Here is a 72,089-nt window from a genome sequence, read left to right as displayed (position 1 = left end):
CGCTGTTAATAATAATACATCAGACTTATAACGCTTTTCATGGTGGTACCCAAAGTCACTTGCAGCAAACATGTAGCAAAAGTCAAGTCAAAATAATATGCACAATATCCTTTTCAACTTATTATACTACAGGCTATATACACCATATTTTGTTTTGCATGTTTTATTCAGCAGTTAGCCAGTTATTTCAGATATCACTATACAGTAAAGGCTGCAAGGACATTTTGGGGGAAATAGTGAGAATAATTCTTACAATGTTGCACATACTGTACTATATATGCAGCCCTAATCACCCATGCATTAACGGTCGCCTATCAATGAGTCCCGGTGAGACCCGATGCCACAAGTTTCAAGTTACCTGTCTGACGCCCATTAAGAAAGACATGACCTCATCATCGGTAAGAAAATCCACCCCCAAATAATAAAGCAAAGAGGAAGAGGAGGGTGGAAAAGGTTTAGGTGCTGTTGCACTGCTCGCTGACAAAGATTCCAGCAACAGAGTGAGCTCAGCAAACCATACAGTTGCACTGCCTGGGTTCAACTCAGCAGACCTCTTGCTGGAATTGGACCCCCAACAAGTTGCCAAGGAATGCAAGTAAACAACCCCCAGCATGCATGCACATACACACATATATATCCTTCGATGTTCTTTTGCACACACAAGACACGCCCCGCACTTTCTTGTTTGACGCCATTGCAATCTTCAAAACCCCTCCCCACACACATGAGCAAACAACATAAAATGCTCACACACGCACGCACACACACACACACGACAAATTAGAAAAACCTTAATAACTAAGTAGAGAAACATTCCTCTGATCCATACAGGTATATTAACTGTATAACAAAATGTACATCCTCTCTGGTGTAGACAATGCCACAGGCCATGTTGACCTCAATTTTGCATCAAGATGCCAAAAGGAAAATATAAGTGGGTTCATTATTAAAGCACCGGTGGTGTTATTAATGAAGGCTCCCTCTGTTGCATTTCTGGTCATACAGAGTCAGGCAGGGTGCTGATATAATGTTTGCAATGTTGGCTCATTGGAAACACTCTTCCAGTAGGCAAGTGTGGTCCAGGCAGGTACCCTCATGGTTCCAAATGGCTCCTTATGCTTACGGGTGTGTACACGGAGAGTGTACAAATTGAACCAAATGGACCTGTCCATTTGGCTCCATTTGTACACCCTCAGAGTTATGGTGGTCCTTGAAAAGAACCACTGTGATACACTAAATGGAACACAATATGGCCGCTGTGCACACATTCAATGACAGTGATAGGAGAAACAGAGGAGCAACTCGTCCTCAGGTGACTGAAAATGTTAATGCAAGGCGTGATCACTGTGTCAGCGAGAACAGACCGTTGACAACTCGGCCTACATGGAGCGGAGAGTGTTATTAGTAAGGTTGCAGTGTTTAAACCCGTCATTACAAAGACTATTGCACATTTGAGAGTTCATTGGTGCAAAAACCATAGGCTGGTCTACAGAGATGTGGGGAGAAGAGAATCGGGCTGGGGTGGAAAATGGAGACTGATTCTACAGTTCTGAGGGTCATTAAAAAAGCTTGGGAGCAAAGAGGGAGAATAGCTTTGGACAGTTGGTATTTGCATAGGCGACATAGGGAAGAGACTGAGAAGACCAATAATTGTTCTTCTCTTCCCTCTGTCACCCACGCAAAATAGGACAATAATTGTCCTGTGTTAGCAAAGTGTTCGATGGGATGAATCATCATGGGATGGATCATGTACTTTAGGCAAGGGGGTTCCATGCCCTTCATTGCCTTGTAGGTCATCACCAGTTTTTGGATGCAGCTTGCAGGGAGTTAGCCTAGCACAGCAAATTTCTAAACTCTATCCACCCATGTTAAAACATTCACGCAGTTGCAGTGTGATATTATAGTAGGGCTAGCAGGGAGTAGGATGGAATAAGATGCACACAAAATAAATCTCAAACACTCAAAGTGTCAAGTACTCACTGTCAACCAGATATAGTCAGAGATTAGTTAAACTAATACATAGAGACAGCCAACTGTACCCTTAGTAAATCTGTGATATCTGTAAACATGTTGCACTATAGTAGGGTCTCAAACCAAGGTTCTGTGACCATCCTCGGCAAGGATGTTTTGATGATTGATTTGACCTCTATGGACCCTTTATAAAAGATTTAGCTCCCAGGTCCCTCGCAAAAATCCTGGGCTTTTTTGCTAGAAGCTGCTAGAGTTGGTGTCCCATTAACTTTACATTACAGGGAAAAAAAGCAAAAAAATTGTCTGCTTTAAGTAACATATGAGGGGTCAAACTATGGGTTTTTCATGATTCTAAATCCATTGCAAACATCTGTTTTGCATAAAAAACATTCATTGGGCTAAAACGGCCCCCACAGAAGTGTGAAAAGTGATGACTCATCACTTTTCATCACTAAACCATCGTCTTGTGGGGCTGTTTTTTAGCCCAAGGAATGTTTTTTGTGCAAAACAGATGGTTCTAATGGATTCAGAATCATGAGAAACCCCTAGTGTGACCCCTCATATGTTACTTAAAGCAGATTCTTTTTTTACTTTTTTTCCCTGTAATGTAAAGTTAATGGGACACCAACTCTAGCAGCTTCTAGCAAAAAAGCCCAGGATTTTTGTGAGGGAACTGGGAGCTAAATCTTTTATAAAGGGTCCATAGAGGTCAAATCAATCATCAAAACATCCTTGCCGAGGATGGTCACAGAACCTTGGTTTGAGACCCTACTACTAACATGATTACTTTGTAACTGATGCCTTGGGAAGTTGGTCTTGGTCGTTGTTCAGAACATCTTAAGCAGCTTCTATGGCTCAGGAGTGGACAAGACTATTAAGGGCAAGTAGGACAACATTCCAATGCTTTGACAGCTGTCTAATGGCTGCAATCTTCCTTGGGTTTGTCAAAAGGAAATGGCAGTGGCACTGCAGCTTAAACTGTAATTACTGCAGTCCACACAGTGACTTTGTTGAGAGCTAACCACAAAGGCCTGTAAATTAGTGCATGCTAATTTGGACATTTCGTCGCTATTATTAAGGCGTTATTTTAGAATGTGTGATTTTGACTTTTGTCTTAAAACATGGCGAGTCGTTAATCGACAAAAGGTTCTGGTGGTTTGACTTGGAAAACGTTAATTTGACATCAGAATGCCGATAGACATTAACTCGTGCTACTAGACATTAGCCAATTGTTAAAAGGAAACTAAATAGAAAGGATTGTCTTCGTCCCATAGCCCAACGGGACGGTAGCTCTGTGATTGGCCAGTTGGCTGACAGGCGACTAGCATACGCGTTTGAATGTGATGTGATAATGATACAAACAAGATAAAAGAGTTGCACATAAAACAAGAATATCATTATTTTTTAAACTTCTTCAAATTGTGTCATCACACAATTAGCTACCGTTTTCATTGCGGCTTCTTCTGTGCACCAAAGATTTGTACCGTATCCCAGCTGTTGCCTAGTAACGACAACCTAACCAATCGCAGTGCGCGTATCCTCCTCGGCAATAGGATCGGTTGTGTCTCTCTATCCATGAAGTTAGCTTACAGGCTAACACAGCTAGCGAGCAAAAATGTTTACGTTACCTCTGCGTCTGTCGCCGCAACCGTTGGGTTCTCGTGTCCAGCGTTATACTTGATCAAACCCATGGCTATAAATCAAAAACTAACAAATCATCTTCAGGCCACGAAACGTTTATTAACGGAACCATTCTATCCTCAACGCTTCCTCCTCTTGGGCTGTTCTGGTACCATAACAAAACAACAAGCCGAGTTAAAAAACTTTTTAAAATTACATCTTGAGCCCGCCCCTTACGAGCGTCGTTATTGGTCTATTCGTGGATACAGTGTGACTCATTTTCGTGACAGCCATAGGTGGTTTGAACTGTCAATACAAACCGGTTATCATGTGCAGTGGATGGCCTATGTGAAATGAGAAGGCTTCCGGCGACGATCTCTTCAGAATAAGAGTACCCCATATCCCATAACCCTCCTCACTGACAGTCTCGATGTAGCCAAAAATCTCAACATCTATTTCACCTCCATGGCCAAAAATCTGGTCAATAAACTGCCCGCTCCATCTGGGCTGTTTGGTGTTAGGCACATCTTGAAATTCTACAGGAACCTTGGGGTATGCAAAGACAATTTTAAACTTACCACGGTGACAACTGATGAAGTGTTTAAAAAACTTCGCACCCTACCTCAATTCAAGGCCGCTGGCCATGATAAAATCGCCCCCAAATTTCTCATAGACTCAGCTGCCACCATTGCCCCAATCATTACCCATATTATTAATCTATCTATCAAGCAGGGTTATGTCCCCCAGGACTTCAAATTAGCTAAGGTAACCCCCCTGCACAAAAAAGGCAGTAAACTTGACCCTGGCAACTACAGGCCAATCTCAATCCTTAGTTCCATCTCTAAGGTAATGGAAAAAATTGTCTATGAACAGGTGGCTAAATATCTTGAAGAGAATAAACTGATCTACGAGTTCCAGTCTGGCTTCAGAGAGTCCCATTCCACAGATACATGCCTCATCTATTTGAATGATTACATCAAACGTGAAATTCACGATGGCAAATATTGCGGCATGGTCATGCTGGACCTCCAGAAGGCATTTGACACCGTCGATCATTCTATTCTGATCGAAAAACTCAAAGCTATTGGTCTTGATAGCACAGCAGTGAGATGGATGCACTCTTACTTGGTGGGGAGGGAACAGATGGTGGAAGTCAACGGAACCCTGTCCCCCCCCCCTCCCAGTAAACTGTGGAGTACCTCAAGGGAGTATACTAGGACCACTGTTGTTCTTAATATACGTAAACGACATGTCATCTGCTTGTGACTGCAATCTGTTTCTGTTCGCGGATGACTCGGCTCTCCTAGTCTCCGGCAGAGACTTATTGCAGGTTGAAAAGGCCCTTAACTGTGAACTTAACAAGATCTGCACCTGGCTCAATGACAACAGACTCTCAATTCACCTAGGCAAAACTGAATGTATCCTCTTTGGATCTAGTCAGAAACTTAGCCTAGTTGAGAACTTCACAATTAAAGTAGGTGACACTGTGATAGAAAGAAAAAACTACATCTGCTACCTGGGTTGCATCCTGGAGGCTAACCTATCCAGTGAAAAAATGACCACCAAGGTTATCAATAAAGTCAACCAACGAATTCGCTTCTTGCAAAGGGTTGCCCCGCTGATCAATACTAAATCCCGAAAGAGGAGCTCTTATTGGGCCCCTCATTGATTACGGAGTCCTTGTCTGGTATCGCGACGCCCCAGCCGCCTTAAAGTTAAAGCTTCAAACAGCCCAAAACAAACTAATTAGGGTTGTGCTTGGTCTCCCTCCTCTGACCCACCTTACCGATCATCACCACGAAAGCGTGGGATGGCTCAAAGTAGCTGACAGAGTACAGCATCTTGCAATGGGCCTGGTGTACAAGATACACTACACCTCCAAGATTCCCATGTACCTGAAAAACTACTTCTCAAAGGTCAAGGATGTTCACGACCACAACACCAGAGGCAGCTCCACTAATCATCATCAACGTAGATTTAACACTAAACAAGGCTCTAACTCGTTCTCCTGCTACACCATCAACATGTGGAACGCCCTTCCTCAAGCCCTAAAGGAGAGCAAATCCCTAGCCTCCTTCAAAATTGGTATGAAAAGTCACCTTCAGACAGCTGCTACCCGTGACTTGTAAATAGACTAAGCCTAAGCCCCCATGCCCCCCCCCCCCTTTTTTTATTATTCTTTTTTCTGCCTTTGTATTTGATGTTATGCTTTTGAAACTGATATTATCCTAGATAAAGTACTATGTTCTATCCGTCTGTCTTTCAATGTTATATGAGATACTTAAAGTGTGGTTCCTGTGGAAATAAGCCTCGGCTTTCTAGGATCTCCTTTTAGTTGACCTTGTACCAGTGATTTGTACTGTCATGAAACTGTACTTTTTTCTATTGCAAACTTCTAATAAATTCTTCAATCAATTCAATCAATCAAAAACCCCTAAAGCCATTGAAAAACGTTGAAAACGGATAATTTTGTCATAATATGGACGTTAAAAATATAGATTATTATAGATTAAGTATCTACACGAACAAACAAAATGCAAATTAGGTTTCTGGTTAAAGAAGAAAGGTTTTAATAACATAAAAACATGATAAATGGATAAATGCTGTTCAATGGAGTGCATAGCCTTTACAAATTTGACTCTGGACAGCAGACGGCTCTTTGTGTCACCACTTTGGAGATATGCACGCGTGCGGGGAAACCTCCTCTATTCACGCCACACTCTCCGCGGGGAAACCTCCTCTATTCACGCCACACTCTCTGCTAAGCGGGGGAGGTGTCCCCTCAATTTCGGTTGGCTTTCCAGTGCAGCCACCCGCTCAAAAAAGTGACATTTTCGGACATTTTCAGACTCTAGTTGGCGCTGGAGAGTAGACGGCTCTTTGTGTCGCCACTTTGGAGACATGCACGCGTGCGGGGAAACCTCCTCTATCACGCCACACTCTCCGCTAAGCGGGGGAGGCGTCCCCTCAATTTCTGTTGGCTTTCCAGTGCAGCCACCCGCTCAAAAAAGTGACATTTTCTGACATTTTCAGACTCTAGTTGGCGCTGGAGAGTAGACGGCTTTTTGTGTCGCCACTTTGGAGACATGTACGCGTGCAGGGAAACCTCCTCTATCACGCCACACTCTCCGCTAAGCGGGGGAGGCGTCCCCTCAATTTCTGTTGGCTTTCCAGTGCAGCCACCCGCTCAAGAAAGTGACATTTTCTGACATTTTCAGACTCTAGTTGGCGCTGGAGAGTAGACGGCTCTTTGTGTCGCCACTTTGGAGACATGCACGCGTGCGGGGAAACCTCCTCTATCACGCCACACTCTCCGCTAAGCGGGGGAGGCGTCCCCTCAATTTCTGTTGGCTTTCCAGTGCAGCCACCCGCTCAAAAAAGTGACATTTTCGGACATTTTCAGACTCTAGTTGGCGCTGGAGAGTAGACGGCTCTTTGTGTCGCCACTTTGGAGACATGCACGCGTGCGGGGAAACCTCCTCTATCACGCCACACTCTCCGCTAAGCGGGGGAGGCGTCCCCACAATTTCTGTTGGCTTTCCAGTGCAGCCACCCGCTCAAAAAAGTGACATTTTCGGACATTTTCAGACTCTAGTTGGCGCTGGAGAGTAGACGGCTCTTTGTGTCGCCACTTTGGAGACATGCACGCGTGCGGGGAAACCTCCTCTATCACGCCACACTCTCCGCTAAGCGGGGGAGGCGTCCCCTCAATTTCTGTTGGCTTTCCAGTGCAGCCACCCGCTCAAAAAAGTGACATTTTCGGACATTTTCAGACTCTAGTTGGCGCTGGAGAGTAGACGGCTCTTTGTGTCGCCACTTTGGAGACATGCACGCGTGCGGGGAAACCTCCTCTATCACGCCACACTCTCCGCTAAGCGGGGGAGGCGTCCCCTCAATTTCTGTTGGCTTTCCAGTGCAGCCACCCGCTCAAAAAAGTGACATTTTCGGACATTTTCAGACTCTAGTTGGCGCTGGAGAGTAGACGGCTCTTTGTGTCGCCACTTTGGAGACATGCACGCGTGCGGGGAAACCTCCTCTATCACGCCACACTCTCCGCTAAGCGGGGGAGGCGTCCCCTCAATTTCTGTTGGCTTTCCAGTGCAGCCACCCGCTCAAAAAAGTGACATTTTCGGACATTTTCAGACTCTAGTTGGCGCTGGAGAGTAGACGGCTCTTTGTGTCGCCACTTTGGAGACATGCACGCGTGCGGGGAAACCTCCTCTATCACGCCACACTCTCCGCTAAGCGGGGAAGGCGTCCCCTCAATTTCTGTTGGCTTTCCAGTGCAGCCACCCGCTCAAAAAAGTGACATTTTCGGACATTTTCAGACTCTAGTTGGCGCTGGAGAGTAGACGGCTCTTTGTGTCGCCACTTTGGAGACATGCACGCGTGCGGGGAAACCTCCTCTATCACGCCACACTCTCCGCTAAGCGGGGGAGGCGTCCCCTCAATTTCTGTTGGCTTTCCAGTGCAGCCAACCGCTCAAAAAAGTGACATTTTCGGACATTTTCAGACTCTAGTTGGCGCTGGAGAGTAGACGGCTTTTTGTGTCGCCACTTTGGAGACATGTACGCGTGCAGGGAAACCTCCTCTATCACGCCACACTCTCCGCTAAGCGGGGGAGGCGTCCCCTCAATTTCTGTTGGCTTTCCAGTGCAGCCACCCGCTCAAAAAAGTGACATTTTCGGACATTTTCAGACTCTAGTTGGCGCTGGAGAGTAGACGGCTCTTTGTGTCGCCACTTTGGAGACATGCACGCGTGCGGGGAAACCTCCTCTATCACGCCACACGCTCCGCTAAGCGGGGGAGGCGTCCCCTCAATTTCTGTTGGCTTTCCAGTGCAGCCAACCGCTCAAAAAAGTGACATTTTCGGACATTTTCAGACTCTAGTTGGCGCTGGAGAGTAGACGGCTTTTTGTGTCACCACTTTGGAGACATGTACGCGTGCAGGGAAACCTCCTCTATCACGCCACACTCTCCGCTAAGCGGGGGAGGCGTCCCCTCAATTTCTGTTGGCTTTCCAGTGCAGCCACCCGCTCAAAAAAGTGACATTTTCGGACATTTTCAGACTCTAGTTGGCGCTGGAGAGTAGACGGCTCTTTGTGTCGCCACTTTGGAGACATGCACGCGTGCGGGGAAACCTCCTCTATCACGCCACACTCTCCGCTAAGCGGGGAAGGCGTCCCCTCAATTTCTGTTGGCTTTCCAGTGCAGCCACCCGCTCAAAAAAGTGACATTTTCGGACATTTTCAGACTCTAGTTGGCGCTGGAGAGTAGACGGCTCTTTGTGTCGCCACTTTGGAGACATGCACGCGTGCGGGGAAACCTCCTCTATCACGCCACACTCTCCGCTAAGCGGGGGAGGCGTCCCCTCAATTTCTGTTGGCTTTCCAGTGCAGCCAACCGCTCAAAAAAGTGACATTTTCGGACATTTTCAGACTCTAGTTGGCGCTGGAGAGTAGACGGCTTTTTGTGTCGCCACTTTGGAGACATGTACGCGTGCAGGGAAACCTCCTCTATCACGCCACACTCTCCGCTAAGCGGGGGAGGCGTCCCCTCAATTTCTGTTGGCTTTCCAGTGCAGCCACCCGCTCAAAAAAGTGACATTTTCTGACATTTTCAGACTCTAGTTGGCACTGGAGAGTAGACGGCTCTTTGTGTCGCCACTTTGGAGACATGCACGCGTGCGGGGAAACCTCCTCTATCACGCCACACTCTCCGCTAAGCGGGGGAGGCGTCCCCTCAATTTCTGTTGGCTTTCCAGTGCAGCCAACCGCTCAAAAAAGTGACATTTTCGGACATTTTCAGACTCTAGTTGGCGCTGGAGAGTAGACGGCTTTTTGTGTCGCCACTTTGGAGACATGTACGCGTGCAGGGAAACCTCCTCTATCACGCCACACTCTCCGCTAAGCGGGGGAGGCGTCCCCTCAATTTCTGTTGGCTTTCCAGTGCAGCCACCCGCTCAAGAAAGTGACATTTTCTGACATTTTCAGACTCTAGTTGGCGCTGGAGAGTAGACGGCTCTTTGTGTCGCCACTTTGGAGACATGCACGCGTGCGGGTAAACCTCCTCTATCACGCCACACCCTCGCTAAGCGGGGGAGGCGTCCCCTCAATTTCTGTTGGCTTTCCAGTGCAGCCACCCGCTCAAAAAAGTGACATTTTCGGACATTTTCAGACTCTAGTTGGCGCTGGAGAGTAGACGGCTTTTTGTGTCGCCACTTTGGAGACATGTACGCGTGCAGGGAAACCTCCTCTATCACGCCACACTCTCCGCTAAGCGGGGGAGGCGTCCCCTCAATTTCTGTTGGCTTTCCAGTGCAGCCACCCGCTCAAGAAAGTGACATTTTCTGACATTTTCAGACTCTAGTTGGCGCTGGAGAGTAGACGGCTCTTTGTGTCGCCACTTTGGAGACATGCACGCGTGCGGGGAAACCTCCTCTATCACGCCACACTCTCCGCTAAGCGGGGGAGGCGTCCCCTCAATTTCTGTTGGCTTTCCAGTGCAGCCACCCGCTCAAAAAAGTGACATTTTCGGACATTTTCAGACTCTAGTTGGCGTTGGAGAGTAGACGGCTCTTTGTGTCGCCACTTTGGAGACATGCACACGTGCGGGGAAACCTCCTCTATCACGCCACACTCTCCGCTAAGTGGGGGAGGCGTCCCCACAATTTCTGTTGGCTTTCCAGTGCAGCCACCCGCTCAAAAAAGTGACATTTTCGGACATTTTCAGACTCTAGTTGGCGCTGGAGAGTAGACGGCTCTTTGTGTCGCCACTTTGGAGACATGCACGCGTGCGGGGAAACCTCCTCTATCACGCCACACTCTCCGCTAAGCGGGGGAGGCGTCCCCTCAATTTCTGTTGGCTTTCCAGTGCAGCCACCCGCTCATAAAAGTGACATTTTCGGACATTTTCAGACTCTAGTTGGCGCTGGAGAGTAGACGGCTCTTTGTGTCGCCACTTTGGAGACATGCACGCGTGCGGGGAAACCTCCTCTATCACGCCACACTCTCCGCTAAGCGGGGGAGGCGTCCCCTCAATTTCTGTTGGCTTTCCAGTGCAGCCACCCGCTCAAAAAAGTGACATTTTCGGACATTTTCAGACTCTAGTTGGCGCTGGAGAGTAGACGGCTCTTTGTGTCGCCACTTTGGAGACATGCACGCGTGCGGGGAAACCTCCTCTATCACGCCACACTCTCCGCTAAGCGGGGGAGGCGTCCCCTCAATTTCTGTTGGCTTTCCAGTGCAGCCACCCGCTCAAAAAAGTGACATTTTCGGACATTTTCAGACTCTAGTTGGCGCTGGAGAGTAGACGGCTCTTTGTGTCGCCACTTTGGAGACATGCACGCGTGCGGGGAAACCTCCTCTATCACGCCACACTCTCCGCTAAGCGGGGGAGGCGTCCCCTCAATTTCTGTTGGCTTTCCAGTGCAGCCAACCGCTCAAAAAAGTGACATTTTCGGACATTTTCAGACTCTAGTTGGCGCTGGAGAGTAGACGGCTTTTTGTGTCGCCACTTTGGAGACATGTACGCGTGCAGGGAAACCTCCTCTATCACGCCACACTCTCCGCTAAGCGGGGGAGGCGTCCCCTCAATTTCTGTTGGCTTTCCAGTGCAGCCACCCGCTCAAAAAAGTGACATTTTCGGACATTTTCAGACTCTAGTTGGCGCTGGAGAGTAGACGGCTCTTTGTGTCGCCACTTTGGAGACATGCACGCGTGCGGGGAAACCTCCTCTATCACGCCACACTCTCCGCTAAGCGGGGGAGGCGTCCCCTCAATTTCTGTTGGCTTTCCAGTGCAGCCAACCGCTCAAAAAAGTGACATTTTCGGACATTTTCAGACTCTAGTTGGCACTGGAGAGTAGACGGCTTTTTGTGTCGCCACTTTGGAGACATGTACGCGTGCAGGGAAACCTCCTCTATCACGCCACACTCTCCGCTAAGCGGGGGAGGCGTCCCCTCAATTTCTGTTGGCTTTCCAGTGCAGCCACCCGCTCAAAAAAGTGACATTTTCGGACATTTTCAGACTCTAGTTGGCGCTGGAGAGTAGACGGCTCTTTGTGTCGCCACTTTGGAGACATGCACGCGTGCGGGGAAACCTCCTCTATCACGCCACACTCTCCGCTAAGCGGGGAAGGCGTCCCCTCAATTTCTGTTGGCTTTCCAGTGCAGCCACCCGCTCAAAAAAGTGACATTTTCGGACATTTTCAGACTCTAGTTGGCGCTGGAGAGTAGACGGCTCTTTGTGTCGCCACTTTGGAGACATGCACGCGTGCGGGGAAACCTCCTCTATCACGCCACACTCTCCGCTAAGCGGGGGAGGCGTCCCCTCAATTTCTGTTGGCTTTCCAGTGCAGCCACCCGCTCAAAAAAGTGACATTTTCGGACATTTTCAGACTCTAGTTGGCGCTGGAGAGTAGACGGCTTTTTGTGTCGCCACTTTGGAGACATGTACGCGTGCAGGGAAACCTCCTCTATCACGCCACACTCTCCGCTAAGCGGGGGAGGCGTCCCCTCAATTTCTGTTGGCTTTCCAGTGCAGCCACCCGCTCAAGAAAGTGACATTTTCTGACATTTTCAGACTCTAGTTGGCGCTGGAGAGTAGATGGCTCTTTGTGTCGCCACTTTGGAGACATGCACGCGTGCGGGGAAACCTCCTCTATCACGCCACACTCTCCGCTAAGCGGGGGAGGCGTCCCCTCAATTTCTGTTGGCTTTCCAGTGCAGCCAACCGCTCAAAAAAGTGACATTTTCGGACATTTTCAGACTCTAGTTGGCGCTGGAGAGTAGACTGCTTTTTGTGTCGCCACTTTGGAGACATGTACGCGTGCAGGGAAACCTCCTCTATCACGCCACACTCTCCGCTAAGCGGGGGAGGCGTCCCCTCAATTTCTGTTGGCTTTCCAGTGCAGCCACCCGCTCAAGAAAGTGACATTTTCTGACATTTTCAGACTCTAGTTGGCGCTGGAGAGTAGACGGCTCTTTGTGTCGCCACTTTGGAGACATGCACGCGTGCGGGGAAACCTCCTCTATCACGCCACACTCTCCGCTAAGCGGGGGAGGCGTCCCCTCAATTTCTGTTGGCTTTCCAGTGCAGCCACCCGCTCAAAAAAGTGACATTTTCGGGTTAAACTATCTTCAGATAGAAAATTGGCAGAGTTCAATTTAAAAAAATATTACATGGAATTCTCCCAACTTGTATAAATGGAAGCTTGTTCCCAATCCTCTATGTGCTGTTTGTTTGGTAAAAGAAGATACAGAACACATGTTTGTTTCATGTCGGTGTCTGGGTAACTTTTGGAACCATGTTTCTGCTCTTATGTCTCATCTTAATGTCACATTTAGAGTAGAATTGTCAAACATTATTTTGGGTCTCAGTAGTACAACACTTAAAGACATATATTGTATCAATTTGATTTTAACAATAGCTAAACTGTCCATCTTTAAAATGTGGATAAGGTACAAGGATGATCACCTTTCACCAAAGGTTCTCTACAGCAGATAGGGTGTCTGACTGTCTGTCTTTCATTCTGAATTGAAGGCAATAATTAAAATGGATCTCTTGGTGGATGAGGCACGAGGTAATGAAGCCTGGGCAGATTTATTGTGGTTGTTGGATTAAACCCACATGGAATATTTTCTTTTGCTTTTTTAATCCTTTATCCTGCCTCCTCCTTTGTACAGTAGCCTATGAATATTATTATTTCCCATCTCCTTGTAAATATCCTTGTATATTATCTGGTGTGAGGTTTTTATGTATCCTTTTTATATGATGTTTTGTAATGTGCATGCATGTCTTAAAAAAAAGTTAAAAATAATTTTAAAAAAGGACGGTAAACTGGAACAGAATTAAATCAAAGACTATGTGGCTATTGAAGGATGAGACCCACTTTCTATTGTACTGTCTGAAAATGTCTGAAAATGTCACTTTTTGAGCAAATGGCTGCACTGGAAAGCCAACAGAAATTGAGCCACTTTGGAGACATGCACGCGTGCGGGGAAACCTCCTCTATCACGCCACACTCTCCGCTAAGCGGGGGAGGCGTCCCCTCAATTTCTGTTGGCTTTCCAGTGCAGCCACCCGCTCAAAAAAGTGACATTTTCGGACATTTTCAGACTCTAGTTGGCGCTGGAGAGTAGACGGCTCTTTGTGTCGCCACTTTGGAGACATGCACGCGTGCGGGGAAACCTCCTCTATCACGCCACACTCTCCGCTAAGCGGGGGAGGCGTCCCCACAATTTCTGTTGGCTTTCCAGTGCAGCCACCCGCTCAAAAAAGTGACATTTTCGGACATTTTCAGACTCTAGTTGGCGCTGGAGAGTAGACGGCTCTTTGTGTCGCCACTTTGGAGACATGCACGCGTGCGGGGAAACCTCCTCTATCACGCCACACTCTCCGCTAAGCGGGGGAGGCGTCCCCTCAATTTCTGTTGGCTTTCCAGTGCAGCCACCCGCTCAAAAAAGTGACATTTTCGGACATTTTCAGACTCTAGTTGGCGCTGGAGAGTAGACGGCTCTTTGTGTCGCCACTTTGGAGACATGCACGCGTGCGGGGAAACCTCCTCTATCACGCCACACTCTCCGCTAAGCGGGGGAGGCGTCCCCTCAATTTCTGTTGGCTTTCCAGTGCAGCCACCCGCTCAAAAAAGTGACATTTTCGGACATTTTCAGACTCTAGTTGGCGCTGGAGAGTAGACGGCTCTTTGTGTCGCCACTTTGGAGACATGCACGCGTGCGGGGAAACCTCCTCTATCACGCCACACTCTCCGCTAAGCGGGGGAGGCGTCCCCTCAATTTCTGTTGGCTTTCCAGTGCAGCCAACCGCTCAAAAAAGTGACATTTTCGGACATTTTCAGACTCTAGTTGGCGCTGGAGAGTAGACGGCTTTTTGTGTCGCCACTTTGGAGACATGTACGCGTGCAGGGAAACCTCCTCTATCACGCCACACTCTCCGCTAAGCGGGGGAGGCGTCCCCTCAATTTCTGTTGGCTTTCCAGTGCAGCCACCCGCTCAAAAAAGTGACATTTTCGGACATTTTCAGACTCTAGTTGGCGCTGGAGAGTAGACGGCTCTTTGTGTCGCCACTTTGGAGACATGCACGCGTGCGGGGAAACCTCCTCTATCACGCCACACTCTCCGCTAAGCGGGGGAGGCGTCCCCTCAATTTCTGTTGGCTTTCCAGTGCAGCCAACCGCTCAAAAAAGTGACATTTTCGGACATTTTCAGACTCTAGTTGGCACTGGAGAGTAGACGGCTTTTTGTGTCGCCACTTTGGAGACATGTACGCGTGCAGGGAAACCTCCTCTATCACGCCACACTCTCCGCTAAGCGGGGGAGGCGTCCCCTCAATTTCTGTTGGCTTTCCAGTGCAGCCACCCGCTCAAAAAAGTGACATTTTCGGACATTTTCAGACTCTAGTTGGCGCTGGAGAGTAGACGGCTCTTTGTGTCGCCACTTTGGAGACATGCACGCGTGCGGGGAAACCTCCTCTATCACGCCACACTCTCCGCTAAGCGGGGAAGGCGTCCCCTCAATTTCTGTTGGCTTTCCAGTGCAGCCACCCGCTCAAAAAAGTGACATTTTCGGACATTTTCAGACTCTAGTTGGCGCTGGAGAGTAGACGGCTCTTTGTGTCGCCACTTTGGAGACATGCACGCGTGCGGGGAAACCTCCTCTATCACGCCACACTCTCCGCTAAGCGGGGGAGGCGTCCCCTCAATTTCTGTTGGCTTTCCAGTGCAGCCAACCGCTCAAAAAAGTGACATTTTCGGACATTTTCAGACTCTAGTTGGCGCTGGAGAGTAGACGGCTTTTTGTGTCGCCACTTTGGAGACATGCACGCGTGCGGGGAAACCTCCTCTATCACGCCACACTCTCCGCTAAGCGGGGGAGGCGTCCCCTCAATTTCTGTTGGCTTTCCAGTGCAGCCACCCGCTCAAAAAAGTGACATTTTCGGACATTTTCAGACTCTAGTTGGCGCTGGAGAGTAGACGGCTCTTTGTGTCGCCACTTTGGAGACATGCACGCGTGCGGGGAAACCTCCTCTATCACGCCACACTCTCCGCTAAGCGGGGGAGGCGTCCCCACAATTTCTGTTGGCTTTCCAGTGCAGCCACCCGCTCAAAAAAGTGACATTTTCGGACATTTTCAGACTCTAGTTGGCGCTGGAGAGTAGACGGCTCTTTGTGTCGCCACTTTGGAGACATGCACGCGTGCGGGGAAACCTCCTCTATCACGCCACACTCTCCGCTAAGCGGGGGAGGCGTCCCCTCAATTTCTGTTGGCTTTCCAGTGCAGCCACCCGCTCAAAAAAGTGACATTTTCGGACATTTTCAGACTCTAGTTGGCGCTGGAGAGTAGACGGCTCTTTGTGTCGCCACTTTGGAGACATGCACGCGTGCGGGGAAACCTCCTCTATCACGCCACACTCTCCGCTAAGCGGGGGAGGCGTCCCCTCAATTTCTGTTGGCTTTCCAGTGCAGCCACCCGCTCAAAAAAGTGACATTTTCGGACATTTTCAGACTCTAGTTGGCGCTGGAGAGTAGACGGCTCTTTGTGTCGCCACTTTGGAGACATGCACGCGTGCGGGGAAACCTCCTCTATCACGCCACACTCTCCGCTAAGCGGGGGAGGCGTCCCCTCAATTTCTGTTGGCTTTCCAGTGCAGCCAACCGCTCAAAAAAGTGACATTTTCGGACATTTTCAGACTCTAGTTGGCGCTGGAGAGTAGACGGCTTTTTGTGTCGCCACTTTGGAGACATGTACGCGTGCAGGGAAACCTCCTCTATCACGCCACACTCTCCGCTAAGCGGGGGAGGCGTCCCCTCAATTTCTGTTGGCTTTCCAGTGCAGCCACCCGCTCAAAAAAGTGACATTTTCGGACATTTTCAGACTCTAGTTGGCGCTGGAGAGTAGACGGCTCTTTGTGTCGCCACTTTGGAGACATGCACGCGTGCGGGGAAACCTCCTCTATCACGCCACACTCTCCGCTAAGCGGGGGAGGCGTCCCCTCAATTTCTGTTGGCTTTCCAGTGCAGCCAACCGCTCAAAAAAGTGACATTTTCGGACATTTTCAGACTCTAGTTGGCACTGGAGAGTAGACGGCTTTTTGTGTCGCCACTTTGGAGACATGTACGCGTGCAGGGAAACCTCCTCTATCACGCCACACTCTCCGCTAAGCGGGGGAGGCGTCCCCTCAATTTCTGTTGGCTTTCCAGTGCAGCCACCCGCTCAAAAAAGTGACATTTTCGGACATTTTCAGACTCTAGTTGGCGCTGGAGAGTAGACGGCTCTTTGTGTCGCCACTTTGGAGACATGCACGCGTGCGGGGAAACCTCCTCTATCACGCCACACTCTCCGCTAAGCGGGGAAGGCGTCCCCTCAATTTCTGTTGGCTTTCCAGTGCAGCCACCCGCTCAAAAAAGTGACATTTTCGGACATTTTCAGACTCTAGTTGGCGCTGGAGAGTAGACGGCTCTTTGTGTCGCCACTTTGGAGACATGCACGCGTGCGGGGAAACCTCCTCTATCACGCCACACTCTCCGCTAAGCGGGGGAGGCGTCCCTTCAATTTCTGTTGGCTTTCCAGTGCAGCCAACCGCTCAAAAAAGTGACATTTTCGGACATTTTCAGACTCTAGTTGGCGCTGGAGAGTAGACGGCTTTTTGTGTCGCCACTTTGGAGACATGTACGCGTGCAGGGAAACCTCCTCTATCACGCCACACTCTCCGCTAAGCGGGGGAGGCGTCCCCTCAATTTCTGTTGGCTTTCCAGTGCAGCCACCCGCTCAAGAAAGTGACATTTTCTGACATTTTCAGACTCTAGTTGGCGCTGGAGAGTAGACGGCTCTTTGTGTCGCCACTTTGGAGACATGCACGCGTGCGGGGAAACCTCCTCTATCACGCCACACTCTCCGCTAAGCGGGGGAGGCGTCCCCTCAATTTCTGTTGGCTTTCCAGTGCAGCCAACCGCTCAAAAAAGTGACATTTTCAGACATTTTCAGACTCTAGTTGGCGCTGGAGAGTAGACTGCTTTTTGTGTCGCCACTTTGGAGACATGTACGCGTGCAGGGAAACCTCCTCTATCACGCCACACTCTCCGCTAAGCGGGGGAGGCGTCCCCTCAATTTCTGTTGGCTTTCCAGTGCAGCCACCCGCTCAAGAAAGTGACATTTTCTGACATTTTCAGACTCTAGTTGGCGCTGGAGAGTAGACGGCTCTTTGTGTCGCCACTTTGGAGACATGCACGCGTGCGGGGAAACCTCCTCTATCACGCCACACTCTCCGCTAAGCGGGGGAGGCGTCCCCTCAATTTCTGTTGGCTTTCCAGTGCAGCCACCCGCTCAAAAAAGTGACATTTTCGGGTTAAACTATCTTCAGATAGAAAATTGGCAGAGTTCAATTTAAAAAAATATTACATGGAATTCTCCCAACTTGTATAAATGGAAGCTTGTTCCCAATCCTCTATGTGCTGTTTGTTTGGTAAAAGAAGATACAGAACACATGTTTGTTTCATGTCGGTGTCTGGGTAACTTTTGGAACCATGTTTCTGCTCTTATGTCTCATCTTAATGTCACATTTAGAGTAGAATTGTCAAACATTATTTTGGGTCTCAGTAGTACAACACTTAAAGACATATATTGTATCAATTTGATTTTAACAATAGCTAAACTCTCCATCTTTAAAATGTGGATAAGGTACAAGGATGATCACCTTTCACCAAAGGTTCTCTACAGCAGATAGGGTGTCTGACTGTCTGTCTTTCATTCTGAATTGAAGGCAATAATTAAAATGGATCTCTTGGTGGATGAGGCACGAGGTAATGAAGCCTGGGCAGATTTATTGTGGTTGTTGGATTAAACCCACATGGAATATTTTCTTTTGCTTTTTTAATCCTTTATCCTGCCTCCTCCTTTGTACAGTAGCCTATGAATATTATTATTTCCCATCTCCTTGTAAATATCCTTGTATATTATCTGGTGTGAGGTTTTTATGTATCCTTTTTATATGATGTTTTGTAATGTGCATGCATGTCTTAAAAAAAAGTTAAAAATAATTTTAAAAAAGGACGGTAAACTGGAACAGAATTAAATCAAAGACTATGTGGCTATTGAAGGATGAGACCCACTTTCTATTGTACTGTCTGAAAATGTCTGAAAATGTCACTTTTTGAGCAAATGGCTGCACTGGAAAGCCAACAGAAATTGATAGGACGCCTCCCCCGCTTAGCGGAGAGTGTGGCGTGATAGAGGAGGTTTCCCCGCACGCGTGCATGTCTCCAAAGTGGCGACACAAAGAGCCTTCTACTCTCCAGCGCCAACTAGAGTCTGAAAATGTCAGAAAATGTCACTTTCTTGAGCGGGTGGCTGCACTGGAAAGCCAACAGAAATTGAGGGGACGCCTCCCCCGCTTAGCGGAGAGTGTGCTGTGATAGAGGAGGTTTCCCCGCACGCGTGCATGTCTCCAAAGTGGCGACACAAAGAGCCGTCTGCTCTCCAGCGCCAACTAGAGTCTGAAAATGTCAGAAAATGCCACTTTCTTGAGCGGGTGGCTGCACTGGAAAGCCAACAGAAATTGAGGGGACGCCTCCCCTGCTTAGCGGAGAGTGTGGCGTGATAGAGGAGGTTTCCTCGCACGCGTGCATGTCTCCAAAGTGGCGACACAAAGAGCCGTCTACTCTCCAGCGCCAACTAGAGTCTGAAAATGTCCGAAAATGTCACTTTTTTGAACGGGTGGCTGCACTGGAAAGCCAACAGAAATTGAGGGGACGCCTCCCCCGCTTAGCGGAGGGTGTGGTGTGATAGAGGAGGTTTCCCCGCACGCGTGCATGTCTCCAAAGTGGCGACACAAAGAGCCGTCTGCTCTCCAGCGCCAACTAGAGTCTGAAAAATGTCCGAAAATGCCACTTTCTTGAGCGGGTGGCTGCACTGGAAAGCCAACAGAAATTGAGGGGACGCCTCCCCCGCTTAGCGGAGAGTGTGGCGTGATAGAGGAGGTTTCCCCGCACGCGTGCATGTCTCCAAAGTGGCGACACAAAGAGCCGTCTGCTCTCCAGCGCCAACTAGAGTCTGAAAATGTCCGAAAATGTCAACAGAAATTGATTTTACGCCTCTCCCGCTTAGCGGAGAGTGCAGTGTGGCAGAGCAGATCTCCCCGCGTGCATGTGTCCAAAGTGCCGACACAAATAGACGTCTGCTGTCCAGGGCCAACTAGATTCTGAAAACGGCACTTTTTGTACTCAATTTTAATTTGAAAATAACAGACCTACAGGCTCACAATGCGTTGTGATGCAACGCATTGTGAGACGTTAGTCGTCGCTATAGTTGTAAAGACTCGATGAAGACCTGTGTGAGTGTGTGGCATCTAAAACATTGTCCACCACATCTCTAAAAATAATTAGCGCAAGTTAGCATCTCCGTTGTGTTTACAGACTGAGAACGAGTATCGTATGTTGAAAGGGGCGTCGATATATTTCGGGAGCGGAGGGGAGGAGGGGGAGAGGGGAGGAGGAGAGGAGGGGGGGGTACTGTAGTGGAAAACCTACATAAAAAATGCGGTGCGGTGCGGTGTCGTGCCGTGTGGTGTAGTGTCGGGCTAAAAAGTGGTATGGAAAACCGGCTTATAGTCAAATAATAACTTTATTGGCCAAACCACACAAAGAAGAGTAGAGGCTAGTTGCGCTAGCATACATGCTAAGCTACAGTACAGTACATGTAGGCTACTGTAGATTCTTTTCCGTTATGTTTTAGATGCCACACACTCACACAGGTCTTCATCAAGTCTTAACAACTATAGCGACAACTAACGTTGGGATGTTCATGGTCAACTTATAACTTAGTAAGTAAGTAACCTATCTCTATGGGAGTAGAGCTACTTCACTACTAACGTGGCAGACAGCATTATATCGGCTATTTAATTAATTCAACAATGAAACGACCCATCTGTTTAAAACATACATTAAGCCCTATATACATTTCGGCCATTTGAAAATAGCCGATCTACAAGCTCACGATGTGTCTGCTATTAATAGAGTATTTCTATATTGCAGGATTGATACTTTTTTAATTCATTTGAGTACTTTTCCACCACTGCATATACAGCACAACAGCGAATTGAACGGTGTGCTCTCTTCCCCTGTGTCTCCAAATATGCGTTGCTCTGCGTTACTTCACAATGGGGGAAAATGTATGAGGCCAATATAATTTGTGATAACATACCCCCCCCCCCCCCCCCCCCCCCCCAGCGCGGACAGAGAGGGGGAGAGAGAAGGGGAGAGAGCATGAACCATAATGAGAGAGCCAGAGAGGGAGAGAGAGTGCGTGCATAACTGTCCAGTCCTAGCTGGGGTGACTTTTCTGCGGTCCTGGGGTGGGTTTTCCTGGGTGGGTTTTCTCTGGTCCTGGGATGACTTCTCCCAACTCTAGGGTGACTATTCCGTGCCCTGGGGTGACATTTCCAATTTAAAAAAGGGATGACTTTGAAAGGGGTTGACTTTTCTGGCATTCGTTTGCAGGGCAGTGCGCTGCGCAGGGATGCGCTCGCCCTGTGCACGCATATCAGTGACTTGTGTACATGCCAGTGGAGAGACGGAGGTCTCTGTTGACAAAAGACGATACAAGCTTTATTTCCTTACTAGAAACAGTTCGCTTTCATTGGATTCGGGAGCTATGACGTCATTTTATGCGACTATACATTACTTTAGGAACAGTCTACGCATTACTAGTTACGTTATGCCTTAAGGCCAGATTTACACTGCAGCCAAATCCAGCCTGAATCAGATCTGAGCCACATCCAGATGTGAATCTGATTGGTTTAAATGAGTCATGTGACCTGTTTAACAAATCAGATTCCAATCTGGATGGGGCTCAGATCTGATTCAGGCTGGATTTGGCTGCAGTGTAAATCTGGCCTAAGAAGTCGTGGTGCAACACCTGTTAATAACTCACTTAGTTACAAACTAACTAGTAGTTACTAAGCCTCTGTAAGGACTTTACTCCCTAACTTAGGGCAGAACTTACGTTCTGGTGGTGCAACTGGCCCCTGGTGTACAAGTATATGAGATACTTAAAGTGTGGTTCCTGTGGAAATATGCCTCGGCTTTCTAGGATCTCCTTTTATTTGACCTTGTAGTCTACCAGTGATTTGTACTGTCATGAAACTGTACTTTTTTCTATTGCAAACTTCTAATAGATTCTTCAATCAATCAATCAAAGCCAATTTTCCATACAACATCTGACCACAATGTGATAATTGCCACAATTAGCACCTTCTGCCAGTGGTGTAAAGTAACTAAGTATACTTAAGTGCAATTTTGAGGTATTTGTATTTTTACTCCACTACAATTTATTTTTAAACTTGAGTTACTAGTTACTTTGCAGATGTTTTATTGCAATACACACATTAAGAACTTTAGCCCTATTTAATACCTAGGCTATTTGAAAATAGCAGATCTACAAGCTCACAATGTGTCGCATCACCACATGTTGTGAGCTTGTAGATCTGCTATTTTAAAACATTTTGTACTTTTACTTTTGGTACTTTAAGTATATTTTGATGCCAATACTTTCATACTTTTACTCAATTTCATTGAATTCCAAACTTTTACTTGTAACAGAGTATTACTTTTACACCACTGCCATCTGCTGTTATCAGATGAATTTCTGATCCTGTTTTGCACTTTATCTGTATATCCTGTTTATTTCTGTGTATGTCTGCCTCTAGGCCAGCCTGGCCAGGTCGCTATGTAAAATGAATGTAAGCAAAATAAAGTGATAAAACAACAACAAAATATGCTCCAGTCCAGATTATAATGGTGGATTGTGCAGCGTATATTATTTAACAACATGCTGGGCTCTGAAAATAGCAGATCTACAAATAAAGTCCCATTTTCGGACTCTAGTGGGCGCTGGACGGGAGGCGGCTCTTTGCGTCGGCACTTTGAACACACGCACACGTTCGGGGAGACCTCCTCTACCACACCACACTCTCCGCTAAGCAGGAGAGGTGTAATATCGTTTTTTTTCCCGCCATTTATGTTGGCGCCTCCCGTCCAGCGCCCAGCCGCCCACTAGAGTCTGAAAATGTCTGAAAACTTCTCTTTTTGAGCGAGTGGCTGCACTGGAAAGCCAACAGAAATTAATTTTACGCCTCTCCTGCTTAGCGGAGAGTGTGGTGTGATAGAGGAGGTCTCCCCGAACACGTGCGTGTGTTCAAAGTGCCGACGCAAAGAACCGTCTACTGTCCAGAGTCCAATTTGTAAAGGCCATGCACTCCAGAGTCCAATTTGTAAAGGCCATGCACTCCAGTGAACAGCATACCCATTTATAATAGTTTTTTTTACACAGAAACATTGATTGATTGATTGATTGATTGAAGACTTTATTAGAAGTTTGCATAGGAAAAGGTACAGTTTCATGACGGTACAATTCACTGGTACAAGGTCTACTAAAAGGAGATCCATGAAAAGACTAAGCTTATTTCCACATGCAGGAAACCATTAAAGTATCTCATATAACATTGAATGACAGACGAATAGAACACAGTACTATGCAGTAGATATGTAAAGAAAATAAAATGAAAACAACAAAAGAAAAAGAAAACAGTAAGTCTAAACAAACAGAAAGTATATAGCCTACAAAGAAGGGGCAGGGGAGGGTAGGGCTGGGCTGGGCTAGGTTTGTTTTTTACAATTATCATTGTGTATGTTCGTTTAAATGCTTCTATATTTTGCATGTGCAAATCATGGGGAAAATAATCGTTTTTCAACATTTTTCAAATGGCTGAGGGGTACTCTTATTCTGAAGAGATATCCTTATATTCGCCAGCTTATATTCGTCGTTTCACATAGACGCGAAAGCGTGTTTCCAACTTTCCAGGAAACACGCATTTCCAGGAAACACGCATTGCGAAAGAGGTCCGTGAAGTGAGGTCCGTGAAATGGGCCGTGAAGAGAGCAGTTGAATGGCGTCTTAAGAATTTACAAATACAGCTATATTGAGTGTAATTGTAATCGGAATCCATTTGTCAGGGACTGCTGCTGTATACGGTGAGTACAAGACAAGAAAGCTGATCAATTAATGAGACGATATAGAATAGTTATAGAAGCCAACGACCTAGTCCTAGCTGGAACAGACAGTAGGATTGTAGAAGTGTAGGATACAGACTAGTGTATACTATTGTATGAAAAAAGTTATTTTCACTACAATTTCATCTGGAATGTATTCCAATGCCATATAGAAATACTATATGGCGAAGGCAGCAGCCGTTCGCAACTGGTAAAAAATTAACCTAGCCCAACCCTAGCCGCAAATTGCAACACTAGATTTTTTTATACTCGGATGAATCTAGGGTTGCAATACCACCCATAGGGATTCAATGCATGAAAACAGTTTTTTGCTAACTGATTGTATTAAACGACTTCAAACTCACCAATATTGTGGCTCTATGGAAAGCTTGGAATTTACTCTTGCTAACTGCAAAGTGTTTGTTTCTGAAAAATCCACCGAAGAATTGTTATGATTTATTTTCTGTTAATAAAATCCGAGCAGCCATGTTTTTTTCCTAAGTCTTGAACTTAGGAAGCGCTCGTCTTTTATAACACCACGTCCCGCTGCCTCCTGCATTAGGCTATGTGACAGAACCAGCTGGTACACAGGACTGCTGAGTGACTTCCCACGAGCGCTTCCAAACTCCAGCACTTAGAAAAAATAATCACCCGAACTGAATTTCTTGACAGAAAATAAAATCATAACAATTCCACGGTGGAATTTTCAGAAACAAACACTTTGCAGTTAGCAAGAGTAAATTCCAAGCTTTCCATAGAGCCACAATATTGGTGAGTTTGAAGTCGTTTAATACAATCAGTTAGCAAAAAACTGTTTTCATGCATTGAATCCCTATGGGTGGTATTGCAACCCTAGATTCATCCGAGTATAAAAAAATCTAGTGTTGCAATTTGCGGCTAGCCCAACCCTACCCTCCCCTGCCCCTTCTTTGTATACTAGTCCGGCTGCCAGCTTAGCATTTATGCTAAGTTGGTATCATAGGTATGATATTTGGTATATAGTTTTTTTTATTGGCCTAAAATGTTGTCTATATCTATATGTTCATGAAACCACCTGCTGACGGCCTGTCAGCATTGAGCAATTTCTTTTATAGGGGGTAAAAGTTTGGGCCCATCACTTACTATACACTATACTATAAAGGAAAAAAATACCCCCCAAAAATCTGCTTTAAGTAGCATGTGAGGGGTCAAACTAGGGGTTTATAATTATTCTGAATCCATTGCAAGCATTGGTTTGGCATGAAAAACATTCCTTGGCCTAAAAACAGACGCACAAAAATATGATTTTGTGATGAGTCATCACTTTTGTCGGGGCTGAGGTGGGGTATGGAATGTGGTATATAGTTTTTTTTTATTGGCCTAAAATATTGTCTACATACAGTCATGAATCCACCTGCTGACCGCCTATCAGCATTGAGCAATTTCTTTTATGGGGGTAAAAGTGTGGGGCCCATTCATTTACTATACACTATACTATAAAAGGAAAGAAATACCCCCAAAAATCTGCTTTAAGTAGCATGTGAGGGCCTGAGGGGTCAAACTAGGGGCTTATAATTATTCTGAATCCATTGCAAGCATTGGTTTGGCATGAAAACATTCCTTGGCCTAAAAACAGACAAACAAAAATATGGTTTAGTGATGAGTCATCACTTTTCACAAATTTCTTGGGGGGCTTTTTAAGCCCAAGGAAGTTTTTTCATGCAAAACAAATGCTTGCAATGGATTCAGAATAATTATAAACCCCTAGTTTGACCCCTCACATGCTACTTAAAGCAGGGGGTATTTTTTTCCTTTATAGTATAGTGTATTAAGTGATGGGCCCAAACTTTTACCCCCTATAAAAGAAATTGCTCAATGCTGACAGGCCGTCAGCAGGTGGTTTCATGAACGTATATATATAGACAACATTTTAGGCCAATAAAAAAAACTATATACCAAATATCATACCTATGATACCAACTTAGCATAAATGCTAAGCTGGCAGCCGGACTATACTGTTTGTTTAGACTTCTGTCTTCTTTTTTGTTTTTCTTTACATATCTACTGCATAGTACCGTGTTCTATTTGTCTGTCATTCAATGTTATATGAGATACTTCAATGGTTTCCAGTGGAAATAAGCTTAGTCTTTTCATGGATCTCCTTTTAGTAGACCTTGTACCAGTGAACTGTACCGTCATGAAACTGTACCTTTTCCTATGCAAACTTCTAATAAAGTCTTCAATCAATCAATCAATCAATCAATCTGACTTATGCTGCATTCACACTGAGAAAAGCCAAGCTAATGGTTTGCTTGGTAATTCAATGTAATCTCAATGGAAACCAGCTTTTAAAATTTCTAAGCTTTGTTTTGAGGATCTCGAGCATTAAAAGCTGGTTTCCATTGAGATTACATTGAATTACCAAGCAAACCATTAGCTTGGCTTTTCTCAGTGTGAATGCAGCATTATAGGGTCACTTTGAGTCCATCTACCCAGGGATTCTATTACTGGGCCTGACCTGAACCCCACAGAGAATCTGTTTGGCCTGACCTGGGTCCCACAGAAAATCTGTTCTTGTATTGTCAAGAGGAAGATGAGAGACTCCAGACTCAACCACACAGATGAGCTTAAGGCCTCTATCAAAGCAAACCTGGGCTTCCATTACACCTCAGTAGTACCACAGGCTGACCACCTTCATGCCACGCCCCATTGATAAAGACTCTGTGTTCAAAAGTATTCCAGACCAAGTACTGAGTGCATAAATTAACATAACCTTTCAGAAGTTTGACATTTCTGTATTATAAATCCTTCTTTTGAGTGCTTGTGTGTAATATTCTAATACATGTTTTTTTTGGTTTTCATGAGCTGTATGCCAATTTTTTTTTTAAAGAAAACAAGGTTTTGAATAATTCACTGCATGTACAATGAATCTAGAATATATGAATTTAAAATATATATATATATATATTATATTACAGACGAAAATGAACTTTTACACAATATTCAAATTTTCTGAGATTGATCTGTGTATTATGATTTGATCCATACAAAATTGATGTTTATTTGTTGTTACAGACATGCCTAAAAGGATGTACGAGTCACAGAGGGATGCTGAGGGTACGAAGGCATCAAACACGGTATGCTATATTAGTCCAGTCATTATATGAAAAAACCTAAAACAAATTGCAATAGTAGCAAACTCAACTGATTCTGTATCCTCATTATGTCCTTAGTGAGGGAAAAAAAGTCCCAAGGAATCCCATCAGGGGAAAGTTTTGAAAACGACCTACCTACCTTCACTTACTATACACTACACTATAAAGGAAAATATGACTCCCAAAAAATCTGCTTTAAGTGGGATGTGAGGGGTCAAACTAGGGGTTTTTAATTATTCTGAATCCATTGCAAGCATTTGTTTTGCATGAAAAACATTCCTTGGGCAAAAAATGGACCCCAAAAGACTGTGAAAATTGATGACTCATCACTAAACCATCGTTTTGAGGGGCCATTTCTTGCCCAAGGAATGTTTTTCGTGCAAAACAAATGCTTGCAATGGATTCAGAATAATTAAAAACCCCTAGTTTGACCCCTCACATCCCACTTAAAGGGGGCGTGACACGGCCAAAATAGATAATTATGGCTATCAAATTAGCCAATTTTTTTAAAGATGTCATGTACCCCCATGTTAAATGACCCAATCACAGTGGTGAAAGTGAGCCGGAACGGCCGGAACCCCCGTTCCGTTAAAACATTCGGGGCCGGAACGCAGTTCCGTTAAGAAGAGGAGAAGCCAGCTGTCAAAATCCCATGTTAAATAGCCAGCCACAAACGCACGTCCAGGAAGAAAACAATAGCCTATACTAAAGTCAGATTAACATACAGTACACAAGTGTTACTAGTTATATTTTCTGATAAAGTGCTTCTAAATTATTCCCGTGGGTTTGTGTAGGTCAGTGTGATCCAGTCTGTTTGCGTTTCAGTGTTTGTTTGACACGGAGCGAGTGGGTGGGACGTTCGCGAACGAATCAAGTCTTTTGAACGGCTCTTTGAAATGAACGATAGGATTCGGTTCACAGTAGGGAGCCGTTCCTTTCTAATGAACAGTGGTGGGAAAATTACTCAATTTCTTTAGAAATATCAATACTGCAATCAAGTAGAAGTTTGGAATGTTAAAGCCATACTGTGTAAGTTGCCCAACTAGTGGTCATTAGCCCTATAGCAAACCGCGGTCGCGTCCGCGTCTTTCGTCCGTTTTTCGTACCTTCAGACCCCCGCGTCTGCCTCCACCTCGCTGAGATCTATCTTTTAAGGGGTCCCTTGTTCCTGTGCGTTCAGTAATTCCAGAGATACGGACTCCTTCACCCTGCCTGGTAGGCGAAATTACCTAGAGAAGGGATGGTACAAACGGGCGACAACAAATATGGCTGCCATAGCGACCCCACTTCAAGATGCGCTGTGATTGGCCGGCAGTTGTATAACCCTCGCTGTGATTGGCCGGTAGTGTGATGACGCAATTTTCGCGCGAGATCCGGTCCACGGCAAGGATCTCAGTTTACATATAGAGAAGGCTTTACAGGCTGAAATTCACGGCGCGGATCTTCTAAAACTTTTGTGATTTAATAGTTAGGAGAATTTTAAGATTTGTTTTATAAAAAAAGTTACATAGTACAACTTTAATGTACTTGAGTAGTAGAAGTATCAAAATGTAGGCCTACGTCTTTTGAACGGCTCTTTGAAAGGAACGGATCCCAGAGATCCGTCTCACTTCAAAGAGCCATAAATCCCATCTCTAGGAGGACTCGTGTCTGTGCGCCTGCATGCGGCAATAAATGCAGAATAGACCAAAATGATTCAATTCTGCATCTGGAAATGGGAGATGTAGTGGAGTAGAATTAAAAGTATTGGAAATACTCCAGTAAAGTAGGCTAGGCTATACTTAAAACCTGTACTTAAATACAGTACTTTAGTAAATGTAGGTCTACTTAGTCTATATTAATAATAATATATATAATAATATAATAAATATAATAATAATATATATATATATATGCTTACTCTTCTGTATGGAACAATGAACAATATGAAGAGGCTTATTATAGAAGGGCAGCAGGTGGGCCTCCCAAAATGCAGTTTTCTATGCATTTCAGGGGTTTTGGGGGATTAGAGCCTCCCAAATTTTTTTCGGCCGCGCGGAATTTATGACAGTTCCGGCAAGAATTTCAAACCACTTTCAACACTGCCCAATCAAATTAATTTATTGTAGTTACTGTACTGAAAGTAGTACTTTCTGTACAGTAACTGAAATAAATTAATTTGATTGGGCTAATATGGGGGGAGGGGCGGAGTCGATTATCCATATCATTATCTTTTGAAACTGCCCCAAAAAAAGCTGTCCAAGGTGTGTTTCCGTCTTTCCGACTTTCTAAACCAACTTTAAAACTATCAGTTCTAGGGGTAAAAATTATATAGCATTCGCTATAGAATCAATGGTTAGACCGATAAAAAAGTACATGTCTTCTTCAAAAAAGGTGTCAAAAAAGGTGTACGAGGGTCAACACGCTTCTCCCCGTCTATCAGACGGTTTTGTCGGCCATACCCTGCTGTCTATTGCCCTAAACCTGACTGGAGCACCCGGGACACCCACCGAGCAAGCTTAGAACGAGCGTCCAGCGATCTCCTCCTCCGACCTCCGCAGAGGAGGTCCGTCACTCCGTGGCTCATACACTCTGTGTGTGTGTAGCCTGTGTGTGTGTGTGTGTGCTTTCGCGCGCGTGTGTGTGTGTGTACACACACAATAGCTCTCGCAAATAGCCGTGCGGTGCAGCGTTAGCCGATTAGCCGGGCTACACGCTAACAACAAGCCATCATGTTGTGCGCGGCACCGGACGACGGACGAAGTATACATTGCGCGGCACCGCACGACGGACGAAGTATACATTCACTACTAACTGACACGGCCCCGCCTCCTTTTCAGACTGTTTGAAGGAACACCACGTGACCTACTGTATCATAATGTTAAATTTCGGCCGGTGTCGCCACTCCTTTAAAGCAGATTTTTTGGGAGTAATTTTTTGTGTAGTGTATAGTAAGTGAAGGTAGGTAGGTCGTTTTCAAAACTTTCCCCCGATGGGATTCCTTGGGACTTTTTTTCTCTCACTAAGGACATATTGAGGATACAAAATCAGTTGAGTTTGCTACTATTGCAATTTGTTTTAGGTTTAGCCTAATTTTGGCCTAAAATTACTGGACTATATTCAAATGGAAGAACTTTCAGTATCGATGCAGTTCTGTTGCATGACTCTTTTCCAAAAAATACTTAGTATTTAGAGCCACAGAAAAATTCAGATGACGCTGACGCGCTCTCTGGAGACCAGGTTAGTTGCGACTGTCATGTCGCAGTTAATATCAAAACCTCCACCGGCTGTCTGTCTGTCAGTCTGTCCGTCACCCTAACCCCTCATTTCTCAGATAGCTAGCACCACCATCAGGGCGATTTTAGCAAAACACATTTTTGAACACTGCTCCTACAGATTTTGGCCTAAAATCACGCAAATGGGTACACAGTATCTCTAAAGTCATGTCATCAACATGGATCTGTACCATTTCCCATATTCCCTCCTGATTGGCTACGACTGCCTTCTAAAGTTTGTGTATGCGACGTGACGGTCGCTTATCTCCCGATTAGGGAGTCTTACTGGTAGTGCATACTGCCCCTAGAGTTGAATCCAGCTTCACCAAGGAATGTGTCGCCTCGATCACGTGACACATGCACCGTATTTACATGTATATGTTTGTATTTTTACCAACATGGACAACAGGACAACGCGGCCGTGGGGTCCGAAACAGACGCGGCGTGGGACGGGCTGTCGGAGAACTACCTCCCGAGCCCATCCGTCGCTCCCAACAAAATAAGACGAAGAGGTAGTTATCAATATTTTTGGTCATCTGTTGAGTGAACATGAAACAGCAGTTTGACGCAAAGGACTGTCCTTCGCTCCCTCAAACTCTATTAATTCCTTCAAGGTTAAAGTAGACACTTTCAGATTCTTTCGCCAGTTACGTCTGAAACATTTCTTTGTAGGTAATGCTTTGTCTAAAAGTAACACTGTATTACGAAACCTGCCTGTTGACGTTCAGAGAAGAAACCCACTTTAAAAAGAAATCTACTTTTCTCCCCTTTTCTAATCTCAGTCCCTCTGTAATTACATAATAGCAAACTGGTTGAACATGATTTGTCTGAGATGTATCAGAAACAAAAATCCAAATGCTATAAAAGCAATTTAACAAAAGATGAATGTTAAGCCTTGACGTCATTACAATCCAATACTGAAATTGTGATCAAGCCTGCTGATAAAGGGGGTTCTATTCTTGTGATGAGCTCTGAATATATGACCGTGGTCTGTAACAATACATTTTACTCACCCCTAAGCTCTGATCCCACTGTGAAATTAAAATCTGAAATTGATACATTTATCGACTCCTCCTTACAGAAAGTTTGGGTAACTGAACAAGAAAAAGATTTTCTAACTACTAAACATCCTATTTGCCGGCTTTTTATGGGTTGCTAAAAATCCATAAAACTATTGTAGACCCACCACTCCGAAAATACTACAGGAGACTCTTTCTAACTGTTCACAGACTGCAAAGAACGAAGCAAATTTTTTTCCAGCCGACTACACGCTGACTGTAGTTACTGTACGCAGTTGTGCGCATGCGTACTGTGTTGCCAGGTCTGCTCGTTATAAGCGACTTTGATCCTGTTTTCTTATAATGTTGCTAGTTGTGGGTTACTTTTGTTTGGGCTTGTTTCTGAAGTGTAGTTGCTTATTTGTTCTTGCTTTCAACATTATTTTAGAGAATAGCTAATGTAATAGAGCTCAATAGGTGAAACTGGTCATTTTCTTTTGGGCTTGTTTTCATAGACCTGGTCGCTTGTTTCACTCACAGAATCTGGCAACCGGACAGGGGAAGCGGAGATTTTTTCCCCCTGCGGTGTTTTTTCCTGCTCTGACCAAAACAACACTCAGCACTATTTCTAGCGTTGCTTTGGAGTTGATCAGTATAGGAAATTGAGAGTTGAGATTGTGAATCTGCTATTTAGTAAAAATGTGCGACGGGAAAATGTCTCTGGCTTATTTTGGCTTGGTTTTGCAGCAGTAGCAAACTAATGGTCCATTCTACAACTCCCTCAATCCTACCGACGGCCAGGGGCGACTCTACAAAACTGAGCAAGTCCAGTCTTCCAGTTTTCCGTCGACAATGGTCGATAGCGTTCCCGACCCACTGCCGAAAACCTGCCGATGAGCTCCCTGTCGGCAACCGACGCTTTCCGGCGCAATTCCTCAGGTTACGACGTAACTGCAGCAATACGGATGATTTCCTGACTAAATCCAAAGAAATGAAAAAAACGCTTTTTGGATAGAGGTTACAGTAAAGTTGATATCAACTGGGCATTTGATCGGGCTAGGTGTGCGGAACGGACCGTGCAAAAAAAGCAGGCGTGAAGGCCCCTCCGCAACTGTTTCTCGACCGATTTTAACCCTTTTGCTGGACAGGTAAAGAATATAATCCTAAAACACCGACATGTCCTCAAAATGAGCCAACACTGAAGGACGTACGTATCTTCCCACTGGTATCACTTAGGAGATCACGTAACATTAGAGACCAGGTCGTACATAGTTTTATGCCCCCAACAGCCACTAACACCTGGCTACCATGCCCACCCGCTGGTTTTTATTGCTGTGGTCACTGTTCACACTGTTCGAGCTCCAGCAAAACTAAATTATTTTATCACCCTCTTAAGGGGACCAAATATGAAATAAAAGATTTCATTAAGCCCCCCCAGAAACCCCTGAACAGAGGTTCTGCCGTGGAATCTGCTATTTATTTATAAACATAATTTAAAAAAGCAAAGCACGAAATCATAACAACACGCTCAGATCACTCCGCGCAAGCCAGCAAACCATGCATGAAAGAGTTTTTTTGGTTGGCCAACCTTTTTTCATGGTGCTGTAGGCAGTTCTTCTCCGGTCATTAACTCATCTGGTGCCGATCCCGAACTAGTTCGGCTTTATTTCAATCCAATACAATCTTTTTTTTATTAATTCACTTACCCCGAGCTGCTTGTAGAGTCGTGGGTGGTCCTGGCTCGCTAGCCGCTAGCCAGCTAGCCGTTCTACTCTGTCCGACGATATATTCCATTAAAAATGGTTTAAAATACATTTTTGAGCTCCCCAATGTTCACCCGATGTTCGGCGCCGCTTCCGATGAGTACACGAGTGTGCCGATCCCGAAGTAGTTCGGCTTTATTTAATTAAATGAATAAAATGATAAGAGGCCTTCTGAAGCCTGGCCTGATTTTTCTAGCTACTAGCCGAAAGCTAGCAACCTCCCGGCCGGCCGTAATTTGCGAACGCAATCGCCAATCTCCGCCTAATCCAATGAAAGACCGCATCTTTAAAGGCTTATATCTCTTTTTTGTGTTTTAGGGAAGCGGCGCGAGGTTTATTTATGGCGAAATCGCCCAAAAATGATCTTTTAGATGACAAAATGGGAATAGCCATTCTGTTAGCATCTTCATCTGGGACATTTCCATGCCGTGCATGAACGTGAGCACGTGAGGTCCTGGAAGCTGAAGTCCTGGAAGCTAAAGCGCTCGCCTATGAGAGATGCGCTGGCATTCTTTGGCCCCTAGAGGGCGCTGGCACTCAAAGAGTTAACATGGAGCGATACGGGGAAAACGGCGATAATAAACAGCACCCGAAAATACAATCCGTCTTCTGTGCACGCACATCGATCTAATCCAATGCAATCCACTCATTCCGAAGCCTTGATTTCGTCTGTCGTCTGATCGAAAATGATGAGGAGACGCGCTGGCCAAGTGGCTGCATACACAATGCAAGGGCACGTAATGGCCGCCTGTGGACACCAGTTGCTCCCTAGCAGATGACGTCATCACTCTCCGACGCGATCACGTCTCAGGAGCTCTCTTAAAGAGACAGAGCACGACCGGCGACTGTATTTAAAAAAAATATATAATTAATTTCATAAATTACGGGAAAGTACGGGAAAGTTCGAGCGGCGCACTGGGTGGTCCGGACAAGTACGGGCAAGTACGGCCCGGCTTAGAAAGTGTTTTAGCTGTCAGTTCACCCATGTTGTCTACATGCTTAAGTGCCCCTGTGGCCAAGTTTATGTGGGACAGACTAAGAGACCTCTAAAAGTCTGAATAGGTGAGCACAAGACCACAATATGTCAAATGTATTGGAATAGAAAAAGTCACTCTACCCCCTAGGGGGGGCTATATTATTAAAAACATTTTTACAAAGGGAAGCTTTTGGATCTACACTCTCAATGCAGCATCTGCTGAGGGTGTAAATGACCAACCAAGCCTATGTTTTTTGTGACCTCTAGTTTTGATATCATTTCATTTTCTGTATTTTTTATGAAAAAATGGCTGCCACTGACATCACTAAGGGGAGGGTCTATAAATATACCCTCCCTTTTCATTGTTCTGGTTGACTCTGAGGAAGCTGTATTAAACATCGAAACATCAGTCACCCCCGCCTTGCAATAAATGAACGTGCAGGCCAGTCGAGTGCTCCATTATTTTATTTGGGTAGTCATTTATGAAGTATATGCTTTTTGATAAAGTTTGTCCTTGTTGAGCACCGACGAGTCCTTCTACCGACTGTTAGCTGAAGCACGCAGACATCTCCCCATTTCTGATGAGGACTACAGTGACAGATATGCAGCAGGAATGTTTAGTGATATGCAATTGGCATTTGTTGAACAAAAATATTTCAGAGGTGTAAAAGGCCCATCTCCCTTGATTAACATGCCATTCTTTGACATAGTTTGGGGATTTGTGCCAGATTATATGCTCGCAATTTCTTTGGGGCGTTATCAGACAACTGACAGAACTAATGCTAAACGGTACCAATCAGCCATTGATACATTGGCAGTCCTGCCAAACTCAGGGTTATTGAAAGCCGAATCCAAAGCATTCAGCCACCTCACTTAATAACTTGTTTGCCCAGATCAATAAGTGAGTCAAAATTTTGGAAAGCTTCTGAATGGCACGCATGGCTTTTATTCTATATGCCATGCCTTGAAGGTGTAGATGACCGATACATCAAGCACCTCGGCCTTCTCGTTTCAGCCGTTTTTATTCTTTTGAAAGAGAACATTACATTTGAAGAGAAACAAAGCAGACGTTATGCTCCTTGAATTTGTTTTGAGATTTCAGTCTTACTTCAAGGAAAGTGCAATGACTTTCAACGTGCATCTCCTTACTCATATGGCCAAGTCAGTTAAACTGTTGGGGCCATTGTGAGCACACTCTGCCTTTGTTTTTGAAACAGGAAATGGGAATCTCCTAAAAATGGTACATGGAACCAAAGGTGTTGCTGTTCAAATAGTTAACAAGTTCTTGCTGTTCATTATGCAGTCAGTGTCCATGTCCTTACATTCTGTAGGGAGATGAATGAGTACACAAAGGTCCAAAAATGTGTACGATATCTTTATCTCACTACCTAATCAGAATGCGTACCACAAAAATGTGTGTATGTATATCCGTATGTATGTACATCTGTAACTCCACGTTCAGCAGTTGTTCAATTGCCTAAAAAACATAATACAAAAATCAATAACGCATATGCCTTGCTGACCATCTACTTTTCTACCTTCAGATGTGTCTCTACTTCTCAGAATCCCAAAATGTTATTGTAACTTCAAACTCTATTTTAACCATAATAGATTCATCAAAAACACCCATCCTTTGTTCTGGTGACTCTTATACGTGAGCTGGTCGTGTTTTTTAGATTTATTTTTTCATTTATTTTTAATAATTCTTTTCTTGTATTTATCTTTTTTTAATTTTCCCAAAAAATCTTTTTTTTTTTAATATCCCTTTAATATTCATGGCAGTAGACAAATAAAAGTTTGCTTTATGTAAATGCAGCATGTTTATTATTATTGAAACAATGATTAATACTGTCCAGTATCTTCAAGTAGGCCTAACAAATAAGAATAGGCTTAACAACTTGAGAAAATGTAATTTAACAGATTTAAATAAACTATTATACTTATCACTTAAATCCTGCAGCATCCCTATTCTGGGGGAACATTCACCCAAAAATAACCGCTCTACAAGCTCACCACAAGATGCGTTGTGAGCTTGTAGATTGGCTATTTTTGGTGAAGAGAGTTGGTATATGGAAAAATAACTCAAGTACAGTGCAACTGAGTTTTACAAAGCAGAGGCATTAGAGGGTCTAAGTGGTTTAACTGAAGTAATATTGATTAATTGAAGATATTATCAAAGTATTCTGAGGCACCCTGGACTCGCGTTACGGTGCCCAATTCACTATGAGAAACCCAGCTGTTATGATATGATGTACTAGAGACACTGTGATGGCTCGTTGGAGGGGATGTGTGGCTCAAGCATAGGGCTCAAGGCATATGCCAAGTTCCCCAGAAGGAACGAGTGCATTCTCCTGCACCGGCATCGCCGGTGACTGCTGAAAACAGCCACGGAAGGCTACGCCACACAGACCGGCAGTAGGTCCGGCAGTGTATCGGCACCCACGCTGCGTCGCCGGCAGTAAAACCTGCCGGAGAATGCACTCGCTCTCCCTCCTCCAGTGAGTGCACCTGTGGTTGACTGCAGCAAAATCTCCGCTGCTTTGTCTGTGCTGTACTAGCCCTATTAGCTGCAGCACTGGTGTCAGTGCATTAATTTCCTGACTACCTAAACTACGGAGTGCACCGAGGCTCACTTTCACAGCGTTAATAACGCGTTAACTTCGACAGCCCGTTGCCACACATACTGTACGCTCGAGTCAACAGATTAACAACTGTCATGTGTTTCAGAGGGGGCTCCATTGGTGAATCCATCCGACCAGCCTATGACAGGTACGTCTTCTGTTTTATATTTCTATAATATAAAGTAATAATATTTTTTCTATAATATAATAATTCTAGTGAGATTAACAGCTCTTATGTGTTTCAGAGGGGGCTCCATTGGAGAATCCATCCGACCAGCCTATGACAGGTACTTCTTCTGTTTTCTTCTGTACGTCTTTCTATAAAATAAAGTAATAATATTTTTCTTTAATATAATAATTTTAGTGAGAGTAACCTTCTATAACTTAGCAAGCCTAAACTTTTAATTATGCACCAATTAAACATAATAACATAACATACGTATCAGCACGCTTCAAACGATTAATTAATTCATATATACATGCTTTATCTTTCTTTCTTTCTTTCTTTCTACATTCATCAGATCTCATAACAAATGATGAAGAAATTCGAATTGTGATGGTGGGGAAGACTGGAGCTGGAAAAAGTGCCAGTGGAAACACGATCCTGGCTTCTGAAGCATTTAAAGCCAAGTGTTCACCCAAATCTGTGACATTGAGCTGTACTAAGGAAAGTGGTCTAGTGGCTGGTAGAAAGGTTTCTGTTATTGACACTCCAGGCCTTTTTGACACTGGGTTCAGCAAAGTTGATACCATTAAAGAGGTCAGCAAGTGTATTAGTTGTGCTGCTCCTGGTCCCCAAGTGTTCCTGGCTGTGATACAAATAGGGAGATACACAGAAGAGGAGAGGGAAGTTGTGGCAAAGATCCAGAAAGAATTTGGAAAAAGTTCAGATAAATACACCATGATTCTCTTCACTCATGGTGACCAGCTTAAAGGTCAAACAATTGAAGAATTTCTGAATGATTCTACAGAACTACAAGAATTAATTGGCAAATACAGTGGTTTTTATCATGTCTTTAACAATGAAAGCAAGGATCCCTCTCAGGTCACTGAGCTGTTGGAGAAAATCAACCAGATGGTGGGGAAGAACGGTGGAAGCCACTACACCAACAAGATGTTCCAAGAAGAAGCAAGGAAACAAGGTGAGAGAAAATAGCCAACCACACTAAATCGGGGGCAATCTGGGGCACATCTTTGGAATAAATGTCATCTAGTGTGAGGGTTCAAAGATCCAATCTTAACCCTGACGAGTTGCTTACAGGATGGTCGGGGCCACCCAACTATTTTCAAACATGTTTGATATTTATATGGATCACTACAGTGTGGAATAGTGTGTCATTTCTCTTGCTATACTAGCAACAGATTAAATGTTTTCTCAAGCAGGCTGTGTCTCTGCACGTAGCAGCTGCAATCAATCTAACGACCAATTTATGCTCCGACGTACAACAGTGTAGCGCCCCAAATATATCTACTCTATATAGAGGAGGAAAAAACCCTAAAAAAGAGCCTTAGTTTTTGAGATACCCCTACCCGGGGTAGAACAAAACGTGACATAGTTTTTTCAAATCTTTAGGATGTCACAATGGATTGTCACAAGTTTTACTTTTACTGCAAAAGTCATGAAATTGATCCATGAAGGGACTCACCACATAGGCAAAAAAACGCCTATCCTGAAAGATGGAGTTCCAAGTCAATCCTTTGTCATTTTCTACCTGCTGGTTGTTTTTACCTCATACTTGCACAGATGGTCTACAGGTAGTGTCCTTACATCCCAGAACAATCAGAATGCAAAAATGTGGTTCTGTTTTGAATCTGTAGCCTTTTATATAAGGATTTTCTATAGGCGGAAATTACATTTCTAATGAATGTTCCCATGTAATCCTGGTGATAATCTTATATAAGTGGTAGAACAAAACCTGACAGTGTTTTTTCACAACTTTGACTTGTCCTCTTCATGAAATGGATGGTCAGTAGTTTTACTTTTACTGCAAAAGTCATGAAATTGATCCATGAAGGGACTCATCACATACTGTAGGCAAAAGAAAAAAACGCCGACCCTGAAAGATGGAGTTCCTAGTCAATCCTTTGTCATTTTCTACCTGCTGGTTGTTTTACCTCATACATGCACAACAGGTAGTGTCCCTACATCATTCCCAAGGCCTAATTCTCTTCACTTCAAAAGCAGCAAAAATATTGTTCTATAAGCAATCTATGGTAGTCAGACTTAAATGCAGTATGTATGTAGGGCAGGCCTACATGCAGTAGAATACACTATTTTGTGTGCACCATTCTTAATGCCAAATAATCAGCAGCTTTTTCTCATTTTCATTTATTTTGTTTATTTCTTTTTCAATCAACAACTATTTTGAGCAGTCTGAAGGAGACTGACCAATGTTTTTATTTCTTTGAATTAGTCACAAGCAGGACAGTCCATATAAAAACAGGAGCAATATTCCAACCCTTCCCAACTGGATTCCACAGAAGGGGTTTGGGGACACGATTGTGGTATATATATATATATATATATATATATATATATATATATATATATATATATATATAAGATATAACACTTTGCTACATAGCCTGTTGAACATGCTGTTCAAAAGCATCCTCAGTGGGAGGCAGATGTGAGACTGACATTTCTGTTGTTGATGGAAGAATACAACAGAGCTCATCAAGACTGGAACACGGCTGGCCCTTTCCCTTCTTTTTTAGGCCATAGAGCAGGGCTACTCAACTTGAGATGGCTCAGGGGCCACTCAGCAAAATACCAAAAGTCCAAAGGGCCGCAAGCTAAAAATTACGGTCCTATTTTGGACGTTTACATTGATTTTGTAACACACTTCATGACAAGTCTAATAATTAAGGAAACGCACAGAAAACAGACACATTTCCATTTATATAAGCCAGGCCAAACCTCATTGAACCAAAAGATTGTCATGGATGGAATGATGAAATTGATGACTTTTGAAATTTTTATCAAATTAGGCTTTATTCACAAAATGTTAAGTGAAAATGAACAGATCTGGTTCAATCTTTTTGTAACCGCCCCTGTGTCTGGGTATGCCAGGCTAGTGAACTTTGGCAATGTAAAGGTATGTTTTCTCATGAGTCATGCCACTAACACTCCTTTTCATTAATAGGAAAATTTAAAATAAATAAACGTTTATACTTATTATTCAATCACTCAAACCCCAGCATCCCTATTCTTGGGGGACATTTACCAAAAAAAGCTCACCACAAGATGCATTGTGAGCTTGTAGATCGGCTATTTTTGGTGAAGAGAGTTATTGTATGGAAAAATAACTCAAGTACAGTTCAACTCAGCCTCAGATGCACTGTACTTGTAAAACAGTTTGATGCTTTGTTTGAGCTTTGTAAAACACAGCAGCTCGTTGGAGGAGATTTGTGGTAATAAGCATAGTTCCTTGGCTGCTGCGCGATCTGTTCATGCTTGCACTGTCTGTCGGTGCTGACTGGCGGAGTCGCGGAGGCAGAGACAAGCAGCGGAGGCAGAGACAAGCACAGACAAGGGCTAACAAAAACTAGGCTCTACTCAATTTTATTGGTGAAACATTTTTACACTCAAAAATATTGAGTAAATATTACTGTTATGAAATCAGGTAGATGATACTCAATTAATTTGAGTAAAAGTAACCAAAACTTTTACATACTTATTAACAACTAAAATTGAGTACAATGACCTAAAGAAATTGAGTAGATATAATTAAATTATTCAGTCAATGCCATAAAAGACTACAAGTAAATACATTGAAATATTAAGTAGATCTAATTGAATATTAGAGTATGATTTAACAAAACAAATATGTCACATTTACTTTATTCATTTACTTTTATTGATTTAATTCATATAGTACCATTTACCCCTTTCATTTACTTTACCTTTTACTCCAGGAGTACATGATGTCAAATGAATACACATGAAATAATTATGCAGATAATTATGTTTTTAATCAACTAATTTTGACCAGTGTAACACCACATCAAGTATGAACATTCAACATACTTTAGTATGTAAATGACATGCAACAATGCCTGCAAAAACAATATGTTTAAAGATAATGATCAGGAAAGGGGTATTCTGTTTACTAAAGAGCAGTGTGTGTTCACAATACTGTATATAAGTACCTCTAATTGAACTGTGCATACTGTAAGTAAGCAGTCTGTCAAACATTATGCACCATAAGAACAATGAGCCCCTCAAATGAACAGTAAGTCATAACCACAAAATACATTAAAGACAGTCAGAGGAAAGAAAATCACAACTTGGAATATGAAATAATAAATAAGCATTTACAGTAGCTCAACATTTAAACATATTGACTATGCACACGTGTAATGTCTATATGCTAAACTGACCTGTTTGCATTATGACTCGACTGCACCAGAAACAAACACTTTACATTAACTAATTACTATCAGCAACAAATACCATTGCAAAAATGCTGTTTTGACAATAAATCCACTTTCAGTAGGTTATACCCACTTTCTGAGAGCATCTTGCTGAACAGTAGTCGGCAAGCAGACATTTTTTCAGTCTCTGAACTTTGGCTGAAAGGTGTCCAGGATCCAACTCAACTAGTACTTTTTGGAACATCTCAAGACCATATCTGAGGTTCTTGGGGTATCTCAGATTAAAGGCATAGAACAGTCCCAACAGATAGCAGCAGACCCCCAAGATTGTTGAGGGCAGTGATGCCCTTAATCACAATACCTACATCAGTAGGTTCATTCATTGAGTCCTCTTGGTTCTGCAGCAGGTAGATCTTCATCTTCATCATCACCTCCTCTGTCAACTTCTCTTCTACTCTGACAGGTGCACCAGCAGCTTCCTTCCTGCACACATTGTGAAGATAATTGTTTAGAGCTCACTTTCAGGCTAAATGTTACACACAGACACACATTGAGCAATCCTAGCTGTCTCCACACATGCAGCCCTGGGCATAATCTTGAATCAGTTGGACCAGACATGCAACGGATGCAACAGCCATTCAGCCAATGTCACAACCTCATTCTCTGGACATCACTATGCTGTTCCTTTGCATGTGATGGTCTCATCCACGATGACATTAAAACGTCAAAACATTTATTTTACTAACTTGAAAGTCCTTGATCTTGACACTATCTTCTTCCAGATGGTCGATGAGACATCGGATGATGACCTCTCGTGTTCGTTGATTGGGGATTCCTCTCTGCAGAATAGAAAAATAATTATTTGAACAATAAAGAAAAAGTATGACTGCACCTTCATAACTAACATAAACTTTGGCAATACAATTGTTTCCACAACCCAGTTTTAGCAACGGAAGCTGGGAGACTGTCCTTAGTAGCTATTAAGACATACATTTAGAAATGAATAATCAGGAGAGAGAGAGTTGCAGGGGATAAAGATGAGTTTAGCATAAATTAATATAGTAATTATTGTCATTAGCCAGGTGAAATATAATTAAAGCAGTTAGAGTAAATGAAAGTTTCATACCTGAAGTACAATACTCATTTGTGCCCAAACTGCCCTTCTTGGACTGGAACATGGACAGTAGTTTGGGGGTATAGAAGTCCAACATTGCCATACATTTTGGCTCAAGATTCAGTGTGGTGATCATCCTGAACGTTGCACTAACCTAGAAGACAGAGATGAGGGGAAGAGAGTAAAAAAGAAGACATGTAGATAATAATGTAGGCCTATACCTGTGCATTTTATCTTCATTGTACACACCATTGTATGCAGCTGTGCATAGCTTGTAATAAATGCAAAAAGTCACAATGACTAGAGGGCTTGCACATTCCTCTCACTGTAACCTTAACTAGCTGCAAACCTTTGTAAAGAACATAAGTTATACCCAATACATTTGTGTAGCGTAGCCTATATGCACAAAGATACAGTAAATCTACTTACCAATATTTGCAAACACTCTCCAGGTTTTTTGTTGAAGAAGATGTGTGCTGCTGCTGTTTGTTGACAGAATGTTCCAGTAGAACTTTCCCATGAACCCTTGTGTACAATTTTGAATCTTAGTCATATCTACTCAATTGTTTAAGTTGTTGTGAGAGATGAAAGATTGGAATGAATAATAATTAAGGGTCTTTTTAAATTGATCCATATAAGTACTCCATACTCAAATATTATGAAGGAAAATTACCAAAACAAATTGAGTATAATTCATGAATAAAATCAGTTGGTCAAATACTAATTTATTCTCATGAAATTAACTCAAATAATATATGTACATCTAACTCAAAAAGAACAGTTGGATTTTTACTCATTTTGTTTGGTGTGACCTACTCAAACAATCACATACATGATATTCAGTGATTTTATTGAGTAAATATAACTTTTTCTAATAGTGCTATTTACTCGGTCACAGAATTCTTTCTTAGAGTGTACGTCTTCATTAGCCTGAAACATGACGATCGCGACCGTTCATATATCGCACAACCGTCATGCGTCTCCACTCCAGTGAGCCCGACTGTGGTTGTCTGCTGCAAAATCTCTGCAGATTTGTCTGTCTCGTTGTACTATAGCTCTAGTGTAGCCGCCTGCATCTCCGCACTGCTGTGCTCTATGCATTGACTACATTCGCTTCCTGACTCTTATCCCTACCTACGGAGTGCACGGAGGCTCAAACATCACAGCGTTTTGCGTTACGCGCTAACTTTGACAGGCTTAGAAAAATCATATTTGTATTGGCATGATCATGACGGGCCGCACAGACATGTGGAAAGGGCCGCATGCGGCCCGCGGGCCGCGGGTTGAGTAGCGCTGCCATAGAGAATGAGGGCATATTGTCTTGCACATGCTAAAGTCTCTGGTGGACTATCTGTCAAGCCAAAGATTCTCATACCCTGAAACTCATTTATGTGCTTCTCCAGCTTGTTGAAAGCTGTTGTTTTGCTTATTGCATCCAGTCAGTGCGTGCCATGCTGGAAGACTCTCACACAAAGCCACTCCCAATGTATTTGTAATATCAGACACAGGGATGTATCGTTGTCTATCCCATGCATGCATGACAATCGAAGCTGTTCCAAGGAGTTGTCGACTAACATAGTAGATGAGCAACACAAGTACATCCATAGTACATATAAATTGACAGATAGTCTACCAGAGGCTTCAGCATGTGCAAGACAATATGCCCTCACTCTCTCTCTATGGCCTAAAAAAGAAGGCAAAGGGCCAGCCGTGTTCCCGTCTTGCTGAGCTCCTTTGTATTCAGGGCCGTAGCGCGCCTAATCGGCGCTCTAGGCGAGCTCTCTCGAATGCGCCCCCCCACTCAAAGCGCGCGCGCGATTTTTGCGGGTTTTGCCGTGAATTTAGTCGGTTTTGGGTCGGTTTTGGGCTGGTTTGGGTCCACTCCCTCCATTTCGGCGCCCCCTCGGCGCCCCCTCTAGGCTGGCGCTCTAGGCGACCACCTAGTCCGCCTATAGCTAAAAACGGCCCTGTTTGTATTCTTGCATCAACGACAGACATGCCAGTCTCACATCACTGAGGATACTTTTGAATGTTCAACAGGCTATGTACCAAACTGGTACAGTAAATGGTGCCACAATCATGTCCCCAAACCCCTTGTGTGGAATCTAGTTGGAAAGGGTTGAATGCTAAAGGATGATACATAACTATAGCCTGTCCTGTTCAAAAAATAGCCTGCAACAAGCAGTAAGAGACCTCACCCAACTCTCCTGCTATGATAAGGATTGTTGCATTCAAAGTAGTATGTGCCTCAATGTCTCTCTGTGGGATTGTGTTGCACATAATGTTACTCCTGTATTTACAGTACATTGACTGTAAACTAAAATAAACAAGAAATTACACAATCCTTTTATACCAGCTTGTGCCTTGTGGACCAGCCTTGTGGAGCATTGTAGTGGCCCTTGGTTGTAATCCACTGGGAACTGAATTCCTTCTTACCTTTTATATTTTAATAATACATACCATCATACCATATTTATTACTATAACATAGACAGACAGAATTCAATAAATCCATTGACCAGCCATTGGCCAAGCGCCAATACACAGCGGATTATGTCACAAAATCTCCTGCCAAAATTACGTCAGAATTTGGAAGATCATGGCTTTGTATCCATTGACCAGCTTTGCAAGCAAGTTGGTAAAAATTGGTCAGTCTCCATCACACTGCTCAAAATAGTTGTTGATATGAAAATATTGAAAAAGAAATAAACAAAATAAATGAAAATGAGAAAAAGCAGCTGATAGATTATTTGGCATTACGAATGTCACACATATATACCTATACCTGATAACCATCCATAGATTCTATATGAATATGAAGTGTGTAGAGACATGGTATCAAATTGTAATCCCAGTTATTAAACAGTCATTGTGTTGTATTTGAGGCATTATTACAGTATTAATAGATAGAGGAACTCTGGAAAATAAAATAAAAACCCTGCTGCATAGCATAAAAAACCTGCAGCATATTATGACATATTCTTCTGGTTTCTGTTGGGTGTTGGTGTATTCCCTATAGACAATCTGTGAAAATATTGTGTAAATTCAACTAAGTAGTAAGTAGGGATGGAGCTTGTCCATTTGAATTGATAATGAGCACATTATCGATCCTGCTTGTTGACCCCGGTTTTTATCAAGCTGACTATTGAGTGTTTTCTAATATTTTGTGGGAAGATGTGAGATGACAAATTCTGAACAGAACTGGAATCTTTTTTTTATTGGCCAGTTGTTGTGACTGTGAGTTTGTCTATGAAGATGAGAACTGACAAAAGTAAAACATATTATCATTTAATATAATTAAAACAATCATTCGTTAATGTGCAATAAGTGTTAAATGGTTATATATTATGAATAGTACTGTAACAATTTCATGATCTCCTCTTGTCTTGATTATTTAAACTTGACGTCAAGAGCTACTGACCATCGATTTCATGAAGAGGACAAGTAAAAGTTATGAAAAAACATTGTCAGATGTTATAACCCTTATAGAAGATTTTACAGGATTACAGGGGAACATTTCCTTAAAAAAATGTAATTTCCGCCTATAGAAGGTCCTTATATAAAAGCCTGCAGATTCAAAACAGAACCACATTTTTGCATTCTGATTGTTCTGGGATGTAAGGACACTACCTGTAGACCATCTGTGCAAGTATGAGGTAAAAACAACCAGCAGGTAGAAAATGACAAAGGATTGACTTGGAACTCCATCTTTCAGGGTAGGCGTTTTTTTGCCTATGTGGCGAGTCCCTTCATGGATCAATTTAATGACTTTTGCAGTAAAAGTAAAACTACTGACCATCCATTTCACGAAGAGGACAAGTAAAAGTTATGAAAAAACCTTATCAGGGTTTCTACTACCCCTTATAGAAGATTATCACCAGGATTACAGGGGAATTTTCCTTAGGAATGTCATTTCCGCCTATAGAAAGTCCTTATATAAAAGGCTGCTGATTCAAAACAGAACCACATTTTTGCATTCTGATTGTTTTGGGATGTAGGGACACTACCTGTAGACCATCTGTGCAAGTATGAGGTAAAAACAACCAGCAGGTAGAAAATGACAAAGGTTTGACTTGGAACTCCATCTTTCAGGATTGGCGTTTTTTTTGCCTATGTGATGAGTCCCTTCATGGATCAATTTCATGACTTTTGCAGTAAAAGCAAAACTTGTGACAATCCATTTCATGAATGGAACATCCTAAAGATATGAAAAAACTATGTCACATTTTGTTCTACCCCGGGTAGGGGTATGGTCAACTTCTGGCCTATTTTTTCCTCTACTAATACTGCGTTGTGAGCTTGTACATCTGCAAAGTGATCCTATAATAATCATGCTTACCAATGTGATGTTGTAGCTGTCTGGCAGAAACAATATGGATGCACGATTATAAAATTATGACCGATATCCGATTATTTGCAGGGTCATATCTGTCGATACCGATCCCGATACCGATATTACATTAATATTGTAGGCTATTAATATATTGATTTTTATTACGTTTTTATTATTTTTTCCACTAGCCCTACTTATAAATATGTAATGAATAAATACATGAATTAAATATATATATAGCCTATGAAGAACATTTACTGACAGTAAATTAGTAATTACTGAAGCAACAAATTAAACTACATCATATTTGTATGCTATAATAAGCCATCTGATTTTTACAGAATTATTTGAATTGCTGTATAACACAAATCATTAAGTAACGTAAGTTTATGTTGTGACCTACAGTTATTATTAGTGTAATTCATTATTGTTGCCTAAATTCATTTGCCTCTGCTCTAACAATGAAGCCCCCCTTTAATAGCTCTCCCAATCAAACTCCCTGGAGCAGCCACTAGCTGTGTGATATACAAAGGATTACCATAAATACAATACAGTCAGTTTAGCTAAACTTTAGCAGGAGGGGGGACATGCCCTCTCTGTAGCCTGTGTAGCTAGCTGCTACACAGTTTTTGACAAAGTTAATGTCCATAAAACCTGTCAGAGAGGTTTTCTTGTACATCTTAAATTAGTTAGAGAAGGACTGCAGCAGCATGCTGCCTTCACATTTACAGGACAACATGGACATTTAAAATAGAAACATTTATCAGCTGAGACTGAGAGAGTTAATTTGCGCTCAATTCTCTGTAGTCTGCTTCACGCACAGGCTTGTTTGTTCAGAGCGGCCGTTCCCAGCAATGATGAGTGCTTGCTACTTTGATCTGTGGACGTCCGAGGCAATATACACAGTCATGTTGAAAATATATCCTCCACTGCAGTGCTTCTTCTAACTAATTTAAGATGTACCTCTCTGACAGTTTTTATTGACATTAACTTTGTCAAAAACAAGCTTCCCTCTGTGTCGCTCCTCTCATGTGTGCAGACAGACACCGAGCCTGCGTGCTGCTGTGGTGTGAGTGAGTGAGTGAGAGAGGGGGAGGGAGGGAGGCATCGCAGCTGCCCTCTTGCAACTAAAGCCTTGACGGGGCTTTTATTATTGCGTCTTCATAATCGGTGAATATGATCTTCTATGACTTATATTCTTTTTATAAGTCATAGAAGATGACGGCAATTACCGGTCTAACGCGATCTGTGATATATCGATCTGTGATATATATATATATATATATATATATATATATATATATATATATATATATAATCACAGATCGCGTTAGACCGGTAATTGCCGGTTTTGACAGATTTTTTTCTCTCTCCTATATATATATATATATATATAATTCGGGATAGGCACTCAAAGTTTTAATAGAGCCATGGGGAGCCATGGCTGATGGCTCCCGCACTATACCATTGCCTGTTGAAGGCTAATATAAGAATTAATTAAAAATAATAATAATCAACAACAGCAAAAAAGAAAAACAAAACATTAAGCACGCAAAAAAATAAGAGAACAAAAAATGTCTGACTTCCTGCTGGGTTTAGGTCATGTCTCCAGAGACTTTTTTGTAAGTCGGGACATGATACAGGTGTGTACCAACTTTCATATGTGTAGGTGTTGACATTTTGTATGTGCGCTTACAAGTATCTCCCCTTCCAATGAAAGATAACCTTTCTTCTTTGCTTGCCTCATCCAGCGAAGACCATGGCTTCCACTCTCGTATATAAGCAGGTAGGTTTACTGGCAAATGCCAACTAAAAATAAGTTAGCATTGTAACAATTGTTTCTTATTGAAAAAATAATAATACCTGCTACTCATTTCTATAGGGCCCGTCTGTGGACATATTGGTCGCCAACAAGGTGAAGCTTATCGAGTGGCTCAGTTGTGATCACCTCTACTCACTTCAGTATGCACATAGTGATGGAATTATTTCTTCAAGAGTTTATAGAAAACTGGCGTGTATGATGCCGGAAGCTGCTTGCATTGATTTGATTGACCACATTATTAATAGAGAAGGAACATCATCTCAGTTCCTGAAGTTTCTAAAAGAAAGAAGGACGCTCGACAGCTATCCACAACTCAAGGAATGGAATGCTTCTTTTGCGCTACCAGGTAAAAAAAAAAAAACACCCCATGTGGGTGTAATGTCTACTTTGTTCGACTGCATAATTCATTTAAAAGTATGACAATTTTAGATTTTGTGTCTCTCAGTTGTGAAAGTGCCATCTTATTTGGTCAGCTGTTGCCCCTTGCAACACAACCTCCACCTACCAGTGACATCATAGATTATCACGATAATAAAAATCAATCTACCTAACAATGATGTCACTGATAGGTGGGTTTCTGAACTGCACACAGCCCTCCTAAGAGACACAGAGCGAGTAGGAAATAAAATGGTGCTATTTTATCGTTACATTAGTGAGGACCAATTATACGAATGTAGGTTGAAAAGTGGTGAAGTCGTCCTTTAATATAATTTGTAGAGACTTCAAAGGATAATAGTTTTTAAATAATGTCTGAAAAAACTGGGTAAAATAAACTGTGTTTGTAGTTGGAAGAAGTTATATGAAGATAAGCTTCTGTGTTAATATATTCAGCACAATAAATAAATGTTTGTAAAAAATGATATGATACAGGTGTTTACCACCTTTATATGTGTAGGTGAAACTATTTTGTGGGTCTTCAATGTTGAAATCTTGTATGTGGTGCTTACAAGTATCTCCCCCTTCCAATGAAAGATTAAGTTTCTACTTTGCTTGTTTCCAGTGCCTCAACCAGAGAAGACCATGGCTTCCACTCTTGTAGATAAGCAGGTAGGTTTACTGGCAAATGGCAACTCAAAATAAGGTGTCATTGTAATAATTGTTGCATATTGAAAAAATAATACCTGCTACTCATTTCTATAGGGCCCGTCTGTGAACATATTGAAGGCCAACATGGTGAAACTTGTCGATTTACTCAGTTCAGATCTCTTCATTCTACAATATGTACATTCTGATGGACTTCTTAATAGAAGAGAATATACACGACTGAAGAATACAGCACAGCCAGAAGATGTTTGCATTCTACTTGTTGAGACAATGATTAAAAGAGGAGAGAGAACTTCGTCTCAGTTCCTAAAACTTCTAAAATACCCAGAGATTCTCGAGTTCTATCCAGAACTCAAGGAATGGAATTATTCTTTTGCGCTGCCAGGTAAAAAAGAAGGGGGAAAAAAGTGAATCTTTGTGCCAGGGGGGGTGTAATGTCTACTTTGTTTGACTGCATAATTGATTTAAAGTATGACAAGTTTAGATTCATCTCAGTTGTGAATCTTATTTTGGTCAGCTGTTGCACCTTGCAACATAGGCACAGATCGAAAATGAAAATGAGAACACTTCTCTCTTCCACAGGACCACCGGAACCAAAGATCATAAAGAGCCTTTCTGTTCCTGCTATAGACCCACTCTCTTCACAGGTCGCTCTTCACACTGGCTCTGACAGGTCGTCAGCAGGTACAGCCACAGTTTTATTTGGTATCCCTGCTCTTCCATTGAGATATGTGTCAAAATCGTTGTGTCAAAATCTTTTACACCTATTCCTGTTTCTGGTTTGACAATTAATTAGTAATTAGTAATTTGTAGACAGGCTCATTTACTCAGTGGTAAAAAATCACACCTGTGTGAACTGAGCGGTGGAGGCTGTGCACCACTGGGTGAGTGGAGCAGGGGTTGAGGTATATGGGTGAAATACATGCATTGCAAGGTTGCTCAAGAGTGTGTGTGTGAGAGAGAGACAGAGACAGAGAAGGGTCTTTGACTTTCAACCCCTCCCCTCCTTTCCTGGAATGCTGAAATTTGACCTGCTGACCCCCCAACTCTGTGTGTGTGTGTGTGTGTGTGTGTGTGTGTGTGTGTGTGTGTGTGTGTGTGTGTGTGTGTGTGTGTGTGTGTGTGTGTGTGTGTGTGTGTGTGTGTGTGTGTGTGTGTGTGTGAGAGAGAGCCATACTTGCTCACCCAGTGTGTGATGTTTTGCAGTTGAGGTTCAGGCTACATACAGACTCAGGCTACATACAGACAGACACACATACACACACGGCCACGTATAGGAGACGGTGTGACCACCGCTCAAAAATGTCAGCAATTACACATTGGTGTTCAAATCCGGGTACTAGGGTAGAACAGTTACACAAGGGACACGGTTGCGCAGTCGGTAGCGCTGTCACCTCACATCTAGAAGGTCCCATTTTCTTTTTTTTTAAGATTTGTTTTTGGGGCTTTTATGCCTTTATTTGATAGGACAGTAGATTAACAGGAAATGGGGGGGAGAGATGGGGAGTGACATGCGGCAAAGGTCATCCGGATCGGGAATCGAACCGGCGACGCCGTCAGGCATCAATTCCCTTGTGGTATGTGCCTTGACCAGTAGGCCAGCGGGCGCCCCGAAAGGTCCCATTTTCGATTCCTGCCAGCCATATTTCCAGATTGCCGTGCTACTTCTCCCACAGTTTCTTTGACACACATTCGAACCATATGTAAAATCGACCGGCGTCATCGTAAATTGTGTGCTTGCATTTTGCTAAGAGATACGTTGTATAGTTTCACTATGAATCCGCTGGGAAATGAACGCTGTCTTACCATTGCTAACCGCTCCTACATCTGGCTTTGTCTGTTTGTTTGTTTACGTTCTTCCAGTTCGTACTCCATCCTATGGGAGGCGCTGTTGTGTCTACCAAGATAACAGAAAACGTCTCACGTTCACTCCCGGAGGTCAATTCCATTGGCCGGAGGGCATGTCAATCATATTACAAGGCCCGCCCCTGCGGTGCCTATAAAACCATGTGACACACCTGTCACTTCCTTTTCCGCTATTTCTGCTTGCCAAGACCAGATGCGGCACTCACAATCGCTCCTTCTACCAACTTTTCAAGAGAAGATATAATCATCAGAGTTTCACCTAAAGCGACAAAATTGGATTTGTCTACAGGTTCCGGGACTTCAATCGACGTTCCAGTTCAGCGGTAAGAATCCCCCACCGCTTTGTTGTTTATGTGTGTAGCAGCCAGGGCTAACTAGCCCGCGGCTAAGCTAGGCAAAGCTAACCTTCCACGTCTACAGCAGCTGTAGTTATCTAGCCCGGGAGCTAAGCTAAGATACCTAGCCATAACAGGAAGCGTGTTTCCCGGTCCTCAAGGCCTGCAGGGTCGAGGGCTGCCATTCCTTCCTCGCCCCAGACGACCCCCACCCTACCTGTATCTACTGCCTTGGCTGGGCCCATGCAGTCCAGGCCCTGGACAAACGCCCAAGCTGCCCGCAGTGCACAGGCCTTCCCCTGCTCTCCCGTCAGCGTTGCGCTGACATTGCCTCCTCCTTCCTCCTTACTTTCTCCGGCGCTGATCCAGGGGAGACAGCCAGGAGGATGGCAGTCCTAGCGGGTGCCCAGCGCGTCAACGCTCCTTCCTCCTCTGTCGAGTTCCCGGCCACCTGAGCAGGCCGACGACGCCTCCTCTGACTTCTCCTTCGGCAACTATGCACAGGAGCAGCTGGAGGATGATGAGGAGGATGATTACCTCACCTCCTACCAACAAGCGGCGGACAACGAGGAAATGGACCTGGGGAGTCCTCCCCGCAACTCTATCTCTGAGGGTGAGTCTTCTCTACAATCCCCACCGCCCTCCACTTCCCTCACACTTCTGGCCTCGGCCGGGTCCGCAGCCCAAGTGCCTTCCCCCGCTATTAACATCTGCTCCCTGGCTTTAGCGGCAGGCTCGTCTGCCACCCAGACCCCAGCACCCACCGCACCTCCGGGCGTTGGTGTTTCTTTTGCCCAGGTGCCTTCCCCAGTTACCAACTCCGGGTCCCTGGAACTAGCAGCAGCCAGGCCTGCCCTCCAGACCCCGACAACCAGCTCCACTGCGGCCCAGAGCAGGTAAACTGTGACCGCAGTGGTAGCGGGTGGCACCACCACCGCCACCGCCACCCCAGCGCGGCTCTCTCCATGGAACCGTGGGCCATCTTGGAAAGGGCCACATGCAGAGCAGGCCTACCGGTGCACTTTGAAGAGTGCCCCGAGGCTGCCCAGGTCCCTTTCCTGGGCATATCGATCTAGTCTAGGGGTGTAAAGATAAAGTAACTGTATCGAAATATCGTTTTTAACTTAAAAAATCGAAGTATATCGAAATGAAAACAGCTAAAATCGAATCGTATCATTTTATTTTGTATCGTATCGAATCGGCAGTGCAAAGAATCGATTGTATCGATACTACCTACTTGTCCATTGTATTTTGCATTTTTAAGGAAAAAATGTAAAGGGAGGGGTTTATAATTACTTTTCCTTTCCATATAGCTACACTGGTCTATCGATAAATGTGTGTAATCTCTGTGTTCATGTCAAGGTGCAGGTTTGTCAATATACAATGTCCATGTATTTGGCAGATAATTCACTGTGTTTACTTATTTTTATCCATAATAATACATGTTTCCCTTAAAAACCTGCACTATCCACACTTTTCACACAGATTTAATTTCTTTGCTAAATAGTTACTATATCGATTTTAAATCATTGAATCGAATCGTATCGTATCGCCATGAATGAACCAATATCGTCCATGTATCGTATCGTCAACCATGTATCGAATCGCTATTAAAATGTATCGTTACACCCCTACGATCTACCCACTGGAAATTCCTCAGTTTTGCATTCCAGGGGAAGGTGTACAAATTCTCCCCTTCGGTTTATCGCTAAACCCTCGAGTTTTCGTCATGGTGACGCAAACGGCGATCGAACCTTTGAGGCGTCAGGGCATCAGGATAGCCAATTACCTGGACGACTGGCTTATAAGCGCAAGTTCGAGCCAGGAGGTGGCGCGCTCTCGTCCTTGGGATTCAGCATCAATTTCGAGCTTGCTGACTCCCTCCCAACAGATCACCTTCCTGGACTCCCAGAGTATGATCGCACGCCTCTCCTCGGAGAGGATAGAGAACTTCCTATCCTGCACCGCTGCCTTCCGGACGGACCGGAGGGTCACTTACTGGGAGTGCATGCAACTCACAGGCATGATGGTGTCCGCCATCTGCCTTTTGCGTCTGGGGAGGTTTCATATGAGACATATGCATCGAGATGCTCAAACCGTGACGGGACGACACCTTTTTGTTGGGTGGAATGGGAATTGATCTACCGGAGAGTGATCACTACGGACGCCAGCCTCAAGGGTTGGGGAGCAACCCTGGAGGGGCGTATGGCAAGGGGTCTTTGGGACCCCGACATGAGGGGACACCACGTCAACTACTTGGAGTTGATGGCGGTGTTTCTATCGCTCAAGCACTTCGAGCCCTTCATCCTGGGGTGGCAGGTCCTGATCAGGACCGGCAACACCACCACGATGTACTATATCAACAAATGGGGGGGGGCTGTCACCGCGAGCCCTGGACAACCTACTATGCGAGATTACTCTGTGGTGCTCGGAGCGCCTGGAGTCGATCAGGGCCTCCCACGTCCCAGGCCTACTGAACAGCGGGGCAGACCTGCTGTCCAGGGGGGAGTGCCGGTACGAACACTGGTCCCTCCCACCGTCAGTGGCACTGCAGATTTGGGCCAAGTATGGCCGTCCGGTGGCCGACTTGTTTGCGTCACAAGAGAACGCGAAGTGTTCTCTTTTCTTTGCAGTGAAGGGGACTCCTCCCCTGGGCCTGGACGCATTGGCCCACGACTGGCCCCAGGGGCTGCTGTACGCTTTCCCCCCCTTGGAGCTCATTCTCCCGACCCTGGAGAGGGTCCGGAGATACGGCCTGACTTTGCTGCTGATAGCGCCGAAGTCAGGGCTTTCAGTGATGGCTCCGCTCCTGTACAAGGAGCTTTGGCAACTGCCCCTACACAGGGATGAGCCAGGTGGGTCATGAGATATTCCACCCAGACCCTCAGCGGCTAGACCTGTGGGTCTGGCCCGTGAGAGGGAGAAGTAAATGCTACTGACCTGTCCCCAGCAGTGATCCCGACAATGAAACGGGCCAAGGCTACTTCTACACGCAGTGTGTATGAAGGGAAATGGAAAGCCTTTGAAGTATGGTGCTGGACCAAGTATCCGCTGGTGGATGGGGTCCGTGCCTCGATTCAGATTATCCTCGAATTTCTTCAAGGGTGCGTGGAGAGGAATTTGAAACCCTCCACGCTCAGAGGCTACATGGCGGCTATCAACATTTGCCGCGAGGCCATAAATGGTGAAGAGCCGTCGAAAGACGTTCATGGCCGGTGTCAAGCATGGCCGGTGTCAGGCGTGACAATCTCTCTGCTAGGCCTCTCTTCCCAACGTGGGATATGGAGGTGGTCCTGCGGGGTCTGGGCCAAGGCCCTTTTGAGCCTCTAGAGCAGGGGTGTCGAACTCATTTTGGGGTGAGGGCCGCATTGGATGAAAGGCGACTTGATGAGGGCCGCAACCAGTCGTGGATCGGATGGCATGCACACTCGCGCACATGTTCGCTCTGTTTTTCTTCCTGTCGTCTCAGCCACTGCTATAGCTAGCAGTATAGCAGTATATCATTTTACAAATTGTGTTCATTATTAAGTAAAATAGCTACTTTCATTATTGGTATTACAGTTGCAGTTAGGTACGAGAGATGCTATTTGTTTAAAGGAGTAGTTCATCCCCAAAATGACTTTTTTTTTCTTTCATTACTCACGCCATAGAGACTTGAGTTCAATAATATATTTGTATTTTATTTGTCGCATTACTAAGACAATGTGATAATAGTACACTTCCCCCCATTGATTCCGGATGGGGACCCAAATGCATTTGGGTCCCCATCCGGAATCATTATGCATGCATTTATTGTAATCAAATTTCTGTTTTAGGAATGAGTCTACATTGGCTCCATGGCATTTTGGGGGTGAACTACTCCTTTAAGAAGTGCCAATAAGAATAAACCATTTGATAATAGAATAATTCAATTCCTGATAGTCTCTGCTATAATTTGTAAATGGCAAAAAAAAAAAATATTGTATTTTATAATAAAAAGAATAAAAGTAATGAACAATAATGGCATATTCAGAAAATATCTGAATAATAAAACTTTTACATTTTATTATTATTATATTTTTTAAATAAGTTATTTTCTTAACAACATTAATTTCCATGTCTAATATGTGTAATCTTTGAGTACAGTTCGAATATTGTAGGTATGTTCAGGTATTATTCATAGCCATCTTCAGAGAGAGAGCTGGTCACTTAACATTCCAATCAATCAACTCAATCACTGCCAGTGGGTGGGAGAAACCTAGCCTGCAGTGAGCAGGCATTAGTTAGGTTAATTCTTAAAACAATCATAACTCTTGACAGGAATGGGATAGAGACTTACTTACCGGCCCGCGGGCCGTATGTTTGACATCCCTGCTCTAGAGGGTATTTCCTTGAGACTTCTCAGTCTGAAGACCGCACTTCTGTTGGCCTTGACTACGGCCAAAAGGGTTAGTGACCTCCATGCGCTCTCAGTATCGGGAGACTGCATGCGGTTTGCTAGCGAAGACCGGAACGTCTTACTCAAGCCCTACTCAAGCCCAATCTCCAGTTTGTGCCTAAAAATGGTGTGGTACCCAGTGTTCCGGTTGAACTAGTGGCCTTCCACCCTCCTGCCTTTGCGAATAAAATAAGATCTGGTTGTCCCAGAGGTGAACTGGCCCTTTAAGGTGACTTGATCTGTCGATGGCAGCTGTTCACCTTACAAGTGAATTGGGATGAGCGGGATCATTCCTTTCACTTTCCTTCCTCGACCAGCGGGTTAGTGGTCTAAGTGAAGAGGGACCCTTTTCTTCCTTATGAGTTAATCACTCTCTGATTCTTATAAGGCAGGCTATCCTGTAATTAGTGAGGCGGGCTTAGCCTGTCAGGGTCTCTAAATCTCTTCTAATCCCTACCCCTGAGTCCGGTGGGCTCAGGGTCCGTTACGGCTGGGCCGCGCCTGGGGGCGTGGCTTTCGCCGGCAAGGTGTGTGGGTGATTGGATGTTGGCCGTCGTCGCTTCCGGGAGTGTACGGATACCATAGGATGGAGTACGAACTGGAAGAACGTAGACAAACACGAGTGTTTCGTATGAAACACCGGTTTGTTAAGTTCTGGAAGGAAACACTCCATCCGACTCTTTCATACGAAACACTTGTGTTTGTCCTGCATCTGTTTGTACATACAGTATGGTCTGTTTGTACATCAGTATGGTCTGTTTGTACATACAGTATGGCCAGGGTCACATTGGCCAAGCTACGCTGAATGAAACTAGAAATGCAGTTCCCAGAGAAACTGTGTGGGCTCGCTGAAAACATTCACAAAGTATATTATGGGAAGTACAAACAGTACACATCCAAATTCTGTGACAACATGGCAGTAATATAAATGGTAAGACAAAATTAATTTCCCATAATAATTCACTGGGAAATTACACATAACTGTAAAGCTGAACAAGTTGAAGTAAAAAAAAAAAAGAGAAACAATACTAGTTTTAGGTGCCAATAAATGGAGATGGGATAACTAAGTGTGCTAAAGAGAGCCCACAATTGTATGTATGTGGTTGGGCAAGTTGGGACTCTCTCGAGTAATATATATATTTTATATAGCAGGTTCATATTTACAGTTTATTTGCTTTCATAACTTAATGCCCATCTGTCTGTCTGTCTGTCTGTCTGTCTGTCTGTCTGTCTGTCTGTCTGTCTGTCTGTCTGTCACTCTCTCTCTAGAGTGTGTATATATATATATATATATATATGTATATATATATATATATATATATTCTGTCCATGCAGTCAGTGTGCTCAGTAAAACTATATATTTTCCTCCAAACGTATTTGTGAAATACTCATTTTAATAATTGTGTCTGGTCAAAATGTATTGTTTAATGTAGCCAAAAGCCTATTATTATCAGTCAGGCCTGAATCGTGTGTGTGTGTGTCGTGATATTTTATAGTAACACAATCATGAACATTTTCAAATGGTCATCCTGTACAAGCAACCACCTAATAATAATAATTGTGTAAGTTTATTTTTAAATTGGAATATAGAATGTGTTCCAGGGGCCTCAAGAAAGCTCTACTGGGGCGGGATTTGGCCTGTGTGCCACCAACTGAATATCATTCATATAAACTCATTTTACATTACTAAAACTCAGCACAAAAAGAAAGGAAACTTTAATTCAGTCCATTATATCTCCGCTTTAATAATACCAATTTGTATCGTGTTTTATAGAATCTTTATCGTTGATTTGTCACCATTACAACAAGGTACAGAATGTAAGGATCTGGCATTCGTGGAATGAGCAACACAGCCAAATGTGTGGGTAGCGCCCCTCCAAGAATTGTCAAAATGGCCTGGCAGGCCTGCAATACCATTCTTTTGGAGTTCACCATTGTTGCTTGGTTCATTGAATGATTGCACTTTCCCACAGCAATAAGTAAAAGAACAAACAACACATATTTATTTTTACAGTTTGTTAATTCTAAGCTCAGTGTCAGGGAAGCCCAAAACGAGAGTAAATGCCAGCAGAACAGTATATTGCAAGCCATTTTGGCAACATTTTGGTCGGCGCTACCCACACATTTGGCTGTGTAGCTCATGCTTCGAATGCCTGATGCTTACAGGCTGCACCTCATTGTAAAGGCGACGAATCAACGATGAAATCTGGTACGTTTTAAAGGTGCATCAGTGATGATAATAATGGAAGGTGGTGACCTGAGTAGTGTCTGATTATTATGAATGTATTTATTTTTGATGGTGAGTTCACTATAGTCCTCTCACTCCACTTATAGGGAGTAATACATTCAGAGCAGACACAACCATACTGTAAGCCCCACTTATAGGGAGTAGGGAGTAATGAATTCAAACAACCATACCTTAAGCTCCAGTAAAAGACCCTCCAGTGCAGATCAATACACATTTAACTCAAACATTAAGTGTTCTTCTCTCTGGTGTTTCAGAAAGGAAACCATTGATAAATACATCTGATGAGAGTGCAGCGCCCTCAGGTGAGTGCTCTGCTTTATGGCTGGACTAATATTAAACTGTATGTAGTGTAGTCTATATCAACTGCCCCCCCATATGCCATGTTAGGGTCATTGGTCTTCAGGTAGAATGTGCAGTCGTTCTGCATAGATAATTATCCTCTGTGAATCACCATATATATACTGTATAACTTGAGTATAATGCACAACCTGTACATATAAACTTTCCTTCTATATTATATATTACTAGAAGTCTAGTCAGCGACCTGGCCAACTCGGGAACGATGTAAATAGGGAATGAATGCCCCGCCCTTTAATGCAAACCCCATTATGCCTGTCATAGGACCCGTTTTGACCATCTGTTTGCCTGTGTCCATTTATGCCCATATATGGAGATAGCTGTATCTGTCTGTCTGCGTCCATTTTATGCCCATATATGGAGATCTCTGTAGACACAGTGCCGGTTCAGGAAAACCCCTGATGTCAGACATCAGCTCCGCATACGGACAATCCGAACCTTTCGCGCCAGTTTCCGTAAAATCGCGTATCGGGTCGAGGCCGGGCACTGCACTACCTGCTACGGCGGGGAACGCGCGTGCCGAATTTGAAGCCGGTGGGACGAACGGTTCTCGAGATACGCAGATTACATGCATAATACATACATACATACATACACACTCACAGAGATTATTTTGTTGACTCATGTGTAGGGTTGCCAACTCCTAGAAATTCAAATGAGGGACATCTTCTGGCCGGCGGGCGGCCGGAAAAAAATAGTGGTTTTGAGGGGGGAAATGCATAGAAAACTGCATTTTGTCACAGACACTCAGACAGTTATACCTACGGTATAACACACAATACATTACAAACACAACAGGTCTTACATCTGCATCAGGTTACACTTACTGTAACATCGCATAAGGAAATGGAATGCTTCAACCATACACCAGATATATCTATAATAAACCCATGGCTTGCCATGTAGGCCTACTATAAGACACACATTGTACTAACTAAGACAGTGTTTCTCAAAGTGGATTCCAGGGACTCTGTGGGTTCCTTTATGGGGGTCTAAATGGACCCATACAAGTCTGTAACTCTAACAGCATACAAATGGAACTAAATGGACCCGTTATGGTCCATTTGGTTCCATTTGTACACTGTTGGAGTTAAGGGGAGACCTTGAAATGGTAAAGTTTGAGAAACACTGTACTAAGATACACTTCAATTGAGGTTCAGGTTCAGGTTCAGGTTTATTTGTCACACGCAGGCATAGGGCCTACTGTACATAGTCTAAACACTGGTTCCAAAACACTGGGTCCCATTTGTGAGTCACAGAATTATTTTATGGGTCCTTTAATTTTTGTTTCCTACATTTTGTTTTCATGATTTAGTAATTTTATGAATAACTAAAATAAAAAATCTTATGAAATTCCATAAATTAGAAAACAAATAGGCCGATTTAAGAAGTAGTGAAAATGTCCGATTGCTTGTAGATCTGCTCTTTGGGTAGCGGGCAAATGTCTCATTTCTCTTTTGGGTCTTGGGCTAAAATGTTTTGGAACCACTGGTCTACAATATACTGCTCACAGCTCACCTGCTGCAGATGAGACTCATTCTTTCAGAATATCCCACAGTTTGACTAACAAGCTTTGGCTAACAAAACTCACACGCAGGTTTCGGTAGAGAAATGTTAGTTGCAACAAATTTTGTGTCGCCCGCGCTGACTCTCCCATTCAACAACGCACAACGCAGCAGCGTTCATTTCCACAGACAACCTGCCCATGCAGGGCTGTTACACAAGGAAGCACGCAGCACACATACATACATAGACGCAAGGAGGCACCCCCAGGGTCCTAGAGTCCTTCATATACAGCACACAAACACAAAGGCAGGCAGACGATGCCTGGCGCACGCACAGAAACAAATAATATTTCATGTGCATAGTCCCTTTACCGGGACAAGCGACGTCCCTTACGGGACACGCCTCTTTCGGTCAGAATACGGGGCATCCCGGCTAATGCGGGGTGGTTGGCAACCCTACTCATGTGGCGTACGTGATGTCAGAGCCTTTTATGAAGTGATGTCACAATGAGTCAGCGCTTGCGCCGGTTCCTCCGGAACAGCCTGATGTCAACAATCAGCTCCGCATACGGAGATTCCGAACGTTTCGTGCCGGTTCCGGAAAACCGCGTATCGGGTCGGGTCGAGGCCGGGCACTGCACTCCGCGCCACGGCGGGGAACGTGCGTGCCGAATCTGAAGCCGGTGGGACGAATGGTTCTCGAGATACGCAGATTACATACATACATACACACACACTAGGGTGGCCATTCGTCCGGATTTACGCCGGACAGTCCGGTTTTTGACCGTGCTGTCCTCCGCCCAGCGCAGCCTCTGATTTAGGCTACAGTGCATGTGTTTGCTTAATGGTTACATTTACATATCTCTGCAAATTTCCCATTTAGCAGATATACAAGCTTACAGCTAGCGCGACACCGCACCGCAGCTTGCTTGTCGCGTGCTCTGTATTTCGTTTACACACAGCAAGCACAAGTTGCACTAACTCACACCGAACGCAGTCCAGTCGCTCCTCCCACGCTTGTGGATAAAACTGACGGCGAGTAGTTGTTAGAAAGCCTGGTGAGGCGAGGTTAAGTAGTTGTAGTTGATGAACTGCAGCTCAGATTTGCCCAAAAGACGCCGAAACGAAACGTCATTTAGCCAACATGGAGCAAGGTAAATTAGTTAAAAAAGAAGCGCAGAATTCACGAGTATCATGCACTTTGCAGCACTGTGTGTAACGGCTTGATGTCAGCAAAGGAAAGATAGATGCATGCTTTGACTGACAGGCAATATCTTAATGTTCTGCAGCTATAGGTTTTCCTCTAGTCTCTAGTAACAAAATAAGTGCAGCTGAGCTACAGTATCTAGTACCCATATGTGCACAGGTCTCCCCTTCTCTTCCCCTCTCTCTGTTTTATTATTTCTGATGCCAGTCATGTGGAATAGATTTCAAAAGGGACAATTTAACTCAAGAATAATTGCAAAAAAGATGTTGTATGCCCATCATAAAATAAAAGAATTCATGAAGGGTCTTTGGGTGCATAAATAAAGGAGGTAGGCTACCCAGTCTTAGTTTAAACCACTTTAAACCTATTTTACACAATATTAGTAAATAGCCGATCTACAAGCTATGAACTTGATTTATTATTATTTTTTTATCAAAAAGTGTACAAATTTGGAATAATATGTGGGTCCCTGGCTGGCACAAAATATTTTGAGAAGGGGGTCCGCGACTACATATCAATTTGGGGGTCCCATACAGCGCGCCCCGGAAAAGTGTCCTGCTTCTGAGGTCCTGCTGGTGGCCACCCTAACACACACTCACAGAGACTTCTCGCATTTATTGTAAGATATACCATATTACTTGTGAAAAGGTGTTAAACATTGTAATAAAGCATTTTAGAATAGTTGTAACCTTTATGCAAATGTTTCACTGGCTGAGGACAAAGAAATTGCATAGCAAACATTACAACAGCGGATCATTTCATTATACATTTAATTTTCAGTTGATAAAAAAAAAACAGTATATTGAGCAGAAATGTTTGTTTTTCTTTACACCAGGAAAAGGAACATCAAGAAAAAGAGAAGCCCCCGAGTCAAAAGAGACTGTCCCATCTACAAACAAGGCTTCCACTGGTGGGTTCTTAATTCACCGTTTGTCAGCCTTCTGATTGGTCCCTGAGACTCCCTGACTGGCCAACCAGAAAAAATCATTCACTTTTGCTACCGGGGGTGGAGTTATGCATTGGGACGAAGTCCTTTCGTTCTTTCACCGTGGTGCGGTGATGCGGAGCACGGCCGGGGCGCAGTACGGCGCTGCGCGGTCATAGCGATTTCGATAATTATAATGAACTAGAAGGATAAGCTTCAACAGACTGGTTCTGATGTAACTAAGAGATTCGATTGGGTAATATATTTTAAATGGGCAGAATTACAATTAAAATACATGTTATTTTGACAGCCAGACTATAATTCCACAACTTCCTACCCAAGATGCACTGCACTTTCTCTCTATCTCTCGGTCGTCTGCCTGTTTCAGAGGATTAAACTAATTAAAACATAAATTTTCGGGGGAAAACCCCTGTTTTGCAATGTAGCTACTGTACTTTTTTGATAGTGCTGGCAGTGCAACGGCACAGCAGTCAGCCAGCGAGCCCAGCTGAGCGTCATGAAGTAGTGAGTGAATGGGTAGAGGGGAGAGAGAGAGAGACGGAGAGACGTGAGGTGGGCAGGTCTATTTTCCTATGAAAAACACCAGAGCTCCTCGCGGGCCGCAAATGGCCCGTGGGACGCCTATTGGGGAACTCTGCTATAGGCAATCACATTCAAATCCTCAGTGTTAATGGAAACTCGGATCTGCAAGGTCCCATGTAGAAACGTGTAACATAATTTCCCAACTCTCCCTAACTTTCACAGGCTCTAATATCGTCACTGAGAAGCAGCTGATGCAGGTGGCTACGAAAATTGGAAAAACATGGAAGAAGATCGGCACGATGCTGGATATCACTGAAGTTAAGATCCAGCAGATTGAGGAGGACTATCCACGGGACCATGTGGTTAGAGTTCATCAAATGCTGCTCTACTGGAGAAGATGCCAGAGGAAGAATGTCACCGCTGCCTACTTACACTCCAAGCTTAAAGAGTTAGATGTAGACCTGGTACCTGATGACATAGACTTCCTACTGGAGGAAGCCTGAAGCCCTCACTGCCGGATACCAGCTGGTCATGGATTTAAATCATGGCTTTTGGACATTCTATATAAGCACAAAAGCATGCATTCCAGAGACACTTCATTCCCCATTTTGGGTGGAAACATCTCTTTATACCAGTGTTTTATGGGTTGCGGCAGCAGGACTTGCGAGTACCGGTAAATATATATATATATATATATATATATATATATATATATATATATATATATATATATTTTTTTTTTTCCTCTTTTTTTTTTACGTCACAAAAAGTTCTCTGGAACAAGTCAGTAAAGAATGTACTTGTACTGTGTGTTAATTTGCAATTAGTAGAATAGGACAAAACCTTTTCTTCTAGATGTTGGACCTAGCCCCCTTTTATCCTAACTTGTGTGATATGTTTTTTGTTCAGGCGAGTTTGCTTAGACCCATCAGGTCTTACATCCGGTGGCCCTATTATTATGCATGGTTTTATTATTTTCTTTGATTTGGAGCCTCTGAAATCCCTAGTCAAATCAGCCAGACCAGAAACCGACCAAAGAAATAGGACACACCCTTTTTCCTCTTTCTATCTATTTTCTTCACCTGTCTCTATTACAGTGACACATACTATTCAGAACTAGCTATGAGGGGGGACTGCCCCATAGGTCGAACTCCCGAACTCCCGCGAGCGTCGGCGTGTTAGATAATCACCCGCGTCACGGTTACTGAGGTTAGGTTTAGGGTTAGAGGTAGGCATAGTTTTACTGAGATTAGGATTAGGGTTTGGGTTAGAGTTTGGTGGTCGATCCAAAGGGTGTTCGACCTAATGACATGTTACCCTATGAGATGTTTTGATTTTAGCTGCAATTGTCTTAAAAGTATGCTAGAGGATCAAAGGAGCTGACAGAAACATTTTTTTACAACAAGGGTTCATATTTTAGATTGTAATTCGAGAAACAAAAAGATGACTGTTAAAATGTTTTCATTTACTGCTTTCAGTGGGTGGGGGCACACGTACAAGTGGCTAAATATGTATTTTTAAAACTCCAAGCACCCAAACACAAACTATGACCTGGGGGGGATATAAGCTGCCACATAGACAACAGACTTGAGCTCTCTGAACGACACCTTGCTGGCAGAACGCCAGCTCAAAGACTTGATGCTATGAAACCTGCAGAGAGTTTATGCTGGGGTTTATGCTATAGTTAATACCGTAGAATATATTGCATTGTTTAATCCTTTTTACCTTTTTGTAACATCCTTGTTTTTATACTATTTTTGTTTTGAGCTTTATCCTGAGACTGAATATTTTGTTATACTAAGAAACAAAGCTAAAATTAACTTTAAGATAACGCCTCATCCCCAAAATGATTTTTTTCCCTTCCTATTGATTAGTCACACCATGGAGACTTGAGTTCAATAATATTTTTTTGTATTTGTCACCTAAGACAAAAAATGTATTTAAGGCCCTGGATGGGGACCCACATTCATTTGTGTGAGAATCATTCGTGGTAAATCTACTTGACCCTTGACCCTAAATTTACCTCCATTGATTCTGACCCAAATGCATTTGGGTCCCCATCTAGGGCCTTATTTGGGTCCCCATCCAGGCCCATGCTTTGGGTCTGACTTCACGGGTCCAATTTGACCTAAATGGAGCCAGACCCAAATGGACCCATCTGTTATTTGGAATATGAGAATTCCAAATAATAGCACCGAGACATTTGGAGCCGATCCGAACGGAACCAGCCATTATTAGAAAAATTTGATCCGATACCCGGTTAGAGATGTCTGAAACCGGAGCCGAGATCCAAAATGACCGAAACGTTTTTATTGCGACCGTAAGGTCGCAGTTTAGTATCAAAACCTCCACCGGCCGTCCGTCACGTCCGTCACGTCACACGTCACACCTTTGCCCTGCTCATATCTGGGCTCGTTTGTGTATTGTATGACATCACGCCACATCATCGGATGAGGACTGTGTGATGTCATCATAACTCCATATATGGAGACATAAGTTGCTCATGCCCAAATATGGGCTGGTGAGGTCAGACTTAGTGTGATGCATAGGTTATCTCCATATATGGAGATTCAACTTCAATGAGTAACCATGGCAAATCACACCGTACACAAATGACCCTTATATAAGACCGGCATTATCTACCGACAGCTGCTATAAGCCAACCCTGGCGATAAGGTCTGAGTCGAAGAAATGCTTCTTTCCTGGCAAGAATTGCCCCTTTATACTGTAGGGCTCGTATTGTATGACATCACGCCACATCATCGGCTGAGGACTGTGTGATGTCATCATATCTCCATATATGGATACATAAGTTGCTCATGCCCAAATATGGGCTGGTGAGGTCAGACTTAGTGTGATGCGTAGGTTATCTCCATATATGGAGATTCAACTTCAATGAGTAACCATGGCAAACTGTCAACTGCCCGTATGTCTTGATAATTGGTAAAACAAACTGATTAGGGAGTCTTACTGGTATTAAGAGTTGTATAAGACTTATTCCTTAACTAAACGTTGCCCTGCTGTCAGCACCTTTCGTCACAACATGATGTATTCCCAGTACAGTCAGTCAATGCGGACAGTTTGTTAATACAAATAAATCCATGTTTTCTTTATTCCTTCTTCTTTGGCTAGCCAATGCTAATGCTATCATTAGCATTGGCATTGTGTTTTTGTTCATTATAGTCTGCTTTGAGTTTCCATTATGCTTTGCAGAGCATGAAAACTAGTGATGTCACTAACGGTTAATTTAACGGTTAATTTGGTAACCGGTTAACCGTCAGCATTAACCGGTTAATTAACGTTTTTTAATTATTATTTTCAACATTCTTTTGCTGCGCAGTTGAGATGAGGATGCAAAATGCGCTACTCGCCAAAAACAAGATCGCCCCCGCCCCCACAAGCACTTCCAGCAAGTACTCCTACACATAAAAAACAGGGGGTGAGTGTGTTTTGGGCGAACATTCCGGATAACTCAGCAGCGCTCTGTTTTGGTTGCGATGCCGGTTGGCTACAGGGCACGCAGCACAGTGTATTCTGGTTGGATAATTTTATTTCCTGTATAATAAGTGAATGGACCAAAACTCGAACCCCCTGAATTTACCTAGATCCACTAAATATATAATTCACAACTTTTAATGTTATTTGGATGACCCAAACGATCATAAAAAACAGAATGATTACTATTGCAATTTATTTTGGGTCAAACCACAGATTGACTGGACTCATAGCTCTAAGCTCCTGTTTCAGTGGTATGCTACCCCGTGGACCAGTGGCCTCCCATGCCATAGCCTCATATGCGGACTTGCATGGGTGCCATGGCATTGGTCCGAAGGTTCATTAGTCCGAATTCGTTAAGAATACTATGCCCAACTCTAACCCTAACCTCAGTAACCCTTACTAAATTCGGACTAATGAACCTTCTGACTTATGCATGTGGTGCTTTTCAGCTCCATTGCAGACGTGGTGTACTTGGGGCAGAACAATGCAACTGGAACGCCAAAGAGGTGAATGCTAATACAGATGTCTTTCTTGGCTAATGCCGTAGTGTACCTTTAATGTTACAACCTACTTAAGGCCAGGATCCCAAGGGAATGTTCCCAATTCATTTTACAGTGTTGGTCCTGTCTGAGGTTCAGTGCAGCCTTAGATCCTCGAATTGAGCCCGACCGATACTGTTAAAAATGGAAAGGTGACGAGTTTTGTTCCTAGGTGTAATCACCGCAGGGTGTCGACAAAAACACACCGGATGTCCAGAATGGTATTTTAATTTCCTTTATGTGGTTCTGAAACAATCAACATAACATGGCAGAGTCATGACAGTAATCAGACTCACAATAATGCACTCAAACTGTCAACACACTATCAAATTGGCTCATATTCAAACTTTGAGTTGTGGTGGGCAAACAACATTGTATTACTTATATGCAGTCCAAAACCATACTACCATAATGTTAAATAAACTAGACTCAAACACAAACACAGCGACAAAATGCCAACTAAAGGATAAACCAGGTGCTGATGATATGGGTTAATGAGGTCAAGCCGATCTGTAGCAGACAGTTCAAAGTGATCAGCTATAATTGGAGACTTTTCAACAGATACAGTCATTTTTGGACCCCAATGCCCCCAATTATTTCAACAATGTGGCCAGATATCAATTTAGCCTTGTTTTTGGAGCTGTGTGGAACACAAGCTCCCTATACGTGGCCGTGTGTGTGGGTCTCCGTCCGTCCGTCCGTCCGTCCGTCCGTCCGTGTCTGTAGCCTCAAAGTTTGGCACGCTACTCCTCCCACAGTTTTTGCACCACACACTCGCGCCATATGTCAAATCGACCGGCTTACTCGGGAATCGTGTGCTAGTAACTTGCTAAGAGAAAGGTTCTATAGTTTAATTGATATTAATTTATTAGTGAATTAATTTTCCCCATTGACTTATAATGGGAATTGCAAAAACTCACATTCAAGTATTTTTCTCTCGTAAACCATAGGAGCTACAGTTTCAAACCTCGGAGAGGAGATTCATAATGATTTTAAGAAAGAATCCAAAAATAATTACATCACTCGGCCTCATGGTGGCGCTATAACGGGCCACTTTGCGTTTTGCCCCGTAACTCTTGAACCGTAGATCGGAAAATTAAAATTCTTTTTTCCCTGGATTCCTTGGGTCAAGACGCATCTCCCCATATAGGCCACGCCCATTTGCGCCAGGATAGATTTTCCGCCATCTTGAATTTTCTCCAAAACACACTTTTTGCACCTTTTCCTACATATTTTCTTCAAATGTCACAAAAATCGGTACACATGATCCTGGGTGACCAGAGAGGTGCTACACACACACACACACACACACACACACACACACACACACACACACACAGCTCCACTTCGAACAGAGGTTCGATTTTTTAGATGCTGGATAAGTTCAACATTGAGCTCTCTCTCTCTCTCTCTCTCTCTCTCTCTCTCTCTCTCTTTCTCTCTCGCCATTCACAATTTATATAAATCAAAGTTATTATAACTCCATTATTACACTCTCAGAGTAGTTTATATAATTGATTGTTTATATAAAATCAATGTTATTATAACTCCATTATTACACTCTTAGAGTTACAGACCAATAAGGGTCCATTTGGCAGTGGCGTAAAGTAAGTAGATTTACTTAAGTACTGTACTTGAGTACAATTGTGAGGTATTGTTTTATAGGTATCGTTTATGTATTATAAAACGATACCTATAAATACCTACATCTGGCACATTGAAGTTCCAGGAAACCACCACTCCATGTTACCATGACGACGGGAGTACTTTTTCCACTGCCATTTGGTTCCAATATCCATCATTTAGCTAGGGACCCCCTGGTTCCAAATATCTATCATTTAGGGGACCCTCTCAGACTCCCTCAAGGACCCCTGGGGGTTCCCGGACCCCACTTTGAGAACCAATGATATAGGCTATAAGTTACCAAATGAATGGCAAAGTGCCTACATCTGCTATTTTCAAACCTTTACTTTTGGTATTTTAAGTATATTTTGATCCCAATACTTTTGTACTTTTACTCAATACATTTTTAATTACATTATTAAAATAATAATCATCTTTCCAAATCTGTTTTTACTCAATGTGCAAATAATTTAACACAAAGATTAGGCTATATTAAATCAAGTCAAACAAATGCATCCAGGTTACCCTATATACTGTACTTAAGTACAGTTTTGAGGTATTTGTACTTTACTTGAGTATTTCCAGTTTTCAGTACTTTTACTTCTACTCCACTAAATCTCGGATCCAAATATTGTATTTTTACTGTCTCCACTACAATTATTTGAAAACTTTAGTTACTAGTAACTTTGCAGATATGAATTATTAGCCTATATTATTAAACATACATTAATGCGCTTTAGCCCTATTCTATACCTTAGCTATTTAAAAATAGGCGATCTACAAGCTCACAACGCGTCACAATGTGACGTGTTGTGTGCTTGTAGATCTGCTATTTTCAAACATTTTGTACTTTTACTTTTGGTACTTTAAGTACATTTTGATGACAATACTTTTGTACTTTTACTCAAGTACATTTTGAATTCCAGACTTTTAGGCTACTTGTAACGGAGTACATCTACATTGCAGTATTGATACTTTTACTTAAGTACAAAATGAGAGTACTTTTTCCACCTCTGCTCATTTGTTATTTTTCATATTTCCTAAATATGCCAGAGTTGCTTCGGAAATATCTAATCTGCTGTATAGTTCACGTTGGTCGCGCTGTGATGCGTTGGTGAGCATGTAGATCAGCTATAATTATGTGAAAGTGCACAGTATAGTGTGCTGATCCAATTACATTTCAACATACAGCATTTTATTGAGTTGGTAATTAAATCATTAGGCATATTGATATGATACCCTTGACTTCAGACCTGTTGTTTGAGATTTGGTTGTTTCTTTCGGGGAAATCCCTCTAAGGCCTATAAACCAAATGCTGGTAAACCACTATAACAATTATCCAGAATTATGAGGTGGAAACATCCCTGCTAGAAAAACCAGCACAAGACCAGCAGTAAGACCAGCACCAGCACCAGCACAAACCAGCGCATGTTGTGTTTTCTAGCTGGTCTGTGCTGGTGCTGGTGCTGGTTTGTGCTGGTCCCACCATCTAAACCAGCATGAACCAGCACAGACCAGCACCAGCACAGACCAGCGCTGCTGGTCTGTGCTGGTGCTGGTCTGTGCTGGTGCGTGCTGGTGTGGTCAGGGACCCCCGGGGGACCCCCCTGAGAAGTGGACCAGGTCTTTGCTGGTTTAATTTGCTCTTTGCTCTGGTGCTTGAATCCTGTTCTGTATTCCATATTAGATTGTGACATTATTTTTGACATTGTGGGTGTGAGTGGGATTTGAACTTACTACCTCCGGCACTTCAGTCCTGCACTTATCCTCGGCGCCACTGGAACCTGTTAGTTAAAATGGGTGTTTGTCCCTATTTGTATATGACCAGCTTAGACCAGCACAGACCAGCACCAGCACCAGCACAGACCAGCAGTAAAACACAACATGTGCTGGTTTGTGCTGGTGCTGGTCTGTGCTGGTTTATGCTGGTTCATGCTGGTCTGTGCTGGACCAGCACCAGCACCAGCACAGACCAGCAGTAAAACACAACATGCGCTGGTTTGTGCTGGTCTATGCTGGTTCATGCTGGTCTGTGCTGGACCAGCACCAGCACCAGCACAGACCAGCAGTAAAACACAACATGTGCTGGTTTGTGCTGGTGCTGGTCTGTGCTGGTTTATGCTGGTTCATGCTGGTCTGTGCTGGTCTATGCTGGTTTATGCTGGTTCATGCTGGTCTGTGCTGGTGCTGGTGCTGGTCTGTGCTGGTGGACCAGCATGGGACCAGCACAGACCAGCATAGACCAGCACCAGCACCAGCACAGACCAGCATGAACCAGCATAAACCAGCATAGACCAGCACAGACCAGCATGAAAATTGTGCTGGTCTGTGCTGGTTTTTCTAGCAGGGATGGAGAATGCACAGGCTTAATCATACATGTGCATACATGTGCTGGGAGTGAGAACCATAAGTTTAATGTAACTTGGAGTTGGAGGAGAGCAGAGCTAGAAAGTTATTAGCGAGTCCAGACCACGCAGCTGTGGCTCTTGCACTAATTGGTTTGGCCTACTTTTACGGCTTTTTTAATTGATTGATTTCGTGTGTGTGTGTGTGTGTGTGTGTGTGTGTGTGTGTGTGTGTGTGTGTGTGTGTGTGTGTGTGTGTGTGTGTGTTTCTTTCTTTCTGGGTTTAACCCGAATCTCTCCGGAGGCTGAGCATAATACATATTGGAGACGAAGAAAAAAAAAAGCTGTGCTGTTTGCTCTACGTAAGCTTTTTTTTAATGTATTTATAGGTGAGGTGCAGGGGGGGGTTTCATGCCAATAAAGCCCTATTTTTTCTTTTTTTTAGTGCGCATCAAGTGGAGAGAGAGAGAGATTGATTGATTAATTGAATAATGTATTTAAGTTTGCAATAGAAAAAAGTACAGTTTCATGACGGTACAAATCACTGGTACAAGGTCAACTAAAAGGAGATCCTAGAAAGCCGAAAGTTCCACAGGAACCACACTTTAAGTATCTCATATAACATTGAAAGACAGACGGATAGAACATAGTACTTGTTATTAGATAAATTATCAAAGATAAATATGGATCTATAAATCCACAGTTAAAATAAAACACAGAGACCAAAGGACTATATCTTTTAGATTGCTGTATTTAGAGAGGGTCAGACAGAGGAGACAAACAGTGAGCATACCATCCTAGTGGCAGCTTTCTAAATCTCTCTCTCCTCCAAGATGGAGGAGAACAGTATATAAAGAGTACAGTTTATGACAGTAAGAAGTCGTGGGACTCATTCATTTGTTCCCAAATCAAAACAAGGAAGTAGTGCCACGTAGTGCTTGTAATTTTCCACTAGTGACATACAGTATATCATGATTTCGTAGTCAGGGCAACCAAAGTTACTATGACCTGTAATCTATTTAGCCTGAACCTACAGTATCCGACCAAAATGTGGTCTCTATACTGTAAGTTCAGTTCATATTATATGGTCATATGAGCCTCATACACAAACCATGAATTATGTATCATAATTCTTATCTTATCAATCTACCCTTTTAATTTTTGTATGAGGTTCATATGACCTCCACATTAAACATTTTATCAGGGTAATAATAATAATAATAATATGAAGACTTTAATAATATTTAGAAATTCAAATTTTCAAAAAGGACTGTAATAATATTTTTTTAAAGGGAACTGTAATAAATCCTTAAAGTTAAAGAAATGTGACACCAAATAAAAATATTTCATCGTTTGTACAGATGAATGAAGACAGAATTAAAATTGAATAAACAGATAAAAATAAAGAATGAAAAATGAAAGATGAATTAAAAAGTCCATAAGTCCAGTGATCGGATGATGATGACGGTGGTGGGGCAGTGGAGAGACGGTGATGATGATGATGATGATGATGATGATGATGGTGGGGCATGGAGAGACGTGAGGGAGGAGGAGGACATGCAGTTGTTGTGGGTTCTTCTGGGTATCTTCTTTC

General features: G+C 43.6%; 2 protein-coding genes across 2 annotated transcripts in view; one reads left to right on the top strand and one right to left on the bottom strand.

Annotated features, from left to right (window-relative positions):
* wbp1la (WW domain binding protein 1-like a) overlaps positions 1 to 3,739 on the bottom strand; it is a 10,783-nt gene extending 7,044 nt beyond the window's left edge. Inside the window, exon 1 of the mRNA XM_080741152.1 lies at positions 3,600 to 3,739. Within this exon, the coding sequence (XP_080597278.1) occupies positions 3,600 to 3,662 (63 nt within the window). The 5' untranslated portion in view covers positions 3,663 to 3,739. The remainder of the gene's footprint in view (positions 1 to 3,599) is intronic.
* Positions 3,740 to 23,511: 19,772 nt separating this feature from the next.
* Positions 23,512 to 62,993, top strand: LOC308297225 (uncharacterized protein; the record flags this gene model as incomplete). Its single annotated transcript, XM_080740641.1, has 14 exons — positions 23,512 to 23,634; positions 26,707 to 26,768; positions 30,450 to 30,552; positions 36,505 to 36,546; positions 36,644 to 36,685; positions 36,920 to 37,540; positions 47,973 to 48,007; positions 48,104 to 48,389; positions 49,044 to 49,090; positions 49,184 to 49,472; positions 49,670 to 49,771; positions 58,208 to 58,255; positions 61,858 to 61,932; positions 62,713 to 62,993. The coding sequence occupies exons 2-14, from the start codon at positions 26,709 to 26,711 to the stop codon at positions 62,991 to 62,993; spliced, it is 2,031 nt and encodes a 676-aa protein (XP_080596767.1). The 5' UTR covers positions 23,512 to 23,634; positions 26,707 to 26,708.
* Between the last annotated feature and the right edge of the window lie 9,096 nt (positions 62,994 to 72,089).

The sequence above is a fragment of the Nannobrachium achirus genome (genome assembly GCF_963921795.1).
Source record: "Nannobrachium achirus genome assembly, chromosome: 13".
In the NCBI taxonomy this organism is placed as follows: domain Eukaryota; kingdom Metazoa; phylum Chordata; class Actinopteri; order Myctophiformes; family Myctophidae; genus Nannobrachium; species Nannobrachium achirus.
Note: the sequence above shows the minus strand (reverse complement) of the source record. Positions and strands in the feature narration are given on the sequence as shown.